Below are 71,514 nucleotides of genomic sequence, written 5' to 3'. Positions count from 1 at the left end.
GGAAGCCCTGAGTGCCCTGAGAGGGGGACAGCCACAGAGCCACTAGCACTTGGGGCTCGGGAGACCCACAGTGGGTCTGCTAGGGAGACTTTTGGGGTCAAGGACCCTGATTACATAGCATACGAAGCTCTGATGTTCTTGCCTAGAGGGTGCATGTTCATCTGAGCAGTAATTACAAAGGTGAAGATCTTGGGAAACTTACCTGCCATTTAGGCCCTAGGTGTTCCTGGTGTCTCAGACGGTAAAGAATCTGCCTGCAATACAAGAAACCCGGGTTCAATCCCTGGGTTGGGAAGATCCCCTGGAGAAGGGAATCACAAAGAGTCGGACGTGACTGAGCAACTATCACTTCTAATGTAAATAGGGCTTCCCCGCAGGCTCAGTGGTAAAGAACCCATCTGCAATTCAGGAGACGTAAGATACATGGGTTCAACCCCTGGGTCTGGAAGATCCCTTGGAGAAGGGCATGGCACTCCAGTGTTCTTGCCTGGAGAATCTCAGGGACAGAGGAGCCTGTCAGGCTACAGACTACGGGGTCGCTCAGATGTGACTGAACCCACACACAGTGATGTAAACGAGGCACCTGAAGGGCACTGATGGCTCTGTCCACAAGGGGGCGCCTACATTCTTTGGATTCATTTTCCACCTGGAAACCACCATTTACATTCTCACCCTGTCGCAGAATAAACCGAAGAGAGTCTTAGCTTTGGCCGTTTGCACAGCTGATATTGTGTCGTTTTCCGTAGTTGTGTTACTATATAAACAGTTGTGACTTTTTTCCACTGGGACTCTGGGATGTTAGTTTAGGACATCAGGAAGCGTGGGCTCTGCCTCTCCTGACCATCGGTGTCCCTCTAAAGGATGGACTCCATGCTGTTTGGATGATCTTTGAAGACACCCCCTTCATCAGTTCCTGTGAACCAGATCTGCCTGTAAAATAACAGTTTCCAAAATGTGCTGCTGAGTCTTTGAAAGAGTATTGACATGACAGAGAAAACAAGTGGATTCATTTAAGATAGTGAAACAATGGGATGATCCATTTTCTCATGACAGTGACAGCCCTGGAGACATTCCCTTAACAGGGTCAGATGTGAGTCATGTGACATTTCTCAGTGGCACCAGATATAAGGCAGGAGCTGCAGGTGAGGGCACAGGTGATCAAACACAAACTGCTTGACGTGGCCAGAAAGCTGGAAATTAAAGATCGTGGCTTTCATCCAGGTGTCTATTGACAGATGAATGGATAAAGAAGTTATGGTACATATGTACAATGGAATATTACTTAGGCATAAAAAAGAACACATTTGAGTCAGTTCTAACGAGGTGGATGAACTTAGAGCCTATTATACAGATTGAAGTAAGTCAAGAAGAGAAAAACAAATATTGTATATTAATGCATATATGTGGACTCTAGAAAGATGGTACTGATGAATCTCTCTGCAGGACAGCAGTGGAGACACAGACATAGAGAACAGATGTGTGGACACAGCAGGGGAAGGAGAACCTGGGATGAATTGAAAGAGTAGTGTGGAAACATATACACTACCATATGTAAAACAGACAGCCAGTGGGAATTTGCTGTATGATGCAAGACACTCAAACCTGGTGCTCTGTGACAACCTAGAGGGGTGGGACGAGGTAGGAGGTGGGAGGGAGGTTCAAGAGGGAGGCGACATATGTACACTTATGGCTGATTCATCTTGATGTGTGTGCAGAAACCAACACAATATTGTAAAGCAGTTGTGCTCCAATTAAAAATAAATAAATTAAAAAACAAACAACAACTTTGGTCACCTGATGTGAAAAGCCAACTCACTGGAAAAGACCCTGATGCTGGGAAAGATTGAGGGCAGGAGAAGCAGAGAATGACAGAGGATGAGATGGTTGGATGGCATCACCAACTCTTGAGCAAGCTCCAAGAGATAGTGGAGGACAGGGGAGCCTGGTGTGCTGAAGTTCATGGGGTTGCAAAGAGTTGGACATGACTGAGCAATTGAACAACAACAACACAACAAACAAAAAAGTCGTGGCTTTCGAACTCGATGTGAATTTGCAGCACAGATAGTGAAGTACACAGGTCAGAGAGTGAGGAGCAAGTTAAGCTTGGTGATAGCAGACAAAAGTATGTGCACAGCAGCGCCCGAGCCCAGGGCCTCAGTCCAGAGGCAATCCCTGGTGAAGAGGCAGCTTCTGAACAGATTCAGGCTGTTTTCTGCTTTCATGGAAAGTGTTTCCCTCTCTCGTTCCTGGCTTCCCTGCCGCTCCTTTTGGTAGTGTCAGTTTAGTCACTAAGTCATGTCCCACTCTTGCGACCCTGGGGGGCTGTAGCCTGGCCTCTGTCCATGGGATTTCCCCGGCAAGAACACTGGAAGGGGTCACCATTTCCTTTTCCAGTCATTCCTTTTACTCCTAAACTAATATGCCGTGGGGAGGGGCTCAGGCTGGCTTTTTCTTCTGTAGTGTTTTCTGCAATGAGAAGAAACATGGCAACCTCTGCCACTCACAGCCGGCTCCTCTGGAAGAGGACGACCGGGGCGCCTCTACCAGCCGGCTCTGGGGGGGCACCCCACCCGCCTTCCGACCAGCACTGGACAGAGACCAGCTGGGGGCCGAGTTCCCAGGCTGGTGGGGGGAGGCCAGGCCTGGGTGAGGATGCGCCAGCCGAGAGGACGGGCAGGCAGAGAGTGGCCGGGCCGTCATTATCTGGGGGTAATTGGCGTTGAGAGGGGAGGACCTCTAATGAGCTGCTTCGCTCCCTAATGGCTGGGGGCCTGGGAATGAGCGCGGCTGCCCTTCCACATGAGCGGGCCTGGCCCCACTGCCAGGGCAGTTCTCGCCACCGCCCGCCGCGGCCCCGCTAACCGCAACAATGCCCATGGGCCGGAGAGCCGGTGAGCCCTGGGGGCTGCTCCCCTGAGAGCTGGGGTCCAGACAGACGCACCCAGCCTGTCTGGCCCCGTGAACATGACTCCCAAGTTCTGCCTTCAGAGTGCAAAGACATCTCTGCACCTCCAACCAGCACAGAGCCCCCCACCTTCACCCACATTTCCCTGGAACAGTGGACAGGGAGGGAGGGCTCCTACTCAAAGGACTCGCCCAGTTCAGCGTCACAGGTTAAACAGCAGGAGAGGGTGCATGGGGGCTTCCAGTTCTGGCTGTGAGGGCCACAGTCTGTGAGAAGGACCATCCCTGCCTGGTCTCCTCATCCTTGAGGACTCCAGAGTGACCCAGACTCAGGGGAGGGAGAAAGCTAGCCTCCTGCTTGGGGTCCCTCCAGGGCAGGGCCAGCTCCCCAGGGCTCCCCTAAACTCTGCATCCTGGGTGTCTCATGTGCCCGCCCCAATTCCTCCCCATATGAGCCCCTTGGGGTCTAGTCACGGGCACTTTCTCTAAGTGAGTTCATTCATTTATCTTTATTGCACTTAAGACCTTGGTAAGCTTGTGGTAACATGGACACATATACAACTTCCTCTGTGCAGAAAGACAGGAGTTGCGGGAATTGCAGACTATTTTTAAACACAAAAACTCAGAAAAAAATAAGACAATATTTTTTTCTGAGTGGATTTGGAGATAAGTTGGGTCATTTTTATCACAGGAATTTTTCTTAAGCATAACTGATAGACTTAAACCCAGACCTTTTTTTTTGGGAAAACAAAACATGAGAGACTTTGAATTTATTTTAGCTGTTTTTGATTCTGCATGTGTGGCAAGTGTTAATTTATCATCTTAGAAAAGTAAGGAGGGGAGAACATGACAAACACGTTTTGTGTTTTACTAAGTTTTAAGGAGAGCAGTTGTTGTTGTTTTTGCAGTGGTTCATTTCAGCCCTTGCATGCAGACACAAAAATTGCTTGTAAAATATAATTTCACTAGAAGATGATTCTGATGCAGTCAAAATAAGGAGCCAGTGCTGAGTTCAGCTCACAAGTGACCCATTTTACTTCTATCATTGAGCTTGAGAATAGTTGCAGGTGCGAAAATTGGGGGGGCATTTTGAGTACTGGCCTTCCTGTGCTGGGTCCCAAAATGTGCCTTCTCTGCCTTGGTTGGGTCGTTTTGCTGACTTCTAGCTTTTAAGGAGTAGAAGGAAGAAAAACAGATTTCACCTGATTTAAGAGTTTTCTATTGACTGGGTTTATTCTTTTCTTTGCAGAGTTTAGAGAAAGTGAGCACAGAGCACCAATTTCTGGTTTGAAACACAACTTGTGGTTTCCCACTTGTTAAACACGTGCTGTTTAAGACACTTTGCCTGAGTTGATAAAGTGCTTGTAACGTCATGGTTGTTGGGGAAAATTCCCCGAGGAACCAATTTCTTGCCGCTGTTCTCCAAACAGAAGGGGCTGCGAGGATCCTGGTTTCCTGCAGCGATTTCTATATCTGAAGTGGATTCAGGGTACGAGATGGCGTTTGTACGTATGTGTGTGTGTGTAGTTTTGGGGTGAAGAAGCAAATCCCTCACTTTGAAAGCTCAAACGAATGCTTTCCTCTGGAGACATAGAACAAAAAATCCACTGGGCTCAGTAAGCCTCCTTGACGCAATCTGTAGACAGAAGCTTGTCCCACAGTTAAGCATCCTTGACGCAATCTGTAGACGGAAGCTCGCCCCACAGTTAAGCATCCTTGACGCAATCTGTAGACGGAAGCTCGCCCCACAGTTAAGTGGTCCTGACGTGGGATGGCCGTCAGCCCTCGATCCACAGATAACCCCCAGCACATGAGCAGAATGGTGGCCGTGGGCAGCCCTCAGGCCAGGATAGCAAGATGCAGTTACCGGGGAAGACATACGGCTAGCAGTTTCTACACACCCATCAGGAGGTATGAAAAGCAGAGTGCATGCATTTTTAAATGTAGCGCATTTCTTCTGCTCAATAAATGTATCATAGAAATCATCACCACATGTTTATTAGACACCGTGCATTTATGAGCGAGCTTGGTGGTCTCCTTGGGCCTCTGCCAGGGTCTAATGGAGCCGTCAGGGCTGCTCAGGTTCCTCCTGGAGGGTTTCCTCTCCTTCCTGCATAGGCTGAGGAACAACAGCAAATGTCCCTACATGGAGGGAGAGGAGGGACGAGCTCCTAGTTCCCCTAAAATCTGCCCCCAGTTTTCCAAGCTGGAGACCTTCTCCCGGAAGTCACTGTGCTCAGGAGCGAACGCGAGGAGATAACCACTCACACAGGAAGAGGAAGATGTTAGCATCAGCCTTTGTTCAAAACTGGCTTCTGACCCAGTGTCAACAGTCTCTGGTACATCACGCCAGAGGGCATGCTGACCCAGAAGCGAGGGTAAAGCTGGGGCCTGGCATGAAACATCACCGCCGTTCTTTCTGGAAACCAGGAACGAAACATGTTAGAGGCAAAGAGCACTATAACCTTAAAGCTGATGTGCATAAGACAGCTTGAGTGCAAAAGGAACACTTTGGAAAGAAGTCACAGGTACTAGCTCATAGAACTCAAGAACGTCTCCTCTTGTGTTGTTGGTGTTTAGTTGCTTCAGTTTAGTGGCTTTAGTTACTTAGTTGTGCTGACTCTTTGTGACCCCACGCACTGCAGCCTGCCAGACTCCTCTGTCCATGGGATTCTCCAGGCAAGAATACTGGAATGGTTTGCCATTTCCTTCTCCAGGGTCTCCTCTTGTGCAGTGTCATCAAATACCCTGGCCACCAGAGCTGTTGTGTCAGGAGAGGGTAACTGAATTTTCTGGTGCAGAGTTCACTTGTCACGTGGAATCAGACCTGGAAGGTGGCAGATCCTCTTTGCTGAGCCCCTGCGATAGGGCAGCCCCTTCTGAGGACCTGAATGTGCAGGTGACCGCAGGGCTCACCCCTGGGTGGTGTTGGGAACATGTCCTCTTCTACGGGAGGTGAGGAGAAAACCCAAGACACAGGGTAAGGTCAGAAATGAGGACAATGAAAGTGGGATGACAGAATCGGTGGAGAGGAGACTTAGGGTGGTATTCATATTAGGAAGAATTGTCATTTGGAGACGACAATGACTCTGAGGACAAAGCAGAGGGAAAAGTCAACTAGGAGAGAAATCTGAATTCAAGGAGGTGCAGGGAGAGGATATGGAGCCAGTGGAGCAAAAACAAGGAGATCAATGGCACCTGATTCAGCCCTAATGTACTGAACGTGGCTCACTAACGGATCGTCTTAGAGAGAGAAACACGGAACGTGAACCAGGCACAGCTCTGCAGGTTAGAGCACGCTTCGTGTCTGACTCCCAGGTGAGGATGCACTTCCCGGAAGGGACTTGTTCTTCCAGAGAGGTAAGGAGTCCGTGCCATCCGCGTGCGGGGGGCTGGGTCACATTTCCAGGTGTGCTGTCTGTGCGCCCACCTCCACTCTCAGTGCAGGTTTCTGTGGTGTCTATTTATGAGTTTGTTTATTTCCTTTCTCATTGAGGATGTACAGCCAGCATCTGCCAGAGGAGAACTGAGTGGGACGCACTTGGGTGATTTCACCCCTCGAGAGGTTGAGCCCAGGGGGGCGTGGTTAGAGGAGGTTTGCTGGGGGCGGCTAGTCCAGGGGGCGTGGTTAGCAGAGGTTTGCAGGGTCACAGGGTCCTCGGAGCCTGTCGCCCCCTGCCTCTGCTCTCCCTCTTCTCCCTTTTAAACATAAAAAAAAATTTTTTTTTAGTTTATTTTTTGGCTCTGCTGGATCTTCGTTGCTGCGAGGGTTCTTTTCCAGCTGTGGTGAGTAGGGGCTACTCTCTAGTTGAGATGTGCAGGCTTCTCACTGCAGTGGCTTCTCTTGTTGCGGTTCCCGGGCTCTGGAGCACAGGCTCAGCAGTTGTGGGGCACGGGTTTAATTGTTCTGCGACTTGTGGGATCTTCCCGGATCAGGGATCGAACCTGTGTCTCCTACATTGGCAGGTGGTTTCTTTACCACTAGTGCCACCTGGGAAGCCCCTACATATATATACATGCACACATATGTCATATTGATTATATTTCTTTAGACAACCCTGGTTCTCTATGCAATGAAATTAAAAGACGCTTGTTCCTTGGAAGAAAAGCTATGACCAATCTAGACATCATATTAAAAAGCAGAGACATTACTTAGGGGACAAAGGTCCATCCAGTCAAAGCTATGGTTTCTCCAGTAGTTATGTATGGATGTGAGAACTGGACTATAAAGAAAGCTGAGCACCGAAGAATTGATGCTTTTGAGCTGTGGTGTTGGAGAAGACTCTTGAGAGTCCCTTGGACTTCAAGGAGATCAAACCAGTCAATCCTAAAGGAGGTCAGTCCTGAGTATTCATTGGAAGTACTGATGCTGAAACTCCAACACTTTGGCCACCTGATGGGAAGAACTGACTCATTGGAAAAGATCCTGATGCTGGGAAAGATTGAAGGCGGGAGGCAAAGGGGACGACAGAGGATGAGATGGTTGGATGGCATCACTGACATGAGTTTGAGCAAGCTCTGGGAGTTGGTGATGGACAAGGATGCCTGGCATGCTGCAGTCCACGGGATCACAAACTCCCAGACATGACTGAACGACTGAACTAGACTGAGAGAACCCTGATTAATACAATGAGTAATGAAAAGTTCACAGTATTTCATGTATTTTTAGCCTTTATATTTTTCCTCAATGATAAACGTATCAGATTGTTAGCAGAAAAGTAAATGTTGTGTTACTTGTAAATCAGAACCACTGGGCATGAGGATGCTACACTTGTGATCTGGAAAACTTCCTCCCCTTCCACATTTGAGGTGAAATGCATTTTGAAAGGAGCAAATGACTTAATGTAGGTTCAGTTAAAGAATAAATGAAAATTGAATAAATCACTTGAAACATGTTACATCAATAACGTAAATTGTCTCATGAAAAACTAACAACAGTGTGGCAGACATCTCATGCACATGATCACATTTAAAACTCTTACCACAATCAGTTACTTTCACTCAGAACACTAGTATTTTCAGTTAGTTTAAAAGCAGACATATTTTCTTCATCTTATGCTTTCAAAATCACTAAAAACTCTAACATAATATTGAAGGGCAATTTCAGCAATGTCTGGAAACTAAAAGTTAAGAAATTTTAACAAGTTGTTTTTCTGTGTAGCTTTAGTTTTTGAGGCACTTGATTGGAATTTGTGGCAGAACTCACACTAGACCAGGGTTTCTTAACCTCAGCATCGGTGCATCTGGTTGGATAATGCTTCATTGGGGGGCCTGCCCATCTGTGTAGATGCCCCTCTACCCTGTAGGTGCCAGCAGCACTCCTGCTCCCCCATTGGTGGCAATGAAACAGATCTCCAGCTGTTGCTTGGAGTCCCTGGGGAGAGAATGACTGCAGTGTAGACACAGATGCAGTGAGCAAGGCCAAGCATGTGACTAAGTGAGGGACCGAAGCCTCAAGTAAGTTCAAACAAGAGCCTGCTTGATAGAAAGGTAAAAGTTAATGAATCCCTTGGCCTCTCTGGTGGCTCAGTGGTAAAGAATCCAGCTGCCAATGCAGGAGTCACAGGAGATGCAAGTTCGATCCCTGGGTGGGAAAGATCCCCTGGAGAAGGAAATGGTAACCCGCTCCAGTATTCTTGCCTGGAGAATCCCATGGACAGAGGAGCCTGGTGGGCTACATTCCGTGGGTTGCAATGAGTCGGACACGACTGAGCAACTGAGCACGAACAAGGAATCTCAGACCATTTGGAGCCTGCAGTGTTGGCTCCTCACACTTGACATGTGGCTAACAGGAAGGGGTTTTGCTGTGCGTGACTTCCCTGGTCCCTCTCCACCCTAGTTTTGCCAGGATCAAGGCTGCAGCCTACCCAGAATAAGAACACCGTCTAGTGAGAGACCTCTTACACCCTGTAGTAATGACACTGTGTTTGAGTAGCAATGGTTCAGTTCCATGGACAGTTCCACAACCACCAAGTGTGTGTCCTGCCGGTCCTGGGAGGGAAGACCGAGGATCAGCAAGAATGTTGTTTGCTGAGAGCCCTGCTTCTGAAATGAGCTGAGATATGAACGGCTTTTGGAGAAGGCAATGGCACCCCCACTCCAGTACTCTTGCCTGGAAAATCCCATGGATGGAGGAGCCTGGAAGGCTGCAGTCCATGGGGTTGCTAAGAGTCGGACACGACTGAGCGACTTCACTTTCACTTTTCACTTTCATGCATTGGAGAAGGAAATGGCAACCCACTCCAGTGTTCTTGCCTGGAGAATCCCAGGGACGGCGGGGCCTGGTGGGCTGCCGTCTATGGGGTCGCACAAAGTTGGACACGACTGAAGTGACTTAGCAGCTTAGCAGCATGAATGGCTTTAAGCAAAGGAGGAAGTAGGAGAAGATGAGGGAGAGAAAAGTTGGGTGCCCGGGTGGTCGGTGTGAGGTGTCCACCTGGAGAGGCTGCAGCTCCCCGTCACCCAGTCAAACCATCCACCAGGCTTGCTCTCCAGTATGTATGATTTTGTTAATGTCCGGACCACATGGCTTGAAGCAGGAGAGATGATCCTAGATAACCTGGCCGGTCTGATCTTATCAGTTTAACCTTAGAAGCAGAAATGAGGGGACTTCTCTGGAGGTTCAGTGGTTAAGACTCCGTGCTTCCATTGCAGAGGGTGCAAGTTCGATTCCTGGTTGGGGAACTAAGATGCCACATGCTACTCAGCATGGTCAAAAAATAGAAAAAATAAGTTAATAAGTTAAAAAAAAAAAAGAAAAAAGAATGCTCATTTAAAAGAAGAAGCAGAAGTGAGGTTTCCTTGAAGTGCAGGAAATTTCTGCTGTGCTCCAGCGTTCCAGCCTGCAAGCCTGCCCAACTTGGAATTTGCCAAGCCAGCCCCCACAGTGCCTTTCAATCAACCTCCCACCCCTCCCCCTTCTGTGTTTCCCTGGAAGCCTAATGAACAAACTGATTTACAATAGGAGAACCACCACCATTGTTATTGTCAAGGGACATAATGAGGACAGGACCCTATCTCATTTATTTTGTTTCCTCCTGGACCCTGGCACATGGGCGCTCAATAAATGATGAACTGAATGAAATTATTATGAGCAATTATGCAAACAGCTCTGGAGTATAGAAAACAATATTTTGAATGTCTCTGCTAGGAAGGAGGTGATTTTTATGGAAAAGGGCATCGTTTAGCTTTCAAAATTCAAAAACAGTGTTTTTCATTATGTAAGTAACATTCAGCCCACCATTGAAAGTCTGTGAACTAGAGCACAAACACGCGGAGAGTTCACGGTTGTGACCAGCAGGACCGGGCATCCCGCAGGTCCGCCAGGGTTCCCTCCTGCCCTCCCGCCCCAGGCAAACGTGCGTCTGTGTGGTGGGGGTCATACTGTCTTAAGAGGTTTCTTGTTTTGTTGCTTTTCCCTTTGTTATGAATAGTCTTCATAAATATCATTTCCTCTTTATTGTTCCTTTGTTGAAAATAGCTTTACTGTGTATGTAACATTAATTTATGCTCATTAATAACTTTTACTGAGTCTCTTTTAGGTCCCAGGCGTCTTCCATGGTCTCTCTGTTTTTATTCTCAAAGCAAGTACATGGCAAATACCATCCGATGAGGAAATTGGTCTCAGGACCATTCATGAGCTTGTCCAGCCTGTCCAATCTGCCAGGTGGCAGGGTTCTGAAGACAGTCCTCTTTCTACCTTGCTGTGTTGTCTTGTTTTGCTTATTTCACCCGATCGTCTGTGGATCCAGGGGTTATGAACTGTGGGGAACATCCCTTTGCATCTTCTTCTGTTGAAAAGAATATGTCAGAGACTCAGGATCTGGCCCTGTATTTTATGTTTTAGTGTAAATAGTTTTCTACAACTCAGCAAAGGGGAGCACACCTTTTTTCTTTAAGTGCATGAATATTGGTGTTTTGCTTTAATTTGTTTTCAAATTTAGTTCACATTCCAATCATTTTTTTGCAGAGGAAAAAGCCATAGTTTTTAGGTTTGGGTTCATCACTGGTTAACTATCCCATTTGAAATCCACATAGACAGATACATACTTGAAACCCCTTCCATGGACACCCAGCCCTTTTGGAAGGATAGAAAGCCCACTAAGAAAAATCCAGCTGTCCTTAAAGAAACATTCAAAGACTACTAATGGGTCCCGTCAAATGGATCTCATTGTACCTTTTCACTGAGAACTGATTCAAAATGTAGCATTCTCTCCATGTTGGGGTATGCTTAGAAACACTAAGAATTCTTCATTGTCCTTTCACTGTGTATATAACCTACTGAGGTAAACGATGCCATCCTAAACAGCCCCAAACATGGGCGATGGATTAAAACACAGCCCTGTGGAGGAGGAAGTGTCAGCACTGTTGGTGTTTAGAACATGCGTCCACCTCCTTTGCCCTCAAGTCACTCCTGTGTACTGCAAAGAAGAATGCCTCACCAACATTAACCACTCGCCACGATACAGTGTGCTGGGTGTGGCTGCATATTCCTCCTTTTCTCTGAGCTCATGCAATTTAATTATTCCTGAGTAAATGCTCACTCTCTTTAGTCGCTTATTCGTGTCTGACTCTTGGGACCCCGTGAACTGTAGCCCGCCAGGCTCCTCTGTCCATGGGATTCTCCAGGCAAGAATACTGGAGTGGGTTGCCATTTCCTTCTTCAGGGGATCTTCCCGACCCAGGAATCGAACCCAGGTCTCCTGTATTGCAGGCGGATTCTTCATCGACTGAGCTATGAGGGAAGCCCTGTAAGTGCTCCCACCCCACTGATATTAATGGTGTCCTCAGAGTCTGACCAGTTTGTGAATAAGACCACAGCCCTTCCCCTTCTGATTTGCTCTTCTTGTTTGTTTGTTGTTATAATTTTCTATTGTAGGATAATCGCTTTACAATATCGTGCTAGTTTCTACCATACATCAACATGAACATTGTTCGGTTTTAATTGCGTTAGTCCAAGGGGAGAAGTTCTGGGCAGGGAAACTTTCTGGATCACGTCCAGAGGTCAGTGCAGAAGCCCTGCTGACCACCATGCTGAGGACCAGCTGGGCCAGGGAGTGGCCGCTGTGCCCTAGGGCAAGGGCTTCGCTGACCTGGCCAAGCTGTCAAGAAGGTGCTTAAAGATGCTGTGTCTTCTGCTTTCTCCTAAGGCCAGCTTGGTAAGGCTCTCTAGAGAGACAGGAAGGATAAACATGTCTTCCTCTGATATCAGAGACAGAAAGGATAAACATATCTTATATCAGAGGAAGACATGTTTATCCTTCCTGTCTGTCTAGGAGCCTTACCAAGCTGGCCTTAGGAGAAAGCAGAAGACACAGCTTGGCCAGGCCAGCAAAGCCCTTGGACAAGCCCCTCCTGGCCCTTCTCATGAATTATAAAGTTTTTGCTAGGAGAGATAATAGGAATTAGATGCCCTTATTTTCTTTGTTCAGAGAAGGCAATGGCACCCCACTCCAGTACTCTTGCCTGGAAAATCCCATGGATGGAGGAGCCTGGAAGGCTGCAGTCCATGGGGTCACTGAGGGTCGGACACGACTGAGCGACTTCACTTTCACTTTTCACTTTCATGCATTGGAGAAGGAAATGGCAACCCACTCCAGTGTTCTTGCCTGGAGAATCCCAGGGATGGGGAAGCCTGGTGGGCTGCCATCTATGGGGTCACATAGAGTCGGACATGACTGAAGTGACTTAGCAATAGCAATAGCAATTTTCTTTGTTAATATTCTCTTTGGAATTCCCTGGTCGTCTGTGGTTAGGACTCCACACTTCCACTGCAGGGGACACAGGCTTGATCCCTGGCCAAGGAACTAAGATCCCAAATGCCACATGGCCAAAAATAAATAAGTAATAAAAAGTACTTTAAAAAATAATGAATTTCTCTTTACCCTTCTTTCCTTTTTTACTCATCCTTTACCACATTTGATGTATGGCTTCTAGAAATTTAAGCCACACCTCTAATACTATTTTTTTCCCCTTAATATAATTTATGCTTTTATAGTTTTTCTCTTCTTTCTATGTCTTATGTTCTTAGGTACTTGTTATAAAAACAATAACTCGGTAATTACCCGTTGAATTGCTGAAAAGGCATAGGACTGTGAGAAAGGAGGTAGCTGGATGTTTCATTAATGATAAGGTTCTGAGGCAGGAAATATGAGTGGGGGACATGGACAGATGATGTAGTGGGCGCCTGGCTACAAATTAAGCTTCAGTTGGGGAGAAGTGGGTGTGGGGAAACCTGGGGAAATATAGTCTTGGGAAAGAATATGGAGTCACAGGAAGTACTGGGAAAGATAAGGACTGATTCTAATGAGTTAATGAAATTCCAGAGGACACCCATGGTGTTTTTAAACCCTGCTCTGTGTCTGTTATGTCTGAAAAGAGAAATAAGTGCAGTGTGAAGCCCACTGGGTGGACCCTTGCAAGGGAATTGTCGTCACAGTGGTTGTGCACCACACCTGGAATGAGTTCTCATTTCTTATCAAGGTCTCCCTGGTTTTGTGGCTTCCCAGGGGGCTCAGCAGTAAAGAACCTACCTGCCCACACGTGAGGTGCAAGACACGTGGGTTCGATCCCTGACTTGGGAAGATCCTCTGGAGAAGGAAATGGCAACCCGTTTGAGGATTCTTGCCTGGGAAGTCCCATGAACAGAAGGAGCCTGGTGGGCTACAGTCCACAGGGGACGCAAGAAGTCCAATGTGTCTGAGCACATTCTTTGGAGATTGGTTCAGAGCTGTATAAGAAAACTTTCCCTATTTTTTTTTTTTTTTCCTTTAACAAACTGCTCAAGGTTTTACTTTATGGATTTATTATGAGTCACATGACAAGTTAGTTATTCGTGATGGATATTCTTGATGGGCTGCTTCCAGTCTTCTGCTAACATGAAGAGTGCAACAGTGAGGAGTCTCCTAAGCATATGATTTTGCACATGTATGTACAGGTATTTAAGATAAATTTCCAGAAGAGAGATTGTTGCATCAAAGACATTGTTGTACATTTGTAATTTTAATAAATATTACCAAACTGTGTCAATTTCACCTCCATGGTAATGTATGAAAGTACCTGAATTTTCCAAACTCTAATACCATTTCATATTATTTTTAGTACTGGTCAAATTTATAGTAAGAAATGGTATATCAGCAGCTTTATTTTTATTTCTTCTTGTTATGAATGGAATTGAGCTTATTTACTAATGTTTAAGAACCATTTATATTTTCTTTTCTGTAAACTATTTTATCCTATTGTTAGTATTTTTCTTTTTTCTTTCAGCACTTGAAATATTTTATTCCACTCTTTTCTTGCTTGCATAGTTTCTGAAGAGAAGTCTGATGTAATTCTTACTCTTGTTCCTCTGTAGGCAAGATTTTTTTCCCCTCTCTGGCCACTTGCAAGATTTTCTCTTTGTCCTTGGTTGTCTACACTGTAGACATGGAATACGATACGTGGAATGTGGGATACAGCATAGATTTTTTGGTATTTATCCTACTTAGTATCTCTGAGCTTCCTAGATCTGTGGCTTAGAATCTGTCATCAACTTTGGAAACTTCTCAACTATTATCATTTCAAATATTTCTACTTCTTTTTCTCCTTCTGATCTTCCCATTACATATATGTTATACCTTTCATAATTGTCCCACAGTTATTGGATATTCTGTTCCATTTGTTTCTTTTATCTTTGCATTTCTGCTTGATAAACCTCTATTAACATATTATCAAACTCACTTGTTCTTTCCTTGGCTGTGTCCAGTCTAGGAATGAGTCCATCAAAGGCATTTTTCATTCTGTTACAGTGGTTTTACTTGTAGCATTTCCTTCAGATTCTTTCCTTTAGCCTTGATCTCTCTGCTTACATTGTCTGTCTGTCCTCACATGTTGCCCATTTCCTCCAACTAGATCCCTTAGCATATTTATCATGGTTGTATCAAATTCCTGGTGTGATACTTCTAAAATCCCTATCATGTCTGAGTCTGTTTGGGTCTGATTCCAATGAGTCCTTTGTCTCTTCATATTACAGGCTTAAAAAATTATTTTTTAGCACACCTTGTAATTTTTTGTTGAAAGCTAGTTGTATTGGATAAAAACTGCTGAGGTCAATAGTCCCTTAGTGTGAGGTTTTATATTTATCTGTCTGGGAGCTAGGCTGCTTTTACTGTTTGCAGTAGCTATGGTGTCAGGGGCTAAAATTTCTTCTGGTGTCCTTGTTTTTGCCTCCCCTGTTGTCTTTGGGTTTCCCTGGAGATTCCTTAAATAGGGTCTGAGCCTGTAGTTCTTTTAGCTCTAACTCCTGTTACCACACAGAAGCCCTGTGGATGCAGCCAGTGAGGTGTGCGGGCAGGGAAGTATTCTGTGGTCCCATGACTGGGTCTCAGTCTCTCAGCCAGCTGGAGTCTGGGATTTCCCCTCCCCCATGTTGAAGGCTGGAAGGGCTGGACTTGGATATTCCCTTCCCTACAGGTGTGTTAGGAGCTGGTAAAATAGTTCCCCTTGAAGGCAAGCTATGTTAAGGAGAACAGAGAGCTCTGGGCATGTTTCAAAATGGTTACTGTTTTTCCTCTTCCTGAAGGAAGCAGGAATTTTTTTCAGATCTCCTCAGTGAGAACCTGGTAGGATTTCTGGAGGTAAATCTCAGGAAAGTGTGGAGTCCCTTCTAAGACTGGGGCTCTTCTGAGTTTTTAATTGTCAAACTTGTCCACACTGAGCCCCCAGAAATTCATCAATTATAGTTTAAAATGTTCCTACTGATCCTGGTTCCAGTTGTGGGCTCCAGTTAAGAACTCTCTGCATCCATCTCTCCAGTTTCCAGACAAGCAGTTTGTCCTGTGACCTCAATTCTCTGATGGATCTAAGAAGAGCTGTTGACTTTACTTTGTTCAACCTTTTTCTTTCTGTGAAGAGAGACTTCCAAGCTCTGCAGGTCCAGACTGAGACCAGAAGTCATATTTGTCTTATTGATTTGTAGGAGCTCTTTGCATATTAGGAAAATCAGTCCTTTGTCTTGATATAAGATGACCATTTTTTCCCGTTTTGTCCTTTATATTTTAAATTTGTGTTTTCTCCCCATGCAGTTAAACAAATATTTTGTGTGTTGAATTTATTATTATTCTCTCTTAGACATTTTCATTCTGTGACACAATTAGTAAGGCCTTCATAACTCAGATTATAAAGGAACTCTTCCATTATTCCTTCTAGTACTTGTTATGGTTTTATATTTTATGTTTAAATATTTGCTCCATTTAGGTTTCATCTTCATGTAGAATGTGAAGTATAGATACTACTATATACTATTTAGATATCTACTCTCTATTCAGTTGTTTCAAAATCATTTACTCAATAGTTCACATTTTCCTCCCATTGACTATTATGTATTAAATTCCAATATGCATTTGTGTCTATTTCTATGATTCCTATTCTGTGTTATTGCTTTATCTCTTTATTCACATGCTGAAATGAATGTTATAGGATAATGCTACTCTGTTTTAATTAGTACAACTTTAAAATATTTATGGCTGCTACTTACTTTCTTATTTTTAATGTCAATTTCAAACATTTTTTGTCAATTTAAAATTTCTATATTAATTTTAGCATCAATTCTTCTAATAAAACAGCTGTTTTTATTATGATGCTGTTGTTTTTAGATTAATTTAGGAATGATTGCATATTTATGAAATTAGTTTTTCCACTTAAGAACATTGTGTGGCATTCCATTTGTTCATGTTTTCTTTTGTGTCCCTAGAGAGCTTTAAACACATTTATTCATATAAATCTTGTGCATTTCTGTTAAGTTTTTTCCTGTGAATCTTATCTTTTTTTTCCTATTTTAAGTGTGGCCTTTATTTCTTCCTTACATATTTAATTGGTTGTTTTTATGTGTATATGTTTATTTTACGGAAACATGCTATTTCTAAATTTTACAAGCATATATCCAGTAAAACAGAGGGCAGTTGGGATCTGCACCATAGGGGTCTGAGGTCTGTGGACTTGGCTCCACGACTTAGGAGCACCGTGGCACTGGGTACTGTTACTTAACTTTTATAAGCCAATTTCCTCTGGTGTACAATGGGATAGTAACAGTACCTTCCTCGTAAGGTAGTTTGCGGGTTAAAAAGATAAAGCAGGAAAGCCCTTAGTAGAGTCTCTGGAGCACAGGAAGCCACGGATCAATGTTGGCTACTGTGGTTCTGTCTTCACCATTAAAGCTCAAATCTAGTCCATGGGGGTCAGAGTGGGAACTGACTCCAATCTGCGGGAACCACTGCCCGCCTCCCAGTTCTCACACGAAGCCCACCAGTAGAGGAAGGGCTATTGTGTGGGGGGATTGGGGGATGGAACTGGAAGGACAGAGACCCCTTACCTGGTTGTTGTAGGAAAAGAATGAAAGGGTTCTGGATGGTCTGCGTTTGGGGATCCAAGGAAATCAAAGGAGAAACACGCGGATGGAGTAAGCAGCAGGTTACCACCCCAACAGGGGTGGGCAGAGCACTATTTCCAATGTCTCCTTAGGTTTGTAGCGAGTCAATAGCTTCAGGCCACTTTTACACACAGGTATCCTAGCTCCATCTTTGCATCCGCTCAGCAGGACCGCGAGGGAGGAACCGGAAGTCGCAGGGAGCGGGTGGGGTGGCAAAGCCGGGTGCAGACTTGCCACCCCGTCCTAGTGCGCACTCCCCTCAGAATCTCTTCATTTCCCTTGTCAAGTCTCCTATTTGGGTCCGAGGACTAAATTATCAGCAGGAAAGACAAGGGACAAACTGGAAGGCGGGGAAACCAGAAGGATGAACGTACTGGGAAGAGGTAGCCTAACGTGGCTTTGGGTTCAAATCAGTAAGTGTTTGCTGAATACCCCGCGCGCAGATGAAGCCACGGAGCTGTGTTAAGAAGAGTGTGGTCACAGCCACCACGTCTTAAGCGTCTATTGTGTGCTGCCTGTTCCATGGCATTTTCTCTTTTATTCCTAACAACAGTCTTCCGAGGCAGTGACACTGCGTGCCTCTAAGAAAGCAAGGCCTGGGTCCTCTCGGAGCTGAGCCTCTGTGCACTAACTGAAGAATACCCGTGCAGCATACGCACAGGCCAGGGCAGGGGAGTCGTGCACCACGGCGGAGCCGGGAAGGTCTGCAGGGCGTCCGCCCCGGGCGGTGGGTGAGGTCCGCAGAAACGGGGTGTGATGGGCGAGAGGAAGGACACGGCGTCCGTCCCTGCACGAGGGGCAGGGGGAGCTAGCCGGTGGGCGAGGGAGCCGCGCACTCTGCCTGCAGCCGGGGGCGGAGACGCAGAGGAGCGCGGGCGGAGAGACTGCGGCGGAGAGGGGCGCCCGGCAGCGGGGAAGGCGCTCCACCGGCTCGCCCGCCGCCGCAGCGCTTTTACTGGGGCCGTCACGCGGCTGCGGGGTTCGGAAGCGGAAATGCTCTCGGCTCATTGGCTGCCGGTCCAAATCCAGACCGAAAGAATGCGCTCGGGGCCGGCGGGTGGGAAGCGTCCCCAGCCCGGCCTCAGGGCCCGTGCCCACGTGCCGCTCGGCCTGCCTAGTCGGGCGGCTCCCTCTCTCCGCATCGCTCCTTCCGTCTGCCCGCCCGCCTGTCTTTCTTCATTAGGTTTTACCAAAAAAAAAAAAAAAAAGTAAGCAACCCGGCGCATTGTACCCAAGTGGTCCAGTAACGCCCCCGCCTAGCCCAGCGCCGCTGGCCGCCTCCGTGGTGGATGCGAGCAGCTCGGGTGGTTTCTGAGAAGGGACACTTCCTCCCCCGCCTCTGATGTCTGCCGCCGGGCAGTTCAGGTTCAAGCCCACCGTCGACGTGACTGCTGTAAAGGCCGCGGGGCAGGGCTCCGGAGCTCCGCGCACACGTAAGCGAGACGCACGAGGCAGCCCCGGACACGCAGTGACCCGGGACTGCGGCGGCGGGTGTGGGCACGGAGGGGCAGGACGCCGCGCCCCCCTCCCTCCCCCCCGGCAGGCCGAGCACGCCTTCCAGCCTGGGGGGCAGGGGCAGGTCGCCCCGGGTCGCCGGCACCTCCGGCGCCCGAGAAATCTGCACATTCATTGCTCCCTTTCGTCTTCCGGCGACAGCCCTCCGTGCCGAGTAGGGCCAGCCCGGTCCTTTGCCGCCGGCCGCAGAGGCGGACCCGACTTCTCCCCATAAAAACGCTGCGGTTACTTCTCCCAGCGCCGGGGCCCCGGTCTGCGTCCCACCTTGCTTCTCCCTGGCACGTCCCGCGGCCTGGAGCGGTGCTCAAGTCTCGGCAACTTTCACCGTCTGGCCGTTTCTAAGACAATGTGAACAAAGAGGAGCAGGGGCGAGCGGGGCGCGCTAGCGGGCTGGGGGCGGGCGTGGGGGCGCCGCGCTCCAACCGGCCCCGCGGGGATCGGGCGCAGGGCGCGCCGCGCGGCTCCCTGGCCGCTCGGGCGCCGGATTTCTTTGTCCCGAGCCCGGGGTTGGGCGCGAGGGCCGCCGGCCGCGAGCAGAACCGAGCCCAGGGCTCGGGACTCCGGCTTCCACGTGCGTCCCGCGGGTTTAGAGCAGGAAGCAGCATCCGCGACCCTCGGGCGCTCCCCGCACCGGGCTCCCTCAGCTCGGCGGCGGCTTCGGGGCCGCGAGGGACCCGGGGCCCTCGGCTTTCTCATCTCCCGAGGGCGGGCCCAGCTGGCCCCTCGGAGCGCGGTCCAGGGTTCCAGGGTAGGGGGAGCCCCCGGCGCGCGCTCCTGCACCCGGACTCTCCGCAGACGCAGGCGAGCTCGCGGAGCTAGGCGGTGCTCGGGCGCCCCCCCACCCAAGCCGGCCGCGCCGCGGGGCGGGACCTAAACGCAGCGCCGGCTCGAGAGACGCCGGGAGAGCCCCGAACCCGACCAGGAGCGGCCACTGCGGCCGATGTGCGCGCGTGGGAGGGGGCTGGGCGCACAGTCCCCCGCCCCCGCCTCGCCGGTCCCACCTGCCGCGCCGCTTGCAGGAGAGATGAGAGCGGAACTGTGGGGTCCGTTCAAGCTCATTAAATCAGCCCCCTTCACTCCAACTCTTAGCTAAGTTTTATTTCTTAACTCAAAGCAGCCCCCGAGCCCCAAGTGGGAAAACTAGTTCTCCCGATTCAGTCTGCACCTCCGCCGCCGCATCGAACGAGGGGTTAGCTTCGCGGCTGCGACTCCGTGTGAGCGACGCGGCCGCAGTGGCACGGGGGCCCGCAGCCTCGCGCTTCCTTTGTGAGACTGGGGGCTCAGGGCGCCCCCGGGTCCCCGCGCTCGGGCGCGCGGCGCGGGGCCTGCCGCAGCGCGGAGGGCGCGGCGGGCGCTAGGACCGCGGGGAGCGCGGGCGGCGCGGCGCTACCTTAAACCCGGCCCAATGCCGCCGCCTGCGCCACTCTGCGCGCCGCGGGGCTGCGCAGGAGGAGCGCTCCGGCCACCTCGCCCCGCGCCCCGGCGACACCTGTTCGCGGCCGCCGGCGGCACGCGGGTCCTGCCGCGGCGCCCCTCGCTCCCGCCGCCGCCGCCGCCCGCCGCCCGCGCCCGGCCGATGGACGCCAGCCGAGCCTCCGGAGGACTCTGGACACCAGCCTTGGACGCTTAAAGTTTTCCCTTCTTTTTGTTTTATTATCATCCTTCTCGTTTTTGGAGGAGGGGACGAGGCTGCAGATTCGTCGCCGCCACCAACGTGAGATTTTTTTTTTTTTCCTCCCTTGAAGGATTCCTGCTGATGTCTGCAGAGTCGGTTAGAGTAAAAACAGCGCATGCCTTCCTGGAGTCAGGATCCGTAAATTCTGACGTAGCCCGTGCATCTTAAAAACCCCTATAATAACGCCTAGGCATTTAAGTTGCTATGGTCATTCTGGTCGCAAGCCTAATGGAGAAACTCCGGATTTTTTTCCCTCCCTACGGTCGGATGAGATGAAGACCTGCGTGCCTGCCGAGAGCTGGGGATCTGTGTGTAGAGATACATAGATACGTTTATCAATATGTCAGTGTGCGAGTATAAAGTGGTGCTTGCTTAGACTATCCGCGGTTTGACCTTGAACCTGAGCCAGCGAAACGGCAGGTTACTTTTATTGATGCATTTCATGGATTGAAGAAAAGGACCTTTTTTTTTTTTTTTTTTTCTTTTCTTCTCTCTGCAACTGCAGTGAGGGACGGAGTTGGATTTACCTCGCCGAGTACCTCCTGGGTTGGCACCATCATCATTGTTTATCGCTGTGTTCGGAACGCCTGCCGACTCTGCCGATGGCTCCCCTGGGTGAAGTTGGGAACTATTTCGGCGTGCAGGATGCGGTGCCGTTCGGGAACGGGCCGGTGTTGCCGGTGGACAGCCCGGTCTTGCTAAGTGACCACCTGGGTCAGTCCGAAGCAGGGGGGCTTCCCAGGGGACCCGCGGTCACGGACTTGGATCACTTAAAGGGGATTCTCAGGCGGAGGCAGCTGTACTGCAGGACTGGATTTCACTTAGAAATCTTCCCCAACGGTACTATCCAGGGAACCAGGAAGGACCACAGCCGGTTCGGTAGGTGCACCGTTAACCCTTGAGGGCCCGAGCTGGCAGGCTCGGACCGCAGCTGCCTTGAAGGCGGCCGGGCGCGGGTGGCGGATGCGGGAAGGGGTCTGCCTCCCTTGGTTTCGGACTGACTCGGTCTCGTTAGCTCCAGGGGAGAAAAAGGCCTCCGGAATTGCAGACCTGCTGCTGGCACTGATGCGGGTCTACACTGGAAGGCTTTTTTTTTTTTAAGGAGGGCTTGATTTATAAATATAACACATACCCTTAGTTCTTTTGCATCATAAAGGCGGGCAAGATCGGGTTTAGGAAGTTTCTTTTGAATGGACTGATTCCACGAGTTTCAAGCTTTAATCATTAACTACGGAGAACTTAAAATGCATTTTGCTCAAGGCAATGGTTACCATCTCGTGCCAAATGAAGTTTTTGCCCCTTCCCTCTATTCCTCCAAGAAGTGTCCTGCTTAAATTGTATATGAAGCGTATTGCTGATTCCCACCGAGAGGGACTGGGGCGCTTTAGGCGAAGGTTGCAGATTGTTCCGTGGGAGGAGAGACTGAAGTCGTATTTCAGACTCCGGGGCTGCAGGGGCAGGGCGCAGGGGGGGATGGGGGACGGACTCGGGCAGGGGCAGGGCCCTGTCCGGGGTCGTTTGTCCTTCCAGCCATCGAGTCATGCCCTGTGCTCTGTCCAGTTCCTACCGCGCGCAGCCCTGTGTAGGATTCCTGGGTGCCTCTGGTGTGCGTGTGTGCGCGCGTGCAAAAGCGGCGAGCTAATTTTAAAGGGCATTCCTAGGGCTTCATCTCCCGAGGAGGGTGTCTGTGACTCAGCACGAGGGCTGCAGACCCCAGAGGATGGAGACCGTCCGCTCTAACGACTGCACACACGTGCCTGCTGAGCCGTCGAGCCCGACGGCAGCGCCCCGGGGGTGGTGGGTGGAGGGGCTTCTCCTGGTTTCCCCCCCACCCCATACTTAAAAATAAAGCGGGTGTGTGTGTGTGGGGGGGGGGAGGTGGCGGCGTTTGGGCAACCGGACTGTTGGAAGGAGTTAACTTATTGAGCGAACCCACCTGACAACTTAAACTAGGTCGTAAAAGCAAAGTCCTATGGTGCTTTCTCTTCGTTAAGCTTCACGCCAGATGCTGAGCACGGTCTGAACTGTCCGTGTAGCTCGTGGGCTGCAGACGATGGCCGAGGTGAGGCCGGCCCGGGCCTGAGATGGGCCGGCCCCGGGGTTTCCTGCCTCTGTCCTCCCTCCCCGAGCCTCGGCCCGGAGGGACCCACCAGGGAGACGGCTCAGGGTCCCCCCTCCCCGCCCCCGCGCCCCCGTCTGCTTTGCAGTCTCCAGTTACCCAGAGGAAGCTCGAGCAGTGGAGGCGGCTCCGGCCGCTGCGGAAAGAGGACGAAACTTCGCGCAAGCGCTCACCCCGGCCGCCCCCAGGCCGCCAGCGCTCGCGCCGCGCTCCGGACCAGGGAGGGCGGCCCGGTGCGGGGACGTAGCGCCCAGCCCGGGCCCCCACGCGCCGGCCGGCAGGTGCCACTCGGCCGCCCCGGCCCCGCGCGCACTCGGCTGCCGCCGGCTTGCTCCGCGCGGTCCTAGACGCGCTCGGATTCGGCGGCTCGCCCCCGCCCCGCGCGCCCTGGGCTGCTGGGACCGCCGAGTCCGGGGCGCCGGGCCCGGGCGTGCTCCGGCTGCGTTTAGGGATCGGGCTTCTTGAGCCCGGGGCCGCGTCCCTTCGCGTTCTCGGTGTGAGAACGCAGGTCCAGCGGATCGGGCCGCCGCCAGGAGCAGCGGGGCCGCGCGTGGCGCGGGAGCCGCCGGAGGCGCGCGCGGCGGGGCCGAGGCCCCGGAGTCCCGTCCCGTCTCGGACCCCTCTCCGTCCTTCGGAGCGCACAGCCGGGTCCCGGAGCGGTGGGCTCGCGGCGCCGGAGGTGGGTCGGGCCGGCCAGCAGGGCCGGGGCCGCGGGGGAGAGAGAGGGGACAAAGGGCGGCGTAGGCAGGGGGCCGCGTGCCATTGTTGCGGATCCGCCGCCCCTCTCCGCTTGGGGAGCCCGCCATGGGCTCCCGCGTGCGGCCGGCGACCTCCGGTGCGGAGCAGCAGACCCCGCCCGGGAAGACCGGGAGGCTCCGCTTGGGGCTTCTCCTCCCCACCGTGCGCTTTTTTTTTTTGTTTTTTAAACGCAGTCACCTTTCGGGTAGGACGTTCGCTACACGCAACCTGGTCATTAGGAATCCGGTGCCTCTGCCTCGGGGACAGCGAGGGACCAGGGTGGACGGAGGGGGCTGGGGGCCGGATGGGGGCGGGGGGCGGCCGAGAGGCGCGCTCCGGGGTCAGCCGACAAGGACGCGGGCCCGGCGGCTGCACGGAGACCGTAAAACAAAACGCGGCCTCGGCACCCCCGCCCCCAATCCCGGAGGTGACGCGTCCTCTCCCCGTCCGCCCGCGCGGCTGGCGGGCAGCTGGGGGCGGCGCTGGCTGGGGGGCCGGGCAGCGGAAGCCCGGGCCCGGGGCTGGGGTCGGCCGCAGCGGGCGGCGGGGGAGGGGCGCGCCCGCGCCGGGTTCGGATGCGGCGGCGCGGGCGGTGGGGGCGGGGAGGGAGGGCGCGGCGGCCGGCTTCTTGCGGCTTCCATCCGGGGGCGGCGCGGAGAAGCCCCCACGGGAGCCGTCAGCGCCGCAGGTTCGGGTGTCAGCAATGTCCGTGGCGCGGCGCCGGCAGCCCACCCTGGCTCCGGGCCCCGCCCGGGGGCGCGCGCGGGGGAGTGTGGGCGCTAGGACCCTGCGCGGGGCGGGGGGGCCGCGGCCAGCACACCTGGAGCCCACCTCGCCCCGCCCGCAGCACCTAGGACCCCCTCATCTCCCCCGCGCGCGCCCCCCCAGCCGCGCCCTGGGGACCTCAAGTGCATCCCGGGTTTCTCTTCCGAGCCTCTGGAGGAGAGGAGCTGTGGGTAGGGGGCAAAGGGGGCTTGCACCTCGGTTAAAACATAAGGTGCGTTTTCCACCTGACAGGGGAAATGGCAGAGGAAGCGGGAGAGACGCCCCCCCCCCCCCCCCGCGCCCCCACGCAGGTGACTGCGGCTGCGGCGGTGACACAGCAGCGGCAGTGCGGGCGGGGGGCGGGGAGCCTCGCGGCTGTGCCTGCAGGAGCTGTGCGGCCGCGATGCGGGCACGGAGAGCGCGGGGGGCCCTTTGTTTTCCCCGGGTGGGGGGTGCTGGCTTGGCGCGGAGGCCAGGCCCGGAGAAGGGGACCCGGGATCCCATCTGGGGTGATAGGCCCAGGGGAACCAGACGGTTCGTTCCCTAATACTGCTGGACGGAAAAAGTGAGCAGAAAAATGAGTGGAAGAAATGGTAATGTGGATAATAAAAACAGGGAGCCTGGGGCCTGATCCGCTATTTGACTTGGCCTGGTGCGGAGCCGGCTGGTCCTCGCCGGAGCCTTGGGGCGGCCGGTCCTGGGGTCAGGTGTAGTAGTAGTGCCAGAGGGGAGAAATATGATCAATAGCCGTGCTTTAAAAAGACAGGTTAAACAGTCCTATTTCCAGGGGTCTCGCTTGAAACAACTTAGTTCTGTGTATCTGTTCTTCAGTATCTCAGTAAGGGAAAGGATGCTGTTCTCAGAATAGGCCCAGATTCTGGAAAAATCGGTAAGGTGATGGCTCCTGTTCAGCTAGTTATTTCCCAAATGAACCCTGGGCTTTGCTCAAGGCCTCAGGCTCTGAGATGACTGATCTGGCAGAACCCTGGTGTGCGGTTCTCCCCAAGCAGGGGGCTGGAGGGGGGAGGTTAATCTATTTTAGAAAGCCTGCCCTGGTGCCTCTCTCCACAGCCTGCACACATTCTTGTCCTCTGAAGAATGCAGGTCTGTTAAGTGTTGGGGGCTTTTAGGCTGGAGGGTTGTTTCACATGGTCCACGCACTTCCCAGGGCCAGCGGAGGTGCGGCCCAGGGCTGAGGGGCTCCTGGGAGCAGGGCCAGCTTTGGGGTAATGGTCCATGTGAACAGAGCATGGGGCCAAACACTACTTACCTAGTGAGTCTGGGGTCAGGGGGATGCTGTGCAGAGGTCATTTTCCTGAAGGGGTTCAGGAACTGACCTGGCCTCTTGTGGACCACAGATGACCGTGGGCCCCGTCAGACCCCACCAGGCCTCCTGGGCCCGGGGACTGCATTCTCATGGGCGTGCTTGCCTGCTGTGAAAGGGCACAGCTAGATGCCACCATCACGGAGAGCGGCTGCCCAGGTCACTCCATCAGTGCCTATGGCTGTGGCCCTTCTGCACTGCCTAGAAGAGACGGGCCACTCTCTCCCTCCCTCCCTTCTACTCTTCCTAGTTCTTTCCTTCTTGCCCTTCTGTGTCTACACAGAAGCCTTCTCCCCAGGTTCTTCCTGAACCAACAGCCACCCCCAACCCTGTGTCTCATGCTGGTGGAAACAGCCATGGAGGGGGGCAACCCCACTCAGATCAGTGCACTCTGAAGCAGATGCTTGGCACTGGCTTGGGCCCAGAGAGAGGGTAACCCACCTGCTGGAGGTTCTGGAGTTCCTGGTGGACAGGATAATACCAGGAATATCAAGGATTCCAGTCTGGGTGGGGCGGGGGCTTGTTGCCATGTTGCCAGGTCTTCCTGGCCTTGCAGCTCTGATGAGCTCTGCATGTGGGGGAGCAGCTGTGACTCAGATGTTCTAGATTCTGTTTGCCCCCAGATCACGAGGTGACCTCATGAAAAGCTGGGCTGTTCTTTTGAGGTCTCTGCGTCTTAAGGGGCTGCAGAGCTAAGGATGCTAGTTTGAGGTGATGACATCCTTTTCATCTGGGGTCCCTAGATGTAGCTCCTTCTCATCTGGAGTCTCTCTCCTTGAAGACTTGTCTCTGGTCTTAACCCTTGGAAGCACCCCAGACTCCCCTTTCCCAGCCTGAGTGAGTTGCCTGCCTACCATGAATACCTACCTCTCATTGCACCCCCCCCCCCCCCCGCCATTGTCATTACACTTACCTGGTTGTCTGTCCTGCCCACTAGATGGGAAGCTCTTTGAGGTCATAGTCTAGTCCTTGCTCATCATCATATTCTCAACAAAGGGTGTGGTGCTTGGCTTACAATTTGTTGTTGTTCAGTTGCTCACTGGTGTCTGACTCCTTTGTGACCCCATGGACTGTAGCCCTGCAGGCTCCTCTGTCCATGGAATTTCCCAGACAAGAGTACTGGAATGGGTTGTTATTTTCTTCTCCAGGGGATCTTCCAGACCTGGGGTTCTAACCCACGTCTCTTGCCTTGGCAGGCAGATTCTTTACTGCTGAACCACCAGGGATGCCCATTGGCTTACTCCTTAGTTTGTTGATTTAATGAATGAGTGCATGTCTTATTGATGCCAGGAGATAACAAGATTGATCTCTTACCACTTTCATTTCCAAAATGTGTAATAATCATTTCAGAACTTATGTTGTGTGTGCACAAAATCAGTATGTTAGCACCTGGAGCTGCCCACCTTCCCATGTCCTGTGTGAGGAAAGTGCAGACACAGGAGCCCACCTGCTCTTCATTTCCTCTGCTGCTGCTTGTCCTGAGTGCTGGCTCAGCCAAGTCTCATCTCACCAACATCTTCCATTTCACTAGTGAGAGAATGACTATATATATCAGCAGATGAATGGAATAGAAAGCTGTGGTACATATACACAATGGAATATTACTCAGCTAATAAAAAGAATGCATTTGAATCAGTTCTAATGACGTCGATGAAACTGGAACCTATTATACAGGGTGAAGGAAGTCAGAAAGAAAAACACCAATACAGTATATTAACGCATATACATGACATTTAGAAAGATGGTAACGATGACCCTGTATGTGAGACAGCAAAAGAGACACAGATGTAAAGAATGACTTTTGGACTCTGTGGGAGAAGGCGAGGGTGGGATGATTTGAGAGAACAGCATTGAAACATGTATATTATCATATGGGAAATAGATCACCAGTCCACGTTTGATGCATGAGACAGGGTGCTCAAGGCTGGTGTACTGGGATGACCCTGCAGGATAGGATGGGGAGGGAGGTGGGAGGGGGTTCAGGATGGGGAACACATGTGTACTCATGGCTGATTCATGTCAATGTATGGCAAAAACCACTACAATATTGTAATTAGCCTCCAATTAAAATGAATTAATAAAAAAAAAAAGTGGTACAGAAATCCCAGACTTTTGAGGAAAGGTAAAGCTGATGGGAAGATGTGCGTGGTCAGTAAGGACCTAGGCCTTGGAGTCTGATTGCTCCCAGGGAGGTTGTCCTTAAGCCTAGTACCCCCATATGTCATCTGAGGGCTCGCATGTGATGACGCCTTGGGCTGTTATGTGGCCCGAGTGGCAGGCCTCTCACTGGGCACATACTAGATGCTGGAGGACCCCAGCTGTTGGGGTTGTCACTGACGAGACTGGTGCTCCGGATGTCCTGTAGACCAACCAGGCACATGGCTTTGTGAGAGCTCGTGTACTTAGGTTTTGTTGGGGCTGATGGGCAACGTTGGTTGATAGCTGTTCTTAGTTCTCTCAGAGCTGCCTCATGTTAGGGAAAGCAAAGATCATCAAATACCCTCTTAGAAGGTGCAAGTATCTTTTAGTTTTATGACTTTCAGTTGACATAGTGTATTAAATTGTTCAGCTGCAATGGGGCAAAATGTTTCCATTTTACAATGAAAATTGGATGTTAATGAATTCCTTATCCTATTTCAGGATTACTATGATTTACAGTGTATGTTTTCAGGTAGCTAAGAAGAGACTCACACTGTAGTATGTGACTCCTTTAGTAATAAAATGCCACAGTGTAAGTTATTTTTAATCCTTAGAGTTGGATGTGGCATAATGAAATAAAATGATTCATCAATAAGGGCGTGCATCTCACATGAACTGACTCTCATGGAAATATTGCCTTATTTGTCTTTCCATTTGCTTTGTGAGGTAGGGAATGGCTGATTAATGAACTTATTTCAGATGTGTTTTTCATTCGAGACTCACCAGTTATCAGATTCAGAAGGCAATTTCTCATCATATTTTCCCACACACTATTTCACATTCTGTTAAAAATACATAGTTGTTTTTTTTTTGCAGGTTCAGATGGACAGTCTGTAAACTAAGCTCAAAGAATTTGTTACATTTTGTGCTTGTAACAGGACTAGGAACACCCTTTTATAAGCAGTCTCTCTTTGTCCATCACCTTGGAACCTTTGCTTTATTAGATTTATGTACTTCATGTCTTGCTATGATTGCTGCACAGTCTGTTTTGTGAGAGTTGCAAAATTAATTGTTTAAAAATCCATGTAAGTGCTTTTTTACAAGTCACAGGAGACTGTAGTGCAGTGTTATCCCTATTTTTTTCTAAACTTTTAAAATGTAAGTAAATTATTTTAATATTTGCAGATATTTCTGCAAGGTAATGCAGTATTTGGTATACACAAGGTATATGCAAGGTTTACATAGAGTGTAGCACTTTAATACAAAATGTGGAGAAAATGGCTGAGCGTGAGTGTCTTACTGTTGTCTCCAAAATGCCATTGGATAGTCATGTTAAAACAACACTATTGTTACGGAACCTAGAGCTGCTGTTGTGTGACTATAAAATTCTGGATTTATGCCCAGCTTAGGCAATGTTATTCTTAGTGAGGTAAGCAAGAGGAAAGAAGGAAATAAGATTGTTATGTTGATTTGATTTTGGGTTATAGTAATCCATGTCTATTTTAAATCAAGAGCATTTTTTTGGAATGAGCATTTTTTTTTCCTCCAAATATTGTGTTATCTTAATTGCCTAACTATCTCTTTGCGGCTTAGATAAGCACAGAGAAAAATCAATACTTTGTTTAAGCAGGAATATTTGGGATGTAGGCCTTTTAGTTTTCCAGATGGAGCATAATACAGTTATACTGGATAGAGAGAGCTGGATAATTTTCGATGTAAACCAGAGAAGTCTTTGGTTGGCATCTCCATTCTTACTTGAAGAGACATTGACTTCTCTCTGAATAGAACTTTTTTCCAATCCATGTCCATACACGGATACTTCATTTCACAGTTTTAAAGTAGAAGTAAATTTTCTCTTACATTATGCTCGTATAAGTTAGTTAGAACATGTACACTGGCTTATCTGACCTGTCATTTCTTACCACATCTGTGTAAATACCAGGTTTTTTCTTAGAGAATGAACTTATGGTTATGAGGGTGGGGGAAGGTTGGGGGGAAGATTAGGGGGAAGGGATGGCTGGGGGGAGTTGGGGATGGACATGTCCACACGGCTGTAGTTAAAATGGATAACTAACAGGGACCTCCTGTACAGCACAGGGAACTCTGCTCAGTGTTATGTGGCAACCTGGATGGGAGGGGAGGGTAGGGGAGAATGGATACATGTATATGTATGGCTGAATCCCTTTGCTGTCCACCTGAAGCTATCAAAACATTGCTAATCAGCTATACTCCAATATAAAATAAAAAGTTTAAAAGAGAAATGCTAGCTTTTTATTTAAAAACTTTTTTTTTGTTATGTGTCATGTTGATAAGTGTTTTTGTCTCATGACTAGAAGCTAAGATCTAGTGGAAAAATCAATTCTTTGGGGCAGTGGTTTTAAGAGAAGACGGTTCCTGAGTAAATGCTCCTCTTCGGTGCTCCCAGGCTTGTGGACACGCAGAGGGCAGTGCTCCACGCCCTGACCTGTGTCCCTCTGTCTCGGTCTTGCAGGGATCCTGGAGTTCATCAGTATAGCCGTGGGTCTGGTCAGCATCCGTGGCGTGGACAGTGGACTCTACCTCGGCATGAATGAGAAGGGGGAGCTGTATGGATCGGTAAGTGCAGCGGGCTACCTCACCAGCATCCCTGACTCACGTTTGCTGGGAACCACTCTTTCTCGAGGTTATAAATAGAAATGAAACTGGTGGTGGTGGGAAGGGGAGTGTAGGCTTTCACTTTTTGAAGAAAACTACTTCATTGTTATGAATAGATGTCAGCCCTCAATCTTCTCTAGACCAAAGTTTCTAAAGCAAATGCTTTATTTATATGCTGAGCCATTTTCATTACCCAGTAAATAAAATATTCAAAACTGTGAAAAATCCCATCTTCTGGTATTGAATGGGAGTAATTTTTGAAATGAATTGAAATGATCTCTCCCCAGCTTTGGCAAGCATTGTAATTAAAACTAGAAATAGACCATGCAGTGAGTATCGGCCCTTTTTCTGAGCTACATAAGATTTTCATTATGTAGAGACAAGGGAGATGGAAATTACTGTCAGATATTCTTGTAGGCGAAAAGGAATAGAAAAATATAATAATTATTTGTAACTATTATGAGTTTCTTTTTTCTTGTGTCTTCCTTCCTGTCTCCAGTGGGTTGGAAGCTCCCTGTGGAGGCAGAGAGCACTCACTGCAGCTGGCCGGGCACCTGGAATGGTGGTCTCCAGAGTTTTCTGAGCGTAGATCTCAGTGCCTCATGTCAAATTGTTTAAAAGTTGGGTACATAAAGTGTAGCCCATATATGTTATGTTGTTTTCTGCAGCCCGCATTAAGGTGAAGTGCTCTGAAGGCAGGGATGGACGAGTGGGCAGTCAGAGGCCATGTTCTGTCCATAGCAGATGGACCTGTGTCCTCAAGGCTGTGGCCCGTTGTGGGGGCTTCTCCAGGGGCCCATCTGCCCCATTCCTTGCCCCCGCCCTTTCCGCGTGTCCCCGGCTCAGCCCCTCTGGGGCAGAGACCTGGTGACCATGGGGTAGCGGGGAGGCCTGACTGCGGGCTTGTGAGGCCCCCTGCCTGGTTCAGAGCCTGAGGTGCCCAGCAGAGGTGGGACAGCCCCCTCGCCCTCTGTGTCCTTGCTCGCCTGGAGGTGTCCTCAGGCTGGGGCCCTGCTCGGTGGACGGTGGCCAGGCCTGCATTTTCCCTCATTTCCTTCCTCAGCCTCCAGCCTCCCCCGTGCCCACTCTGGTCCCGCTGACAGAGGGTCCCTCAGCCCCCGACACCGCTGCTTCCTGCTCAGACCGCTTGAGCTCCTGCCCTGAAGGCGCTGGCCACCTGCTTCCAGGCACTCGCCTCGCCGGACCTTGCTGCCCGGGTCTGCTCTGCTAGGCCGTCTCCTGCCCCTGTCCCATGTGCCTCGAGTCTGCCCCCTGCTCTTCTCTGGTCACTTGTCATCTGATGGGCTGTGGGGTCGGGTCCCCCACCCCGCCCTGCCGTCCTCTCCTCCCTGTGCCTCAGGAGACAGCTTTTTTTCTTTAGGATTCAGTGATAATACTGCCTCTTCTACAAAACCTTCCTACCCACTGGAGCCCAAGTTCTGGGTCAGCATCTCGTATGTGTGTGTGTCCTCTGGGCTCTGGCGGTGCCTTCTTTATATTTCCATCCTCACCTGAGGAATTTAGACTTCTGGTGTGATTATGTGTCTGTGTTGGTTGTGTGTTCATGTTGGTTATGTGTCCACTAGAGGAACATAGACTTCTGGTGTGGTTGTTTGTCTGTGTTGGTTGTGTGTCCAGGTTGGTTGTGTCCATGTTGGTTATATCCATGTTTGTTATGTGTCCACTCCAGGAATGTAGACTTCTGATGTGGTTGTGTCTCTGTGTTGGTTGTGGGTCTGCGTTCCCTAGGTGTTGAGGTGGGGGCTGCAGGTTTCCTTTCAGTGTTGCTCTGCACACAGCCTGGGCCTGCAGCGGCGAGGGTCTTAGTTGGGTTGCAGTGGATTGAACGTTGTGGTTTATTCATGGCTTCCCGACCCTCAATGTGTGGCCCTGGCTGTCTCTGCCTGTGTGGTCAGTGTGTCCCTTGGGCCCTGCTGGAGGGAATGTCCATCTCTGCTCTTCCCCTGCTGAGCCAGGCTGTGACGTGTTGTCCTAGCATCCATCCCTGTGGGGAGAGGCAGAGGCTGGAGAGGATGGTGTCTGAGGAGGGTGGTGGCCATTGGGACACCAGGCTCCCCCACCTGCTCTTCCTGTCCAGATAGGGGCTGGACTCTGGTGGCCTCATGGCTCCTCTGCTCTGGGTCTCGGCCTTTCATGCCTTGGGCGCCCCGGGCTTCACTCCCGTCTTCCCTGCCTGTCCTTTGATGTTCTCTGTGTGCCCATGATGTTACACAGCAGGATCGCCTCTTCCAAGCTGCCTGCCTGGTTTGCCTGTGTGCATACCTCACACAGGTGTGAGGGAGTCCATCTCCTTGGTGGCCAGAGCCACACTGCACTGTGGTTGTCATCACCCTTGTGTGGCAGTGAGAACGGGGTGACCCACACATCTCCTCTCCATCCCAGAGAGACCGAGAGAAGGAAAGAGATGCAGACAGCGATTCTGTTATTAGCATGCCAGAAACGGTAGCTGAGAAGTTTACCTATGTGAAGTTGTGTGAAGCTCAGCGGAGTGGAGAAGATGTGTTTCTAAACATTGAGGAAACCTTGGAAAGACTGATCTCATTGGGAAAGAAGGTGAACAGGAGATTTGGGGAATTAGCCATCACTTTTATAAAGTCTATGCATATGTAAGTGCAGCAAAAGTTAATGTAAAATGTATTTAGGATTGTTTTTTCTATTTTCATTTATGTGGTTCTTTTGCTTCCAAGACTATATTAGTATTAGATCTAAAAGGTCAGAGGTGAATGGGGTAATACGTATTCAGAAAAATATATAGGATTCTGAACCCTGTTAGAGGGCTTCCCAGATGGCAGTTGGTAAAGAACCCAACTGCCAGTGCAGGAGACATAAGAGATGTGGGTTCTATCCCTGGGTTGGGAAGATCCCCTGGAGAAGGGAATGGCTACCCACTCCAATATTCTTGCCTGGAGAATCCCCATGGACAGAGGAGCCTGGTGGGCTATGGTCCGTAGGGTTGCAAAGAGTCAAACACAACTGAAGTGACTTAGCATGTACACACGTTGTCATACTGTGGAAATAGAAAAAACTCTATTGCTGATGTATACTATGATGTGATTTAAGAAAAATCTGAGCCATTCTATTTCTGGGATGGAGTCTGATTATTGTAATCCTGTTTTGAATTCATCCCTATGTCCATTCATCTGCTCATTTTTTCACAAACATTTATACTTAATATGTGCCCAGATAACACAGCAAGTATCTCAGACTCTGGTGGGAGAAATATACCTATAAATAATTCAGTGCAGTATGAACTGTACCATGTTAGAGGAATCACAGATATCCTGGGAATCCAGAAGAGTGTCTAAGTAATTGCCTGGGGAAATTGGGTGGCAGCACTTCACTGGGTTTTGAGGGATGTATAGGAGTCTCCAAAAAGGGAGGCATAAAAGGAAAGGTATGTAATTTTTCAAATGTAAAGATTAGAATACCCTGCCTGGGTGAGATTTAGGAAGGGTATTAGATCTCTCTCTCTCTCTCACACACACACATATGAGTGTGTACTTGGGCAGAGAATTAAAATGTTAGAGTACTAGTTTACATTTTTCACTTTTGTTCTCATGACAGAGAAAGAGTAGATGTAAAGCTTCATTACCTCTAGAGTCTTAATCTAAATCATCTGAGCATCATCAGGTTACTTCACAGTGTCAAGAATAATTCACTGTAATAAATACCTCTTTAAAAAAGAATGCCTTGAAAACAATTAATCTGTTTCAAGAAGCCTGCGTTTAATGAGAGTTGTTGACATTTTCATTAAAAAGAGGCAGCGCAGTCTCTAAAACTGTAACGGTACAGGAAAGGGGAACATGGGACCTGAAAACGTGGTGAGGACGATGACAGACCCCTGTTTGTATCCCTTTCAGCACCCGCCGTTTTCTGTCTGGAGTTTTCATTCCCGTTGGTCTTTCCCACTGAATTTGGCTCTTAGGAGCCGGTCTCTGTCTCCCGAAGGCCGTGCTGTGTATGTCGCATGCTGTTGGCATGTAGGGTCATCACCCCAGCCATTTGGCTGGTCACGCCTGCATCCGTGTAGTATGTCACACGTAGATAGCGTGACCCGAGCTGTCACTGTCCACCTCCACTGTCCTGGTTTCCACCTGGGCCACCCTGGTTTTCTGCTGTTGGGACCTTGCTTAGATATTAAGGCTGAAAGAGAGGAGGTGGGGTAACTTGCTCCTGGGCCAGAGCTTGTGGGGCAGAGCGAGGACTTAGACCAGCGCTGGAGCACGGGAGCCTGGCCACCACCTGCCAGAGACGCTGGTCACACAGGCACCTGCAGACCGTCGGTTAGTTGTTACGTTTCCAGAGACACAGGTGTGCCTGGCTGGGTCCACGTGAGTCCGTGTAATCAGTAACCAGGGTGTGCTGGATTCAAACTGTGTTTCCACTGCGTAGAAACTTTAAAGCCCAAGACGTCACGTGGGGTGCCTGTCCACACTGGCTGGGCCTGTGTGAACCGAAGCTGTCCCTCGTGCAGTGTTTCCATGGAGGGAGGCAGTGGTTGGAGGGCTTCAAGGACCACCCATCCCAGGATGAAGGTGTATGTCCACCCCTGTAAGAGGAAACAGTGAAATATCTCAGATCCCAAAACCCCATTTGCCTTAAATTATTTTTGTTTTAAGTGAATATGTACAAACATAGACACTTTGTGCTCCTTTGGTGACTGCAACGCAAACCATACGTATATTAAAATTCACCCTGGACCGTGGAATGGCTGGACTCTGGAGCGGCAGGCGGGGTCTGATGTGATGGGTGAAGCTACCTGAGTGGGGCTGAGATACAGCTTCGGGTGCAGCACACCTGTTCCCAGGGCTCCTGGGGCGGGGGCGGCCTCCCATGACCTCCTGGGTGAATTTCTGGGAAGCCAGGTGTTACCTGGCCCTCACAGATGGTCCAAGGATGTCGTTTCTCTTCCTGTGAGTCCCAGTGGTGAGGGTTTTGCTGCTCAGTGCTGAAGGTGACGTCAGAGACAGACACATCTTTAGGCGACCATGTGTGGTTATAGGCAGCCCTCAGGAGGGTCTTGAGTGGCCTTAGAAGGATTCCTTTACTTTTTGGGAGATGAAAAGTCCGAGATGATGCTCCTGCAGGAAGCTTGTTGCCCCTGGATTAGCCTTTTTCTTCCCGGTACGTGCAGCTGTGGAAACGTGCCGGGATGGGGGCGGTCCCTGTGGTCTCTGTGAGGCGTCTGCAGCGCCTGTGTGAGCAGCGTGGGCACATGCAGAATGAGCGTGTGCTTGTGGAACAGGACACCATGCCTGGTGGCCAGTCCCGCTGGACTCAGCGGTTTGTCTGTGTGCTGTGTCAGTTGAGACAACTCCGGCAGCGGCCATGCCAGTGGGTCCTGGATGCTGAGTCAGGGTGTCATTCCTGCAGGGGAAATGGCAAGAGTCTTCTGTGTGGTGGCCTCCCTGGGGCGGGCGTGCTCTGCAAGTGGGTGGCTTTAAGCAGACACTGAGTGATGGAGCCCGGCCTCCCATCCTATGCGCGGGTTGCCGGCTGTCAGAGGACTGCGTGGCGGTTCTTTGTGAAGGAGGGCAGCGCCTTGGGAGACCGTTCCTACTGTATTAGCCAGTTTAGCTAGTAGAGCATCTTTGTGCTGGAGGTGAGGAGATGGGGGTTGGTGGCTTAGTGACCTTAGTGAAGGTCACACAGAGGGTAAGGAAGGAGTTTGGTTTGAATGCAGGTGAATTAATCTTGTCCAATACACACAAGAGTGGCCATCTGTTTTTGTGAATTAAAAAAAATATATATATATATATATTTTTTTTTCCCCAGAAATAACCCTTTTATTAGAGCAGGGTCTAGTCTGCCCTTCACAGACATGATTTTGAAACAATTGTTTCCTTCTAGCAGCCTAGTTTTTACTTAGTGGTTCATTTGTTTCCTTAGCATCTATACTCCTGGCTGTTAATTAGTGGAAAATCATCTTTTATAAAAAAATTTATCTTCTTCTTTATGTAACTGTAGTCAAGTTTCTGTTGTTAAGCAGCAAGCTGACTCCCCTGATGCTCTGAGGCCTGTGTGGCTAACCTGGCAGATAAGTGGCGGCAGGGCTCACAGGTGGGGAGGCATCACAGGCTATGAAAAGTGAAGTCACTAAGTCGTATCCGACTCTTTGTGACCCCATGGACTGTGGCCCACCAGGCTCCTCTGTCCACAGGATTCTCCAGGCAAGAATACTGGAGTGGGTTGCCATTTCCTCCTCCAGGGCATCTTCCTGACCCAGGGATCAAACCCAGGTCTCCTGCATTGCAGGCAGACGATCTATTGTCGGAGCCACCAGGGACCTGGTTTTCGTCGTCAGGCCCACGGGCTGGGCTCAGTGCACCCATGTGCACAGAGAGGGGAAGAGAGGGATGGCCCGGGACTGGGGTTCGTGCTCAGGGGCGGGCTTCCTTTAGGCTCCGGGATCTCGGTACAGAAGCTTCCTGAGTCGGTGCTCCGATTCCCCCCCACCCCCTGCCCCACACATCGCATCTCTTTGTAGAACAGGTGGGGCCTGGCCTGGGGCTTAGGTGATCGGGACAGGACCTTCTGATTCTCTTCAGTCTCTGCATCCCCGCGTTCCTTGCAATGATGCTGTGGGGCAGCCGTGCACACTCCCTGCCACACGCACCCACACACAAGTGCGCACTCACTCGTTTTCATAACCCTGCAGGGTTTGGCGGTGTCATTGTGCACACAGGCCAACACTTCTGTAGGTGCTGGAGAATAGTCGACCCTCTTGACTGCAGGTCACGTGCTTGCACGTTTGTCCACCAGCTGGGGTTTGTGTACCCAATTGTATGACCCTGGAATGGTGTGACTCACAAACCTGCCAAGAGCAGCAGCAGAAGCTACTGCTGGCCAGGGCCCCACGAGGCCATGCAGCCTTGTGCCTTCAACTCCTGCTGAGTGAGCATCCTCTCCTGCATCTGTGTAGTGCCTGGGGTCTCATGTTTTTGTGCTTTTCCAGGGTGGTTTCTCTGATCAGAATGCCCCCGGGGCCTAGTGCTGAGATGCTGTGCGTGTCCCAAGTGCAGGAGTCTGGGTGTGTGTCACGGAGGAAACACGGGCCTCACAGGAGTCTCAGCCGGCCTGGGTCACTGCCCTGCGTCCACAGCTGAAAAATCCACGATATTAACTTAAATGGAGACAAAACAAAGCAGGGCTGTGTATTGGTTGATTGACAAGCATGTGATGAGCAGAGAAACAGGCTCTGAACCCGTGTTTCCCCAGGAGCTGCAGTTCAGGGCCTGATCCACATGGAGTGGCCTCGCGCGTAAGGCTGCTTCCTCCTTGGGTGACCTTGGCGCTGGTTCAAGGGGAACTTGCCACTCTGGGGGGAGTTGGATGTGCAAACGTGGTTGAGGTAATGGAATTGTGTCCAGAGAGGGCTGGGGGCGGGGCTTCATCTTGGGCTGGGAGGGAGGTCTGGATGGTTCACAGAGAAGACAGTTTGTGAGGGGCCGGTGTGAAGGCAACCTTGGGGCTGCAGGGTTTGGAGACGCGGCTGCTCACGGGTCCCTATTCTGCTCCCCCCCACCCCCACACACACAGCGGTCCTGTCTCTGCTTCTGGTTTTCCTGGCAGCTGCCAGAGGCCACGACGTTGACATTTGAGGGGTCCTCCACTGTCACTGTCCTTAGCTGCTCAGGGGACACTGCTGCCATGCTGCTCTGTGTCCTGGCTGGCGCTCTGGAGCCTCTCTGAGAAAGCCCCCATCCTGGGGCTACCCCCGCCACCACCCCGCCCTAGTCAGGAGGGCTTGTCCGTTGACCTGGGTGTCCGTCGGTGATCTCACAGGCAGCTGAAAGATGTGTCTGCTTTCCCAGCACCCCGGCTGAGGGCCCCCCAAGGATGGGGAGGCCGTGGTGTCAAGTGGAGCCCAAGAAGGGCTTGTGAGCACTTAGGATCCTGTCCAAGCTTGTCTCCTCCTCCCTCAGCCCTTTGTCATCCTTGTCCCTGTCTTGACATCACCGCCGCAGTTTGCTTCTCCTTTGTGGGAAGTGTCGGTGTGGTGTGAGCTTGGACCCGCCAGGGTAATGCCAAAGCCGCCACCGGGCAGCTCTGCGTGGCCTGCAGGGACCTTGCCCGGGACGTGGACATGGGCTTGCTGTCTGCTCCCCACCCAGGGTTGATCTCTGTACCCCCTCCTTCCCGCACCCCCCCAACCCTGTTTTCCTTCGGCCTCGCTGTCTACAGGGCCTTGTCTCCGGGTCCTCTGGAGCGGCTTGCATCCCTTTTCCTTCCCTCCCTGTCTTTTGAAGTTGGTTTTCAGCTTGCTGTGTCTCTATGGAAGGTTCCTGCCTGTTCTTGCGTCCTGAAGACTTTGAACTTGGAGATGAAGCATGGAGTGGGGGAAGCACAGGGCTGGGACCCGAGCTCCAGGCCTCAGGGTTGTGGGCTGGAGTAGGAACCATTGTGAGGATGGCTGGCGTGGGCGCCGTCTGGGCTCCTGGGGGCTAAGCAGTGGCTCCTCAACCTCCTTCAGGACTGAGTGCAGCCATGATGGATGTGCTGTCCCGTCCAACCTCAGAGTTCCCTGTGCAAGACCCATGGAAGTCGTGTTTCTTGCACCTTTGAATTCAGAAGTTAAGAGTTAGGACATCATGTTTGAAAGGAAATAAGCATTTTCCTTCAGATCAAACTATGACATCCCTTGCTTTATCCTTCAGACTGTAAACCATAAAGCTGTGTTTGCCGAGGTTCATTTTGTATACCTTCTTCTTAAGTGCAGCACATTAGTATGTTATGTTCTTAGTTGAATTAAATAGTTGGATTTCTTTATTAAGGACAGAGTTTCCATCACTGATGGTGGTGAGGATGGTTTCTCCTGTCCACATGCTGGCAAAGTCTACCAGCCATGGCAGTACCAGAGTGTCCACCCCCAGAGTTGGGGTCTCAGGGTGACAGCACTGTTTTGAAAATGGCCCATGATGGCCTGTGGATTTGGTGCCTGGGGGGAGCAGGGTGACTGACAGTGTCAGCTCGAATTTGTCCTGGAAGTGGGCTGTTAGCAGAGGGGCCCTGAGAGAGTGACCCACATGTTGCCCAGAGGAAGGGACAATGGCACCGGTAACTTTCCACGAGCATGGGGCCATTTCTGTACCACCAGGTGGGGGCTGGGAGGATGAGTTTGGTTCTAGAGGAGTCTGGGTTGATGTGAATCCAGTTGGAGCTGAGTGGTGGGGGCACCCGGGGAGTCAGGAGGTAGCAGAGACACGTGTGTGTGTGTGTGACCCCATGAGGGGTTTCTCTGTGCATCTTGGGGGGATGACTGTGTGTGTCTGAGAAGTTCCCAGTCCTCGGTCACTTCTCTTTGGGGCCGCCTTTCCTCTGCCTTGTGTGACACGCCCAGCTTTGCCCCCAGCTCTAGGCCCTCCCCAGGCTTCCCAGGTGCTCAGTGGGTAAAGAATCCCCCTGGCGATGCAGGATACACACGAGATATGGGTTCGATCTCTGGGTCAGGAAGATCCCCTAGAGAAGGAAATGGTAAACCTCTCCTGGGAAATCCTATCGACAGAGGCACCTGGTGGGCTACAGTCCATGGGGTCATAGAGAGTTGGACACAACTAACTGACTAAGCACGCATGTGCTCTGGATACTCTGTGACTTTGAGAACTGTTTTGCTACAGGTTTTGGTTTTTCTTCCCAGTCAGTTCTCTTGGGGCAGCTCATGACACAGGTTTTGTTGGTCAGGTAGACGTTCATTCACGAGCTGTGATTATTGAGGTCAACATAGGGAAGAGGTCAGCGGTGGGCCCCCAACATAAGACACCCTCTGAGGGGGGTGTCGTGCCAGTCTCCCAGGGAGGGAAGGAGGGGCCCCTGGTGCCATAGCCCTGTCTTTGTCCCTGTCCTTTCTTCCCTGAAACAGCAGCTTCCCTGCTTGGCTGCTGCCAGAAGCATCACTTGGCCGCGTCTCTGCGTTGGCAACGGATGCTGCACATTTTAGTTGGTTTCTTCCCTACTTTCCAGCGACACTGCAGCTCCTTTTCCATTTCCCGTTCAGCGTGTCCTTCTCCAGTCTTGTGGGCATCTCGGCTTCCACACTGGGTGCTCCAAGCCTGGACCATTTGATCTTAGGCTGAGAGAGACCCTAGATGTCTCTGGGTCCTGTACCCTCTCTTCACAGAGAAGGAACCTGAGGCCCAGGATGGCTGATCAACCCCATTTTGGGTGTGTGTGTGTGTGTGTGTGTGTTTGTGTGTGTGAGGTCACCATCACTTCACTGCAGAGATTCTGTGAATCTTGTAGTTCTTCAGAAATTGCCTTTGGGCTTATACAGCCATTGTCTTTGTTAATCTTTCAGTTTCTCTAATTTCATTTCTGCAACCCAAGGCCTGAATTTTGCCTGTTTCGTCTACCACAGAAAATCTTTGGTACATTTTTCTGTTTTGATTCCACTCCCTGCAATGTGTGTTGATTGTCCTGCAGACTCGGTGCCTGGGTCCCATTGTTTCTAGGTGTGTCCTTAACAACAGGAATTGTTTCCTTCATTCCACCTCCCTGCCTTGAAGCTCTCCACTTTTCCTCCATTGTCTGTGCTTCTACTTTCAGTTTTTAGAGAGAGTAATATTTAGCTTGAAGTTTTTTCAGCTTTTGCAAGTCTGTGATGTGCATTTTAAGTGGTCATTGAATGACTTCTCTCATCAAGATAGTTACTATGGTAAGAAATGTTACATAAGCTTTCTTTTTAACTAGGTGTTCTAAGATCCTGAAAGAAATTTCATGATCTTTTCCTGTAGAGTTCTTGGCAGATGAATCAAATGTGCATTGTCTAGACACTGAGACAGAAGTAAGAATATTGCCTACAGTGAATATTAAACTTCTCAAACTGGAATTCTCTTCAACCTTGGGCGGGACTTTCTTTCCCCTGTGGGTCTCCATCTCTGAAAATATATTGCAAGTATGTGAACTAACATGATGTACGAAACAAATGTCTGTCCCTGGGGGTAGCTGTGAAGATTACCTCTAAGTAGCCTTGTCTGCCCTGCAGTACTCTTGGCAGGTCTTGTCCTTGGCTGAACTGTGGGTACCACGTGGCTGGTGAGCATACAGCCTAGGAGATGTCGGTGTGTTCCTCCAGATTCAGGCTGGGCCCTGCCTTCGAGTCCACAGATGCTTAAGCCACTTCTGGAGGGTTTGGTTTGGTTTGGTGGAAGGAGTGGAGAGAATGTAGGAATTCTTAATTTTCTGTATATTTGATGACACAGTATTGCCTGTCCACCTTGTTCTATGTGCATTCACCAGACACATCTGCTTCTTCACATGTTCCCCCAATTCCAGTGGCACATTTGATGGCCAGGATTGCAGGTGTAAAAGCAGGCCCATGGGGGATGGTGGGGATTTTAAAGAGGTTTTGAAACATGAGTCTGGAGGTGAGACATGTTAAGGGACTGGACCTAAATGGAGCTTCTAATCAAATAAGACACAGTGTCTTCCCACCTGTTCTCTGTGTTTGTTGCTTTCTGTTTGGAGACTTCTCCCAGGAGAGAAGCACTAAAAGACCTGGCTTCTTAATAGTGGTCCTTTCATCATTATATTGAATCACCCCGATCCTTGCAACAGTTCCCACTAAGACTTTACAGCTGGATTACTAATGAGGAAGGTGTGTCTATACAAGTAATTGGAGTTAAGGGAAGTCTAAATACCGTGACTGGGATAAACGATAGGCAGAAGGCTGAGTGCTGAAGAATTGATGCTTTTGAACTGTGGTGTTGGAGAAGATTCTTGAGGGTCCCTTGGACTTCAAGGAGATCAAACCAGTCAATCCTAAAGGAAATCAACCCTGAGGATTCATTGGAAGGACTGAAGCTGAAGGTCCAATGCTTTGGCCACCTGATGCGAAGAGCTGACTCATTGGAAAAGACCCTGATGCTGGGAAAGACTGAAGGCAGGCGAAGGGGATGACAGAGGATGAGATGGTTGGATGGCATCACCAACTCAATGAACATGAGTTTGAACAAACTTTAGGAGACAGTGAAGTACAGGGAAGCCTGGTGTGCTGCAGTCAGTGGGGTCGCAAAGAGTCAGATACAACTTGGCGATTGAACAACAAGGAGGTAAGGAGAGCGGGGTTGCTGAATCTATAAGCCTGCACGTGGAAACCTCGGTGATGGATGAGAAAGGTCTTAGCAACTGGACAACAACAACAGAGAATGAGTGATCACATCAAATCATTAACTTATAAAAGGTCGGAAACTCTCCTATCAGTGTGACTTCTGACCTTGGGATTTACATATTGTGAGTTTATGCTGGGGGTTTAAACAACTCTTTGAGTTGAACACAAGCAACCATTTGGATGGTGTGGTTAGAACTACACCATATGTTTATATGTATAAAAATGGAACCATGTTTTAAAATAGCAGCATAAGTCTATGTATTTTCAATGAGAACTCTTGACTCTCAAAGTTTGAAAACTTCTGATTTCAGTTTTTAAATGGGGACTTGGGCATGGTAACGCCCATGTGAATTACACATTTTCCAATTGTCAAATAGTTGAAATTAGTGTCCATATGAGTTTATGTCGTATAACATTCCTAAGTATTCTCTGGGGCATACTATAATTTTCACATTATTATCTCATACTTTGGTTTTAATAGGATTGGTAAAAGTTTTGAAGTTTTAATTTCAGTTTTTCCCACTGCTTAGAATTTGATGATATAAAATGAAAAGAGGTTTCCATAGTTGCTAACATTCACCAGATTTTGTTCCAAAGCATGGGCTTTAGAAGACTTTTGAATTAAAGCCACATTCTCCACCCAAGCCTAGTGACATAATCCAGCAGTTCAAAGATAGGTATGCCATAAACAGCTACAGTTAAATAATCTAAAAAAAAAAATTAAAACATGGAAATACAATAAAACAAGAATTGATCACTTTATAGTGGAATACTCTATAAACCGTCTGCATTGGAAACATGTGGTGAGTTTTAAAACATCTGAGTTCTATAATTCTAAAGTGTATAGTTTATTTGAAGGCAGAAACTGTTTCTTCTCCTTTGCATATATATATAAAAATACAGGTTAATGTATATATTTTTGCTGTCCTGATTTGCATCTATTTACTTATTTTTAATTTAGGTAAATAACTTTGGACTGCACATTCCTAACATAAATATATTCACCTCAACTAAATATTTTATCCCTAAGTACTGAAGTCTGCTCATGAAAAGATTAATTCTGTAACTCTTGCTACTTTGTGTTTGTCTAAAACAAAAATCACTAATTAACATAAACCCAAATAGTAAGAAAAAATTATTTGAAAGCGTATACATGGTATAGAAAGGTATTAGGGTCTTCAATTTTTATGATCCTTTAAATTAGAAAAAGTTTTTAAGGTCTGCAGGTTTATCTGAGCGGCATTGTAATCCTTGCATAATAATTAGAGGAGCTCAACTGGACCAGGCGTTTGGCAATGTATTGTCTGCATGCCTCATTTAAATAGTTAACTGAAGTTATCCAGCCCTCCCAAGAATGAGATGATTGACCTTTCAGCCATCACAAAAACTGCTGTCTGGAGATCATAGTGGAACAGTTTACTTCATTTTCTGAGTTGTCTAAAAAGTTATATTGTATGTGTAACAACGTTACAACAGCCTCATAAGGGAAACAGAGCCATGTTTGTGGAGCAGTGAAAAGGTTAGTTCAGTTTCTTAACCACATTCAACTTTTTTAAAAAGGTTTTTTTGTAAACTGACAATACCCCCCAAACATGTAAAGCCCCTTTGGAGGGGCCTTGGAAGTCCCTGGACGGATAGGGTATCTGGAGGGAGCCTCTGTTAGTGAGAAGTGGGAGGTGGGGAGTCTGGGCAGGGCTCCTGGAGATGCCCCTTCACCATGACGACAGGATCCTGAGCAGGGACCCCCGTCTAGGGCATTTTCGGGGGAAAGACACACTTGCTGTTGGCTGAGGTTTGCTCCAGTTCTGAGAGGTTCTGATGTGACCACAGCCACCTTGATGACCAGTGGTGTCCTGAGCTCTGGGCGCCGGTCCCCAGCTGTGTGCCTGACCTGGCCCTGCCCCAGGTGTGGCGCTGACCTGCTCCAGGAGGGGCTGTGGAGGCTGAAGCTGGGAGTATGCCTGTGGCTCCAAAGGCAGGCCCCTCATGGGTGCAGACCCTGAGGTGGCGTGTCTTGTCCTGATCCATGGAGGGCCAGTGCCCAGCAGGTGTGACCCGTATTCAGAGCAGATGGAGGCCGGGGCACAGCTCAGGGTCCAGGAGGAGGGGAACCCTGTTTCATAAACAAAGTATCTTCCAGGGCTTCCCAGGCGGTGCAGTGGTAAAGAACCCACCTGCCGATGCAGGAGTCATCAGAGACATGGGTTCCATCCCTGGGTTGGGAAGATCCCCTGAAGGGGAGCATGGCAACCCCCCGCTCCAGTGTTCTGGCCTGGAGAATCTCATGGACAGAGGAGGCTGGCAGCCTGCAGTACAGGGGGCTGCACAAAGTCTGACACGACTGAAGTGACTTAGCACACACATGCATCTGTCAGGTAATGTGGTTTCTTGCTAAGAAAAAGAAAATTCCTTTTTTGACTTCCTTGGTAGAACTGAAGGCTCTACAATTCCATTCTTTGGTCCACTTTATTAAGCAGAAAATAAATGAACATCACCTGCTTAGAAAACTTACTTAATCACTGCAAACTCAAACCAGACCTTTTAAGCCAAGAGTAATCTTGTCTGTGGGGAGAATATTTATTATACAGATGGAAGTAAAGTCTGAAGTAGCTGTTAATGTCTTTAACACTAGTTTTATTTTGTCCGCTTTAATGGAGATGGAAGAGAAATCACATTCAGCCTGGTCTCCCCAGTGTGGGGGTTTCCTCTGGGTTTGCTCATGGAGGGAGGTGGGGGCCTTTCTGTTAGTTCCCAGGGGAGGGGCTGCCGCTCCCCCTGCAATCCCCTTGTCCCTGTAGACCTGGCATCAGTGGTCCAGTGTTTCCCCATTGGTCTTTCTTGCTCGATCCTTTCCCCTGGTTCAGCTCACTTAACAGAGACTTGTCCAAGGACATATTTTGCTACCAACTCACTCAGTGCATTTTGATTATCCAGAAGTGCCCCTCCTAGGAGGTGTGGGTCCTGTGTGCCTTGGGTGGTTTAAGCGTTTGGTGAACGATGTCAGGAAGCTGGCTCACGAGGCCTCTGGTTTTCAGCATCCTCAGCAGGACTCGCCCCCCTTGTCCTCACCCTCACTGTCCATCAGGCTGGCCGTGAATCAGCGCGCTGAGTTGTGTCCTCAAGTGTGTAACTGCGTGAATATATATTTGTAGGTTTTCTTACTTACATAAGGGGCCAGGTGTGCAAGAGCAAGGGGAATATTTTCAAAAGTCATTTTAGTGTTTATTTTTTACATTACCACCTGGGAAGGTGTGGACCTTGAAGTTTTAGCAGCCCCCCAACCCGCCCCGCATTGCCTCATTTGTGTCTGTGCCTGGAGTGAGCTCGCGGTCGGGGTGAGATGTGAGCAGGGCCTCCGGTCCTTACTCCTTTTGGCGCTCAGGATACATGACTGCAGGGGCCCTGGTTGTGTGGTTCCTGGGAATCCAGGCTTTCATAAAGCTCCAGTGAAAGGCAAAGTGCAATACATTTATGAAAATGTGGAGCCTTTCTGCTTTTAAACCGGGAGGGGAATGGTTCTTCTGTCTAAATTGAAGGAAGCCCAAGGGCTGGGATTTTTGTCTTCACTTCTTTGTACTAAGGAAGACCCAGTCCTGATAGAAAGCTTTGTATCTCAACTTGTGGACCCAGTGGTGGCTGCCTCCAAAGTCCCCAATGGCCTGTTCAAAATTCGTATTTCCAGACTTTCTGGCTCAGAATTGTAAAGGGCTGGGGATTGGAACTCTACATTGAAAGAAAAAAAGTATCCCAAAGTGATTCTTCTGCACGCTGAAGTTTGAAAACCACTCTTGTAGAGTAATAAATAACTTCCACTGCTTCAAAGGGCAGAAAACTTGTAACATCATGGGTGATGTTGGTCCACACAGCAAGGACTCTGAAAGGATGCTGACGATGAAGCGGCTCTCAAGCTCTGTCCACGAGAAGGTTCCCCGCCCCCAGGATGGTCTCCATCCTAACGTTGTGGTGAAAACAGGAACAGCTCATGGTGTTAGTTGCCTTTGCCTGCTGACTCATTCAGATAATTGGCACTCGGAAAAGTTTAACTAGAAGAAATTTAGATTCTTTTTGTGCTTTAATCGTTACAAAAAAAATTAGAACATAGTTGAATTTATAGAGGTAAGTAGCTTTTGCAGAGTGCCTTTAAAGTGGGTTAAAATCGGTATTTTCTCACCAGTTATGTAACAACTTTTAAATACAGAAAGGAGCTAATTTTGCAAAATATTTGCTTTTGTTTTTTAACAGGAAAAACTCACGCAAGAGTGTGTCTTCAGAGAACAGTTTGAAGAGAACTGGTACAACACGTACTCCTCCAACCTGTATAAGCATGTGGACACTGGACGGAGGTTCTACGTCGCGTTAAATAAGGACGGGACCCCCCGGGAAGGAACCAGGACTAAGCGGCACCAGAAATTCACCCATTTTTTACCCAGACCCGTGGACCCTGACAAAGTACCCGAACTCTATAAGGATATCCTAAGCCAAAGTTGACAAAGACCTTTTCTTCACTTGAGCCCTTAAAAAAGTAACCACTATAAAGGTTTCACGCAGTGGGTCCCTATTGATTTGCTGTGTCATCACATCCATTGTTGCCAAACTCTGTCGCATGCATAGCCTGACGGAGGCGTGGAGGGGACGTGTGACTGTGCTGTACTCCGGGCTTGTCCTCCCGCGGGACCCCTGCCTGCTGTGCTGCTGGGTGGGTCTTGGGGCAGAGGGCGGCTGGGGATGCGGGGTGGGGGGCACATGGGGGCAGGGCCTGCAGAGAGAGGGGAGCAGAGAGGACAGGCCATGCATGTACCTGCCCGGTCTGTCCTTTCTCATCCTGGTCAGCACAGCCGCTCCACCTGGACGCGTCGGGACTGGCCGGCGGCCACGGGCCCGCTGCGTCTCCGCAGGTGCGGTGGGCGCGGTCTTACCGACAAGACTTTCTCGGTTCCTTGTCACGGGTGTCATCCCAGTGAATTTAAAGCAAAGACCTCTTAGTAAAAAAAAAAAAAGAAAAAGAAAAAAAGTTAAATTTATTTATAGAGATTCCAAAGGCGACATTTTATTTATTTTATATATTTATTTATTATATAGAGTTTATTTTTAATGAAATATGTACAGGCCAGATAGGCATTTGGAAGCTTTAGGCTCTGTAAGCATTAAATGGCAAGTCCGCTAGAACCTGTGGTGAGTCCACGTGCGAACGTGGCATGCATGGATTTCAGACACTCGAATGGCCCTGTGTCCCGAAGGCGACAGCCGCTGTCGTGCCCATGTTACTGTAAACTGACGCGTACCGCTCATGACACCGAGTATCCACTCTTCAGACTGCTTGTCCCATAGCTTACCCCAGAGGATTAAAGATTAACTGGGTCTCAAACGTTTATTCTGTGTCTGTACTATTTCCTCTCTCCTAAGTGGCTTCCTCTATCACGGTTGGAGAACATAATGGTTGGTATATATCCTACTTGTCGAAATCTATTGCAGAATATACCAAAGCTAAACAATGACTGTGTTTTTGTTTTAGTCAAGCTCCAGAACAACAGGAGTCATTTCAAACATGTACTGGTTTAGAATTCTCAAAAAGGAAAAAAAAGCTTACTTGGTACAGATTTTTTTTTTTTTAGGGGACAACACTCTGAATCAAAACAGCAGGATAATTCTTATAAACTTGGCTTTCAGATATTAAATTACACAAGCACCATAGGGGTCATTGTAACATCTTTTATAGAAAATTGCTTTCCGTGTGACCTGTCATAATACCTGGTAAAAACACCCTTCAAATAAGACTTGCAAAATGAAACTAATAAATCTCCATCAATCATGACAATGAGAGGGAAAATAAATACTTATTGACTGTGTTTTGTTTTTTAAAAAGGTCTTCACAAGCACTTGATTTTTTTAGAGGGGAAGTTACTTTATAATATCTCTTTTACTAGCCTTTTATAACATTTTATGCTGAAAAGCATAAGAATACATATTTCTTTAGTAGCAATAATTTTGAAACCTTCCCTTGGGCAAGGGAGACTATTTCTTACTCTATACTAAGGAGAAGAGAGCCAAATTCTTAAAGCAATATTTAAGAAGAAGAAATTTATAATAAATTCAAATACCACATATAACACTTTCTAGCCAGTTACATGGGAAATTGAAAGTGACAGTTAAAAAATGTGTTGGGATTTATGTAACTAATTTTAAAGTTTAATATTCCAGCTTTGTTTTGCTCTGATGCACATTCTGTATGAAAAATAAAACTATGTCACTGGTGAGTCAAAGCTGTTTTGAGGTAGAAGCTCATGGCTTCTTGTCAATAGCACAGGGGCCCCTTCCCTGGCCCGAAGTGGAGAATGGGCAGGTTCACTGATGTGCATTAAGGAAGAACCAAGTCCAAGATTTGGAACTAAGAAATGATGTGGGGGAGGGGGCAGAAGCAATGTAAAATATCTGATTGATGATAAAGGTCAGAATGTCCTCTTCATTTATTTTCTTTTTTTTCCTCTAAACAGAAGCTGCATTTAATCCCAAGATGTAGTATTCTTATTTATTATTTAACCCTTTGCTGCTGCTAATATGTGCACATATTCAGGCTGTAGATTTTCCAAAAGGCATTTAATATTTTTGGCTGAGAAACACCAAGCCTCTGACCACAGGGAAGGATCACGTTTCTAGGATGTTGTGGGTACAATGTTTAGCACTGAAGAAACTGATTTTAGGAGACAGCCAAAAGTGATCTTAAGGTAGCACTAGATGCTGGATTGACCTGTCGGAGAGAAAGAAAACCATCTGCGAAAAAGACAAAGCTCTCCATGGGTTCCTAGAAAGTGCTACTTTAATGTTGACTTTTGGAGGTTTTTTTTTTTTTTCAGTGATTTTTTTTTTTTTTAAAGAAAAACAAAATGTTATATGCTTTGGCAACTGATATAATAAACTGTAATGGTGTGTAAATAAATAAATACTGACTTATGCAATTTCTGTACATAAGTGTGCCAGGGGAGTGGATGGCTCAGGTCTGGGGCTGGCACTGTCCTGTGGGGCCGTGGAGTGAGCCCCCCAGCTCCTGGCTTTGCACCCGGTTCTTGTCGTAAGGCACTCAAGGCCGTGGACAGCTGCCCCTCCACTTCTGGAGTGGTGGGTCCAGTTTTCACAAACATGAGCCTGGCCAGCCAAACCACTGTCTTAACTGGTGCCAACGCTGCACCTCAGTCACAGACTTAACGGACATGGATTGATCACCCCCCCATCTGTCATGCAAATGTCTCCAGGCCATGCCAACAGACATGCCAGGTCATCTTGGGGCACCTGTCCCCAGGCTGTGCCGCAGGACATGCCAGGTCACCCCGGGGCACTTGTCCCCACCATGTCCTGCTCTGTGGGTCAGTGAACAGCTTCAGTTTATGGTTTTCATGTGATTTCATCTCATTGACACTATGCTGTGTTATTTACTTGATAATCTGTAATTGTATGTAAATACATACAGGATTATGTAATTTGTGTAAATACAAAATTACAGACTTTGGAAAACTGGTATTTTTTACTCGATGTCCATGTTGGAGCTGCTTCCGACTCTGTGCCTACACCACTGATGGAATTTTAAAAACACGATCTCCTTGCTCTTACAGCTGTTGCGTGTGTGTTGAGGGGACGAGGGGGTGGGGTGCTGGGAGGGGGGAGCAGACCCACCCAGGTGTCTGTCTTTTCTGTGAGCCTGAGATGAAGGAGTGGGGAGTGCCAGGGTTAGAGAGGCGTGGGCATGCCTCGGGCAGCACTCGGAGCTGTGTGCAGGCCTCCATGGACGGTGAGGGGACAAAGGCTCTGTCTGAGGTCGCGTTCTGTGTGTGCTGTGTCATTTGACCTCGAAACGTGCCAGATTTAGATCCACTGTTTGTGGCCACTTGTGCGAAAGTGCAATGAAATGGTGGGGGTTGGGGAATGCACCAGATGGACTCAAAACATGCATGAGCCACCAAGCCCGTGTGTCTGTGTGCATGCATCTGTGATACAGGCAGTGTCATACTGTGTCCACAGGCATTTCATGTTTTAAAACTGATATTTTATTGTTGCCAGTGGGACAGGGAGGAATTATGAGACTGTAAGGTGCCTGCCTCCATCATTAAGAGTACCGCATCCTGGGGAGTGTGTAGGGCTGGCCAGGTGGGAGGAGAGCTCCGTGTGGCTTCTCTCCCTGCTCTGTGCCTGGGCGGCCGGTTCCCTTAGGTCTTTATAAGAATTTTTGTTTGACATTTTCTTCACTGGGTTGGTAGGGGGAGCAGGCAGAAATGAGACACGGCCTTTTCTATCATCTTTGGGAAGAAATTGGCAATAAGTGTTGCCCACGTGGGCCCTACCTACCCCTTGGCACTGCTCCAGCTCACACTCAGTAGGGCGGTGGGTCTGGTTCTAAGGTTGGACGGTGTTTTGACTGCAACCAGGGAGGTCGAGAAGACACCAAAGAGAGGCCTCTTTGCTGTTTGGTTGATAGTCAAAGAGAAAATCCATCTTTAGGTTTCTCATTATTCTCTGAATGTATTCCAGCTTATGTCTTGGAAAACATTTTTAAAACAACTTGAATTTAAAAAGTTGTAGGCATCCCCAGGTATCTCAAAATTCCCAGGTGGTGCTAGTGGTAAAGAACCCACCTGCCAATGCAGCAGACATAAGTGACCAAGGTTCAACTCCTGGGTTGGGAAGATCCCCTGGAGAAGGGCACGGCAACCCACTCCAGTCTTCTTGCCCGGAGAATCCCATGGACAGAGGAGCCTGGTGGGCTGCAGTCCAGGGGTTCCAAAAGAGTTGGACACAACTGAGCACAGCACCAGGTATCTCAACAACCGTTGGCCAACTGTGCTTGTAACTGGCTGTTGTTGTTTTTCCCAGCCCTTCTGAAGATCCTTCTGATTACGCTGTGGTTTTGGTTGTGATTCCCATTGGTTTTTCATGGACTGAACTGGGCACATTTGATGCTGGGAATGAAGGATTTACAAGATTGTGTATCGGCCCATGTTGGGCTGAGCTGCTGAGTTTGCCTGCCTTGCTCAGGGCCTCCGGGGGTGGGTAAGTGGTCCTGACCATGTCCGTGGCCCGGCTTGGGGAACCTTGCTGTGAACACACTCTGGCAGGCTTCTTTCTGAACACTTTGTGGGGTGCGGCAGAGCACTCTGGAGGCTCCACCTGGCTGTTGTCTTTGGCTTCCAGTGTCTGCGGGTGTGCAGGGCAAGTGGATGGCAGCTCTGTGGGATTTCTGCTTCTGATGAATAAAAAGAGGGCTTCTCCTGGCCCGTGAGGATGCTGAGGACTATAACTGCTCTTTCAGAAGCAGGCAGTCCTCTGAATGTCTCTTCACTCCACGGCCGAGCAAATCCTGCCCTCTCTCCCTCCCTTTCTGTTTTCCTTTTCCGCATGCCTTCCTTCCCCCTTTCTTTGGTTGTGTGGAGCTGGCATCAGCGGTAAAGAGACAGGCAGGGTCCCCCAGGGGTCCCGGAGCTTAAACCACAGGCACCGTGGTGTATTGCAATGAACCTGGGGATGGGAGGGGCCGGGGGCCGGGATATGTACATGCGCCTCATGTGGACTTTTGAGGATCTGAGGTCGTCATGTCTGGGATGAAACATAAAAGAGCAGGAGAGACAGGAGAGAGAGCTTATAGCTGCCGGCCCTCTGGATGTGTCGATGGTGCTTTGTTCGTGGAGAATCTGGGCTTGTTGGGTCTTTTACTGGAGTTTCCTGGACGCCTGTGATGGACCCTGAGAAAGTAGAGAGGGCTGGCTGATTGGCCAGCACCAGTCGGGGCCTTGGTTCCTGGAGATGGAGGTGGCCGGCCTGCAGTCAGGCCAGCTTGGCTGCACGGTGTCTTTGGGGGCTGCACGCACAGACTTTCGTTGTGTTTAGAGGAAGGTGACCCTATTAGTTTTTGTTACTATTACTTTAACATCCCCCTCTCATTTACCTCATGTCACAGGCACAGTCCACAACAGGATAGCACTGAAAATACAGAATAATAAAAGAGGTGAAAATACAAGCTTTAAAATATCCACTACATTCTTTCAATAAATATGTATTGAGCAGCTGCTATACGACATGAAACAGTGCTAAAGATGTAGTGGAGGGAAAGAAGTCAAATTCAGAGCTTGTTACTTAAATTCAGGCTAAGTTCCATGGCGACTGTTACATAAGCGTGCAGTTTGGATCCTGTTGGACTGGGGTGCCCATATGAGAAGGCAATTAGGAGAATGTTCCATGAACGTCACCCGTCTTCAACTATGTATCCAATTTACAGGAATATATAAGAACACAGTTAGATGTATTCCCATTCAAGTCCTATTGTTTTAAGACAATGTTTTTTCCCCCCCCTTTTTTTCATATTCTTTTGCATTACGGTTTATCACAGGATTGAATGTAGCTCCATGTGCTATACAGTAGGACCTTTTGCTAGCCATTCTATATATAAGTTTGCATCTGCTAGACCCACCCTCTCACTCCACCCCTCTCCCACCCCTGCTTCCCCAGGACAGTGTTTTAATAGAGTGTTCTTGAATTTGATGGTACAGACTCTTTCTGTAGATGATCTGCTCCTGGGCAGTAAATGGGTTTCTTCTGAAACAGAGGCTGCACCATTTTTCCTTCTGTGGGCAAATCCACAGGAAAACCCACCAGAATTTCAAAACGTTATCAGTTCCATATTTGTGATATCTTTTAAGGATACCAGGAGTCTGAAGGTACAAGAACCAGTGAAGCTTTGGAAACAACCTCATCTCCCATACAACTGACCTCATTGAAATATAAAGAAAGGAGCAATAGGGAGAGTAGCATGGAAACATATACAATACCATGTATAAAATAGATAGCCAGTGGGAATTTGCTATATGATTCAGGGAACTCAACCCAGTGCTCTGTAACAACCTAGAGCACTGGGATGGGGTGGAAGGTGGGAGGGAGGTTCAAGAAGGAGGAGACATAAGTATACCTACGGCTGATTCATGCTGATGAATGGCAGAAACCAACACAATGTTGTAAAACAATTTATCCTCCAATTAAAGGTAAATAAAAGAGAAATATAAAGGGGCCTCTAACAGCAACTTTTATACTGCAGAGATGAAATTACACATTGTGGTTAGGGGGATAAAACTTCTCATTTTGTCTTCACCAGAATTAAAAATCTGTAGTTAATCCTTTTCTACCTTAGGGGGCCCTGGCTTCCTGCTTTCCTGGGTCTTCTCTCTTTGTCCCATATTTGAAGAGTAGAGATGCTTCAGTGCCTGCTGCAGAATAAATGGAACGAGTGGGATGTGGTAGGTGGTCTTTAGAATTTCTCTGGAGGAGTTTATGATGTTGTGTTTAGGGGATGAGGGCTAATTGAATTAGAGCAGTGTTCAAAGCAGGGCTTCCCTAGTGGCTCGGATGGTAAAGAATCCACCGCAATGCAGGAGATCCAGGTTGGATTCCTGCGTTGGGAAGATCCCCTGGAGAAGGAAATGGAAATCCACTCCAGTATTCTTGCCTGGAGAATCCCATCAGCTATGGTCTGTGGGGTTGCAAAGAGTCAGACATGACTGAACAACTAACCAGCACCAACTACCACCAGGGGCATTCAAAGCAGAGTGTAGTGGCAAGAAGAGAGAGTGCCATCCTCAGGAGACACACATGACCAGCCCTGGATGGAGAGAACCCGAGGGCAGAACATTTCCCTGACATGACCATCCACCAGTGTGGTGCCGTCCAGAGATTGATCTGAGTCCTGAAATGCTACTTTGGTGCTTGCCTGTGCTTGCTTAGTTGTGTCTGACTCTTTTCGACCCCTCTGACCTTAGCCCACCAGGCTCCTCTGACCATGGGGTTCTCCAGGCAAGAGTACTGGAGTGGGTTGCCATTTCCTCCTCTAGGGGATCTTCCCAACCCCGGGATTGGACTTGGATCTCCTGCATTGGCAGGCAGATTCTTTACTGTGGAGCCACCAGGGAGGGTGCAAAATTTGGATTTTTTCAGATAATCTGCTTCCAAGAAGCAGTTTTAAATTCTGAGGTGACTCTCATGTGCCTATGTCCATGCTTCCTGTTGCCTCCTCCTGGCATATTTCCTATTCAAGAAGGCTGGATTCTGCTGTTCTCATCTCAGAGCTTTCATTTGGTTCCAGATGCAAAATGCTTGCTTCTCTTAAAATGTGGATTATTAAGGGGAAGAGTCGTATCAGCAGTGCTTCCTGTCAAAGTACGTGAATTAACGTGCCTGAAAATAAGTCTAGTCACATCAAGTCCTCATCTGAGAGCCACTGCCCTGCTCTGCATTCTACATGGTACTACACGTGTTGCCAAACACATCAACTCCTTGAAACAGTCAAACTGCACTCCATCGAGCTGCTCTGTATCCTAATTAGCTGGTTGCTATGGACCCTTGGGTCATGTTTTTTTTTTTTTTTTTTTCAAATAACAGGAGCTCAAATTATAGGAAAACTAAAACTAAAATAGAAAGAATAAATATTATTATTGTAGCTTGGATAAATAGAAGTGTTTTTTTTTTTTTTTTTGTAGTCATAAGGTCACATTTGGTGCTTTAAATTTTTAAGCCATTTAAAATTGGTCAACTATTGAGTTTTATTCTTAGAGAAACTCATGATCTTTCAACATAATACACACTTGATTATTTAGAATCTGACCAAAATTTAAGTGAAGGGAACTTTTCAATGGAAACTCCTTAATTTATTCAGCAAGCAAATATTAATATATTTGGGGGATTATAAAGCAGAACAGAATTGTTAAAATTTGTTTTCATATACAATATGAATCTATATGGACTCACTTAGCTGTGCCTGGAGAAGGAAATGGCAACCCACCCCAGTATTCTTGCCTGGAGAATCCCATGGATAGAGGAGCCTGGCAGGTTACAGTCCATGTCGCAAAGAGTCGGACACAACTGAGCACCTAACACAACTTGCGCCTACCTCTTGTGAAAATGTCATAAGTTCATTGTCGTAACTTTTCTTCTTGCCCCCTTTGTATAAAATATCACTTTTTTCTGGAGAAGAGGACTGGGATGTGGTTTAAAGCAGAGTGCCATCTGGTGCTTTATAATATAATGGATTTGGGTAGCTTGGAGATCTTCTTTGGATTCCCATTCAACTGGATGTTTAGAATTGTTCTCAAAGGTATTCCTTCTTGGTTTACTTGGAATTGAAAAGTAGCTCCAAAAAATGAAACATACATAAAGTCAGTATGATGTAACTTGGCATACATTTTGGGCACGTTTTATAATGATTAGTCTATATTTGTAATTCAGAACAGTCGTTAAGTTTCCAAATTCCTGTGTGACTGTTTTTATCTCAGAAACATGTGATGGCTTATCATGAGGCTCTCTTACTGGGGAGCCACACCCAATGGTTCTGAGCACACTGAAGGGACTATATTAAGGAGTGTGTGACAGATGTATGAACAATTTATAAATACATTTGATTAGTAATTGCCCTCTAGAAAGGGTAGAGGAATAGACTGAAAAATCTCAGGATTCACAGAGCTTTGGGTGGAGTACACAGAAAGGTCTGATTCAGTCAGTGGTGGAGAGTAATTAGCCTTAGACTAAACACTGTTCCAGTTCTACCTAATATATTTAAAAAGAAACACCAAAAAATATGAAACTATTTTAAGTAAGCTTAATTTTATCCCAAAACAATGCTCAATAATATCTATGGAAATAAAAAATATCAAGCAACCAGTAAGATAAAATACTTTCTGACCACAATAGAATCCAATTTAGCAAAAAGGTCTCTGGATAATCCATAAACACTGAAAACTAAGAAAATGTAACTTCTAAATATTCTGATTTTGAACCCATGACTCAAAGAAGTCAGAAGTGAAACTATAAAGTAGCTTGAACTAAATGAAAATTAAAATACAACAGCTCAAAAACTGTGGAACACTGCTAAGTTAATACTTAGGAGAAATTGATATTTACTAAATTCCTTTATTAGAAAAAGGAAAGGAAGAAACAAAAGAAAAAAATCCTCAAACCAATGAATTCAACTTCCATCTTAAGAAACTAGAAAAAGAAGAGAAAATTTGGCGTAAAGTGAGCAGGACAAAAGACATATAAAGATCAGAGTAGAAATTAATGAAATAGAAAACATAAAAACAACAGAAAAAAAATTAATGAAACAAAAAACTGGTTATTTGACAAGATCAATAAAATTGATAAACCTTTAGCCAAACTGATCAGAGAAAAAAGTAAGAAGACACAATTTAGAGATATAAAAATGGAGAGGTTACTTTACTATAGATTCTATAGATGTTAAAATGAAATGAGGGAATGCTAGGAACAATTGATGACAAAGTTTAATGTTGAATAAATTAAAACATTTAGATTAGATGGACAAATTACCTGAAAAACATAAACTACAAGATACCAAGCTTACTCAAGAAGAAATAGATAACATGAATAGCCCTATTTTTACTAATAGGATTAATATCATTGCTATTAATATTTAAATGTGAAATATTAACTTTACCAACAGATATAGATACTCATACTAGTTACAAAATTAGTAAATGAATTTGCAATTAAGACCCTCCCCACAAATAAACCTCTAGACTCAGAAGCATCACTAGTAAATTCTACCAAATGTTTAAGAAAAAGAAATATCACTTTAAGATAAATGCAGAAAATTGAAGAGAAGGAAATATTTAAAACTCACTTTATGAATTAAGTCAGAGAAGGACTTTACAGGAAGAAAAAATGACAGATCAGTATCCATCATGAGCATATGGATTTAAAACTTCTAAATATAATTTTAGCAAGTTGAATCCAACCTTTTTTTTTTTTTAAAGAAGAATAATGTATCATGTCTAAAGTAGGACTTTATTCCAAGAATTCAGGGTTGACTTGGCAATTGAAAATTAGTATAATTCAACTTATTACCATGCAAAAAAGAAAAGCAAGTTATCAGTCATCTCAGTAAATTTAGAAACAGTATTTGACAAAATTAAAAATAATTCCTGACAAAACCCTTAGCAAGGTTGTTCACTCTTACCACTTCTGTTCAACTTTGTCCTGGAGATCCTAAGCAGAAAGAAATGAAGGGCATCCACATTGGAAAGTAAGAAGAACCATCTTTTTTTTTTTGCAGATGACATTACCGTTTATGCAGAAGATTTGATGATATCTACAGAAAAGCCAGTAGAATTAAAAAACGAGTTTAGGTTGAAGGATGCAAGTTATCGATTAGTCGCCAAGTTGTGTTTGACTCTTTTGCAACCCCATGGATTGTAGTGTACCTGTCTGTCCATGGGATTTCTCAGGCAGGTATACTGGAGTGGGTTGTCATTCCCTTTTCCAGGGGATCTTCCCAACCCAGGGATCAAACCTATGTCTCCTGTATCACAGGCAGATTCTTTACCACTGAGCCACCAGGCACTACAAAAACCAATTGCATTTCTACATATTCTTAATGAACAATCAGATATTTAAATAAAAGTAACATTTAATAGAATACAAATATTTAAGGACAAATGTCACAGAAGATACTCAAGATACCAATTCACCACAGACCTCAAAATGTGGCTGAGATAAAAGAAGTCAAATAAATGGAGAAATACACCACGTTTATGTGTTGTTAAGCTGTATATCTCCTACATACTGGCCTATTGATCAGAGGTCACCTCAATCAAAATTTCACAGGCTTTTCATTTTTTTAGAAATTAGAGATTGATTCTATAGTTCATATGGAAATAGAAAGGAGTGAGAACATCCAGAACAAGGAACACAGTTGGAGTCTTGACACCATGTAAATTCAAGGCTTATAAGGCTACAGTAACTGAGACTGTGCCGACCCATCACTGGAACAGAATACAAAGTCCATAAAAAGACCCACAAATCGGGAGACACCTCAATTTCAAAATTGTATTGTTACCCTCTATTTTATGCTAAGAAGCAAATACTCATACATAAATTGTATTATAGCAGCAACAGGACTGAAAAAGAGATCTGATGTGCTAAATTCACTATTTTTATCTCTATACTTCTAAAAAATTAAGACTGTATGTTTTTAGAGCAATTTTATGTTCATAGATTTCCCATACACTACCCCCGTCCCCAATCCATACAACATCTTAACCACCGAAAGTCCATAATTTCTGTTATAGTTCATTCTTGGTGTACGTTTTTGGGGTTTGGAAAATGTATAATGATACATATCCATCATTATATTAATAGTATCATACAGAGTATTTTCACTGTCCTAAAAGTCTTCTGTCCTCCACCCCTCAAGCCTTTAGAAACCACTGATCTTTTTGCTGTCTCCATAGTTTTACTTTTTCCAGAGTGTCATACAGTTGAAATCATACAGAACATAGCCCTTTCAGATTGACTTCTTTCACTCAGTAATACACACTTGAGATTTCCCCCAGTCTTTTCATGGCTGGCTAGCTCATTTCATTTCAGCACTAAATAGTATTCCATTGCCTGGATGGACCTCAGCTTATTTATCCATCATCCAGTGAAGGACATCTGGTTTTTTCCCCCAGTTTTGTTAATTATGAATAAAGCTGCTATAAACATCCCTGTGCAGAGTTTTTGGTGAACCACAGTTTTCATTTCTTTGGGTAAATATCAAGGAGTAAGATCGCTGGGTCATATGGTAACAGTATGCTTAGTTTTGTAAGAAACTGTCTAACTGTCTTCCGAACTGCCTGTACCATTTTAGAGTCCTACTAGAAATGGATGAGGGTTCCTGTTGCTTCACATCCTTACCAGTCAAGATGACTAAGTTTTGACAAAAACACAAAGGGAATTCAATGAAGAAAGGACAGCCTTTCAACAAATGGTATGAACAGTTGAATATATCATACACAAAAAATTCAATCCATACCTTGTACCATATATAGAAATTAACTAAAAATGGACTATAAACCTAAACATCAAACCAAAAACTATGAAACTTCTAGAATCAAATAGGAAAAAAAATATCTGTGAACTTAGATAAAGATTTCTCAGATACAACACAGGAAGAGCACAATCTCTTTCAAAGACACTGTTAAGAGAATGAAAAGAAAATCCACAGACTGACAGAATATAACATCTTCAAGTTATGTCCAGACTTACCTGCCTAAGGATCTGAAGCTAGAATGTGTGAAGAATTCTTGAAACTCAGTAAAGTGGGCAAAATATTTAAACTGTCACTTCTCCAAGGATTATGCAAATGGCAAATAATTACCTAAAAAGATACTCAACATCATTGCTCTTTAGGGAGATGGGAGGTGAAACTGCATTGAGATACCATTACACACCTATTAAAAGGGCTAAAATTTAAAAAATTTGACCCTTCTGAGTGTTGGTAAGGATTCAGAGGAACTGGAATGCTTGTTCTATATGATCCAGACATTCCACTTCTATGTATGTACCAACAGAAAAAGACATATGCAGCTGTTAAGGTAATAGCCAAGTACTGGGAAAAACCCCAAATGTATTAGATGTACTCCAGGGGAATGAATTAACTCTGATGTGTCTGTACAATGGAGGACCGCTCCACAATAAAGACGAGTGGATTATTGAAACATGCCACAGCATGGATGAATCTCAAAATAATTGAGCTGAATGAAAGAAGCTAGACAAAAAAGTACACGGTACATGTACTTGTTTCTATTTGAATAAAATTCTAGAAAATTAAATCTAAATGAGAAGTTATAGGCAGTAGATGGTGGTTTCCTGGGGAAGAGCAGGGCCAGCAGAAGTGGGAAGACGGGGCAGTGAGGAGACCTTGGGGTGATGGGTTTGGTAATGATCTTGATTTACTGGCTGGAGAGACATGTCAAACCTCACATTCTACATTTCTGTACAGTTTGTTGTATGGCCATTTTACAGCATGGAAAAAATAAAAAATATTACATAAAATATTTTACGTATTTATGTAGACAGCCATCATGTAGTTGACATGTGATGATGGTGGTAGTGTGATCTTGGAGCATCAGTCAGCCCCCTTCCTGACAACCACAGCCTCATATCCTCCCTCAAGGAGATCCTCACGTCTGCTGAACAGCAGGACAAGGAACACCCAGAGGAAGGGAAACTATGACGATATTTGTCCCTCATCACCATTTTCTAAAACCCAGCTCCTTGGACTTGAGTGATCTGCCAGAGACAGGAAGGTGAGTCTGGGGCGGGAGAGAGCAGCTCATTACCGGTGGTGGTCCAGGGAGCCCTCCACCCCAGCCCCAAACCACATTGCACACTGTTTGCAGGAGAGAGAGGCTTGACTTACAACCTCCTGTGAAGGAGACCTGTGAGCGAAACGAAAGAACAACAGCAAGAAAAATCAAGACATACATGTGGTGTCATATAGAATACCTTTCTGGGCTTGCTTTGTAATGATTAGTTCTGTATTTTTAGTTCAGAACTAAAGGAGTTAAGTTTCAGAATTCCTGTTTAGCTGTTTTTATCTCGTGACAACTTGTCATGGGGCTAAATCGGGAGCCACGCCCGATGGTTCTGAGCACAGTCAGGGGACTATATTAAGGAGCATGTGACAAATGTACGAACAATTTATAAAACCATTCGATCAGTTACTTACTGCTCTCTAGACAGGGGCTAAGCGTTTGAAGCAAACTTGGGAATGCAGACGATGCTGTGAAGTTCACTAGAGATTAGAGGGAAGAATTAATACAACATGTAACACAGTGACTGACTCACCTGTTCTTAGGACCGTAGGACTTTATACTGAAGACATGACATGAACGTCAAGACTGTATACAGGATTGCAGATTAATGGTCTGAAAACAAGTTTTTGTAAGGCAGAAGAGAATCAAAGGCTCATTTCTGTTTTCTACACAACTAGGATGAGAACTTTACATTTGGAGGACAGCAAATAAGCCAGCTATGGTTGTCTCGATGGAAATCAGGCCATGTTGTGCCTACACTCTATTGGACTTCAACACAACACATTCCCACTGTGCTAATTGTTTACAGAAGGATGGAACCTGTGGAAGTAGTAATCGTTTATACTGCTATTAATTCACACACGGGTGATACCAGCTTACAAAGAGTATTTACTTGCATCTTCTCCTGGGATGGAAGGTCAATGAGGCTGATTGATGTTTTTAAATCGTGGAAGTTGCATGAGTGTCGTTATTCATTTATTAAATACCCATTCTCTACCAAGTTAGTTATTGTTTACAAGTGTAAGCTTTGTGGTCTGGTGGCCTGGGTTTGAATCCCGTATCCATGGTTTCTTCTAACTTTGTGGCCAGGGACATACCATGTTCCTCAGTGTGTTTTTGCGTGGCCCTTCATCCCTGCCTCTGAGGGGGCTGTTGTCAGGATGGGGTAAGTGAGGTTTGTAAAGCGTGTTGAATAGAACCTGACCTGCATAGGCTCACAGCAGGGTGTGTCTCTCCTTCCACACCTCAAATTTGCATCCTTGAAATCACACAATCATGTCTGTCTCAGAAAAAACACACTAGCTGATTCACGACAGTCCTGGGATTGCACTTGGGCTCTCTGACCTTGGCCTCAGCTTCTCTCCCCCATCTTGACTTAACACCAGACAGATGGGTCCACTTGAGTTCTAGGTTTTGGAAACTCCCACCTAGCATTTTCCTTCAATCATGGTGGACTCCATGTGTACCTCCTCACTTTGCCTGGGCAGCCGAAGCACCACGTTTAGCCAGCACGTCTCGGACTGCAAAGCAGAGGGCAAGTGTGGCTTCACCTACCTTCGCCACGTTCCAGGGAGGTGGGGCCATAGCCCAGAAGTAGCTTTTTTTTTTTTTTTTTTTTTCTTCTTTGAATTGGAAACACATGGGACTTAGGGATGTGAAGTGAGTTGATTTGGTTCAGTTTCCACTGGGAATGAGGAGTAGTCTTCCTTAGTAGATCAGTGATCCAGGTTTCATTGTACGTGTCCCAATAACATATCCCCTCTTCAGTTTTCTCAATTGGTTATCGTGTCTCCATGCAGAGGATACCTGGCAGGTAGTGGTCCAGTAGCTCTGGGGGGTATCTGCTGGGACTGCCATGTCACTGGGCCTGATGGGGGAGGACCACAGGCTGAGATTCATGGTCAACATGTTCAACAACATGCTTCCCTCCTTTCAGCCACCCAGCTGGAGACTCAATTCCCAACCTCCCTTGCAGAGGGCTTGACTACCTGATTAATTTATAGCAATAGACGAGAGTAGAAGAGATTTTATGGGATTTCTAGAGCTGGCCTCAAACACCACACATCACTCCTCCTTCCCATATGACCCTGAGAGTCAACTTTGACCTTGTAGACAAGCCCAATGTCCAAGAGGCTGGAGGGATAGTTCATTGAACTCCTCTGGGCTTCCCAGGTGGCTCAGTGATAAAGAATCCTCCTGCTAATGCAGGAGATGCAGGAGATGTGGGTTTGATCCCTGGGTCAGGAAGATCCTCTGAAGAAGGAAATGGCAACTCTTGGTATTCTAGCCAAGTAAATCCCTTGGGCAGGGGAGCCTGGCAGTCTATAGTCCATGGGGTCATAAAGAGTTGGACACATGGATGTATGTATACTCTGGACTGTTCAGAACTAGCAGGGACACCGGTGACCACATCTCGTTCGACCCTCTTCCACTTCTGCCTCCCCATCAGGTCAGGATTCTTAGTTTTCCATCTCTAGCATCTTTCTGCTGGATCACTTAAGTGGGTAACAAATTCTAAAGACAAAACCAGAAAATAGCCCATCAGCTATGCTGTGTTCATGGAGTGAGAATGCGTTTCACAGAAAATGACTTTGCCATCTTTGGTGATTCTGCTGTTTATTTTCTGCCCCAGAACTACTTGTTTGAACAAAATCACTTTGTTATTTACTCGTGGCTACGTGTATCATTAGGTTTCCTCCCTGATTTGGAATTTGGTGGCTTATTGCTGGGAGTTATACCTGCATTTTAGAAATGACTTTTGAAACCATTTCAGAGATTATCCAGAGAAGACCAAAAATCTGTGTAAGGAATCTAGTAGTAGGAAAAGTGTGATGGTGGAGGTGCATGGAACTGTCTTATTATTATACCTGCTGAACATAATAACAACCGAGCTCAGAAGACTCTGTAGCTCTTTATCACCCCAATTTCAAGAGGTGCACAAACCACATTCTCCCACCTGTGAGCATCGTCTCAAAGGTGCCGCCTCTGCCCACCCCTGCGTCCAGGACAAAACTTGTGAAATCCTTGTCCCCACCCCTCCCCGCCCCCACCCTACCTCTCAATATCACGAAATCCTACTGATTTGCCCCCAGGCCAGCTCCTTCTCTCCAGCCCGTGAGCGGGTCCCCTCCATCTGTAGGGCTGATCTCGTTCTCACCTCCCTCACGATCCTTCCCTCCATCCTTCGTGGAGCTGTGAGAGTTGTACAGCCCTGCCACTCCCTGGCCCTGAACTGCTGTGTTCTAGAACATTCTAGAGTTTGGGAAGGGGACTTGGTACATGCACCCCATATTAGGGAACACTCCAGCGGGGTCTGATGTACCACCTCAAGTTCCAAAGTGTTAATGTTTCTGTTCAGAACAATCGATCAAAGTGGACAAAGTCTATATGTAGCTTCAGATCCATGGAGGTCGGACTGTGTGGCCTTAAGTTCTGACTTTGTCCCCCAAAGTGTTGACCCCTTGCTCTGAACATCTGTTGTGTTTCTCTGATCTGCTTGCTCCACGTCTGAGCAGATTCTAGCAGGATCTCCCAGCTTCCCAACCCACCCTCCCCTCCAACCCCTCCACAACAAACTCAGCTGTTTCCTGTCCCTCCTCCCTGGGGTGACTCCACCCAGCTCAGATGCCTCCTCCTCCGGTTTCCTGTGCTCAGTGCCTAGTGTTGACATGGTGGGTTGTGTGACCCCCGGATTCCTGAGTTATGTTGGGCTCTGTCCACAGCACCCCCCACCCCACAACCTCCATGCACCTGGGCCCTGGGGGCAGCAACCACTTTGGGGACTCAGTTGAGAAATGACTCTCCCCACTGCTTTCTCCCTGGAATGTATTTACTGTTTTATTGTGGGTGTTAATGGGGAATCGGGATTCCATAGATGGACTTTGGGCTTTGAAGTTGACTTTTCCAGAAACAAATGTATGCATCAAGGGCTGTCTGGACTTTGCCTCCAAATTTCATAACTACGGCTCATCAGCGTCGGCTAAGTTGACAGGGAAAATCCCGTGCTCACCACAGATCTCGGCAAACCGGTGCCTGTAGCTTTGTCACACGAGCTGCTGCAGAGGAGTCTGGGGTGTGGGAGGGGACCCCAGGAGGTGGCCCAGAGGAGCAGGAGGCTCGGCAGGTGGCCCGTGCGGTTTCAGTCTTGAGTTGTTTAACTTAAACCTGCAATGTCTGCCTTTCCACTGGTTCACTCTTTTGTTTTAGTCGATTAGAGAGGCTTCGAGGTTTTCCGTGGGAGACCGTCCTTCTCACGTGGCTGCACTCTGAGAGGCGCTCTCAGGGTGGAGAGAAGGCCCTGGGTGTACATAGTGTTCTGGAGACTGTGCACAAGCACCGGGGCACACAGGAGCTGGTTTGGGAAAATAAATTGAGAATTGTTGAAATGTAAGATTTTTAAAGAAATTTTTATTGATGTGTTTTAGTTGATTTATCATGCTGTGCTAATTCCTTCTGTATAGCAAAGTGACTCAGTTATTCATATGTGTTCTTTTTCATGTTCTTTTCCATTATGGTTTATGACAGGATATTGAAGACAGCTCCCTGTGCTATGAAGTAGGACCTTGTTGTTTATTCATCCTATAGGAAATATAGGATGTTTAATGGCCCTTCTAACCTTAAAATTCTTACAATCCATAGCAATGAGCCTGCTAGGTCTTTGGTCTTTGGTGTTTTACCATGACTGCTACCTCATGTCATTTCTGGTAATAAATGCTTTATTTCTTTGCAAACTGGTCATCTGCTGTGTCTTTCATTTGGCTGATATTTATGGGATGATGACCACGAGGTGGGTGTTGCCTTAGGTGCTGGGGAGTCACTGGTGAGCAAACCCAGTGCGTTTCCACTCTGCTGAGCTTGCGGTCTGTTGGGGAGAGGAGGTGATAGCCACGGGCTCCAGCAGTTGGGGTAGGAGTCACGCAGGGTGGACCGGAAACCAGTAGATTCGGAAAAGCAGGATTTCCTCCTGCTGGGTTGGAACAGTACTCCTCAGTGTCTTTAATTTCGCTCTCTCTTCAAAAGAAGCCCACACAGCTCTCTGAACGCCCTTCATAAATTGTCCTCTCCGGCGGGCTACCCTCCTTCTGCTGAGCCTCCTGGTACCGGGCGAAGCGTCTGCCGCGCTGTTTACATGCCTTCATTATTTATAGGCTGCTACGATTCCCTGCCTCCTCAGCAGTCACCACCCAGACGTGCTGTACATAGTTAGTTATTTTAATCTTTCCCAGTAAATCACGGCTCCCTACCACCCCACTGCTTTTATTACTGGGCTCGGTACTCCCTTCAGCTTTCCTGCATCTTTATGGTATTGAAGTGCCCGGAATTTCATGTAATTTTCCAGGTGGGGTTTGGAGAAGGCTATTAACGAGGGACTCTCACCTCTGTTCTCTGCTGATGAAACCACTGGGAACAAAGCCCAAACCTGCATTAGCCCTTTAGCTGCTGTATCAGCTTTACTAACCCATATCTCATTTTCTCTTCACCATCACCCTGCCTTGGCGGGGCTGGCTGAGCCCACGATGCTCTCACTAACTTGGAGCTTTCCGTCAGGCCTCAGCACTGGCAGGCGGAGGAGGGAAGAGGGGGCAGAGCCCCCAAGAGCAGGTGTCATAGCACGGTGAGTGGCAGTGACCATGCCTGCCCCGGGGAGAGTGACGGTGTGCAGGCTGGGGCTGCTGCAGGCCTTGCGTGTCTTATATTTGAGGCTTGTAGCATGCTGGCATGGAGGCTGAGGAACAGGCCCAGAGATGCTGGGGAAGTAGCAGGAAGCCACCCAGCTCCAGGTGAGCCGGCTGGTTTGAGTCGGAGCTGCGGGACTGCAAAGCCTTTGCTCTCTGGAACCAGTATGTCTCATGAGGGGACTCAGGGCAGGTGGGGTGACGCTGGGCAATGGGGCCGGGGCTGGATTCATGTCCGGTCCCCAAGTTATGCGCTGAGGTGGCCCTGCTCCAGCCTGTTCCTCGTCCTCATGGAGTGTGGAGGAGAGAGGCACACTGAAATCTGTAAGCAGGTGAGTGGAAGTTAAGTTCCTGGCTGCAGTGGACACTTAGAAAGCATTGTCACACCTCCCCTCTCCACTCCATCACCTGGAGAGCAGAATCAGGACACAAAGCCCAGCCAGAACTTTCAGAAGTGTCATCTGAAGACGAGAACCAGCCACCCTCGGAGGCCGTCTCTAAAGGAACTTGACCTGCAGTGTCTTAACGGCCTGTCGCCAACCTCAGCAGTGCCGCCACTTCTCAACACTTTGCTTCTGTTTCCTCCTCCTTTTCAGGTCAAAGTTGAAATGGAGCGACTGGATTTTATTTCTTCTGATGCATATGTAAACCCTGATCAGGAGTCAACAAACTGTGGGTTTTGACGTGTTTCGTGTGCAGAGCCCCTGCTCTGGAGCCATGGCTATCGTGGAAGAGCTCACTGGCTGCCTCTCCCTCCGCCCGTCAGTCCTCAAAGGTTCACTTGCAGGACAGCCTGGTGTACATGGCAAAGGCCTGACCATTGGGCTTATGCAGATCTGAGGCCCAGGCAGTGTCATTTCTTAGTTTTATAAAACAGGGCAAGTCATTTAATTTATCAGAGCCTATTTTTTTTCCCCTCATCTTTAGGATTTCTGCCCGTGTGTTGCAAAAGGTGAATACGGTCATAGTCCTGCTTGGTAGGCTTGGCTTGGTGTCCCGGCAGCTGCCCCACACGTATTGGCCTTCACTTCTGCTCATCTCTACCTCTTATTTCCTGTCAAAGCCCATGAGTATGTGTGGATTGCCAGGTGACCCACATGACGGTGAATACTTCTAAGTTACTGCTGTATGTTCAGAACTATATGATGCATACTATCCACCCCGCCACCAGCACGACCATTACCGCCACCACCACCATTGTCATCACCACTACCACCATCATCATCACTGTTTTCACCATCACCACCACTGTCACCACCATCAGCAGCATCGTCCCATCATCATCACCACCACCATCATCACCACTACCACCATCATCACCACCACCACCATCATCACCACCACCACCACCATCGCTACCAACATCATCACCACCACCACCATCAGTATCATCATCACCACCACCACCATCACCACCACCACCATCAGTATCACCATCACCACCACCACCATCACCACCATCATCATCACCACCACCACCATCAGTATCACCATCAGTATTTTCACCATCACCACCACCACCACCATCAGTGCCACCATCACTATTTTCACCATCATCACCATCAGCATCACTCTTACCATCATCATCACCACCATCAGCATCAACACTGTCATCACCATCATCACCACCACCACCATCATCACCACTACCATCAGTATCGCCATCAGTATTTTCACCATCACCACCACCACCACCATCACCACCACCACCACCATCAGCATCAGCATCACCATCATCATCCCATCAGCATCATCACCACCACCACCACCATCACCACCATCATCATCATCACCATTGTCATCCCATCATCATCACCACCACCACCATCACCATCACCACCACTACCACCATCAATACCACCATCACTATTTTCACCATCATCACCATCAGCATCACTATTACCATCATCATCACCACCACCACCATCATCACCACCACCACTGTCAGTATCACCATAAATATTTTCACCACCATCATCATTACCACCACCAGCATCACCACTACCATCAGTATCACCATCACTAATTTCACCATCAGCACCAGCATCATGACCACCACCATCACCTTCACCACCAGCATCCCCAGCACTGCCATCATTGCTTCCACCAGTGCTTACTGAGCACACACGGTATGCCAGGCACTAAGCCAAGCCCTTTGCAGACATGCTCTCATTTAGTCTTCAAAATTACCCTTTAAAGTAGTTGCTACTGTTATTCCAGTTTTGAAAACAAGAATACCGATGGTTGGAGAGGTTAACTGTCAATACCTTATTCAAGGCCATATAGGACTTGAGAGATAAAAAAGACACATGAGGCATGAGCCCTGCCCTGAGGAAGTATATGAACAGCTGGGAGGAAAAACCAATGCAAAATGAGTGACCTTGAGGGACTGTCTGTAGTAAGTGCCAAATGGCATAGTTCAGGCTGGAAATGCTGCAGATGCTCAGGGAGCAGGGCTAGTGAAGGTCACTGCACGTGTATGGTTCTTTGTTTTATGAATTAACTTTAAGGGAATTCAACTTGCCGTCAGGACTGTATGGATACATGTGGGAAACAAGACTCTTAGCCATTCAGACTCCACAAGAAGCCAGGAAATGCTCTGCTCATAGGGCTCTAAAGGAAGACAGAAACTGACTTAGACCTGGACCTGCAGAAACTGGGCTCGGTAGTCTGCACAGGACCCAAGTCTGCTCTGGTAACAGGGTGGCCTCGTGGCCTGGCAGCTAGAGGACTTCTGGCTCCTTCTCTGAGGCTCTGCTGTTAAGGAAACACGACCGTTTGCTCCTAGAGTACTCTCTCTCTCTCTTCTGTCCAGATTTCCAAGAGCAGGCTCTCATGTCCTGCCTAGTCCTCATCGTCCTTCTTTAAGCAGACTCTCTGTACCTGCCCAGCAAACTCATTGGCCACTGGCCAGCCTAGGACTGTGGACCTCAGTTAGGAGTCCATCCTCACCTGGTCAGCTTCAGCCAGAGTCTCTTTCTTAGTCCTATAGATGCAGAGCCAGTCACCTAGGCAGCAGGACCCCCAGGAGGGCTGTGTCGCAAGGCTGGTTCACACAGGTGTCTGTCACAGGAGCTCTGGTGTGGCCGTCACTGTCACCTTCACTGGCCTGGCCTGGTGATGGCAGCCTCTGAGGATGCATGGAATCCAGAGGGAAGGACCTTTAAAAAAGAGATACAGAGGGAGGACTGGAGTGAGCTTTTGGTGGCTGAGGACACAGGAGAGAACCAGCCACATCTGCCCTCTCGGGGGCCTTGTGAATCAAGCAGCAACATTTGGATAGCAGGTCTGAGGCCCTGGGGAGCCACTTGGGATGCTGGAAAATGGTGTTGAAGAGGCACCAGTGTGGCTGGACACTGAAGCCCGGAGTTGGGGGTTCCCGTCACCAGCTGTTAACCCTCTTCTGGGAGTGCAACCAGAAACAGGAAGACAGAAATTCCTTTTCAGGGAGATCCTAGTTTTTGGCTGAGGCACCTTTTAGGATTTCTGGCCCCTTTGCAGACTCAGGCAATTAGCATGCTCACATGACCCTCTGTTTATAAGGTAACTCACACAGTCTGGTTTGAACAACAGCAAAAGACCAAAATGAACTCAAATCATAGAGTAGGTTGGTAATGAGTCACAAGATGTTTTAAAAATAGCTATTTTGTTTACTGAGTCTACCTGCTTGCTAGATTCCTGAACCAAACTTCCATACCTCTTGCTGTCATATTTTCTCCCCTATATTTTCTGTTTTAAGACTTTTTGAGAACTCCCCTGTCAGTGTCTGCCGAGGCCACGTTGATTCTTATTCTTTAATTTTTCTGTCTTCTTACATGCTGCTGTAGGAACACACCCAGCTCTTGACCTGTTGCTCTATGGTCCCTCAAGCCAGCATGCATAAGAGAGCGTGATTAACGTTTATTCAAGAAAACGCTTCTGAGTCTGAAAGCTTCCTTAGGAAACAAGACTTGGAGACAGGACTAATAGACAACACCCCACAATGCTTGTGCTTCCTCTGAACTAACACGAACTATTTGATTTTCCATTGTGTGTTGAACACATTCAGCATATTACAAAAAAATGTGAGATGCTGCTGATTAGAAAATCCACCATTATTTAATGTACAGCTATGAAATAAATATACTGCTGATTAAGCGGAGACATCATGAACCTTTGTAAAATAGCCCTTGATTAGAGATGTGAAAAATGAATGTGTTAAAAATAGATGTGAAAAATAGTCCATTTGAGACTCTGTGCCTTACAATGGGTCACAAAAATCTCTTGAGTCATGTGTTCAAATGGGAAGAAAACCAGTGGGGGCCTTAATTCTAGGCCAAACCCTAATCTTAACCCTAACCTGAATGCCATCTAACTCCACAGCCAACCTAGTCTTAACTAAACTTCATCTTAACCTGAATGCTACCCAACCCTGCAGCTAACCTAGTCTTAACCCAAGCTTAGCTCCTCTACTTGCCCACTCCTCTGCTTACTCAATTCTTTGAATATTATAGTAGAAACTGTTTGTGTTTGCGATGATTTCTCGGCTGCCTTATCTTAGGCTTCCATGAACACAATACCAGAGAATGGATGGGCTAAACAATAAGCATTTATTTCTCACAGTTCTGAAGGCTGGGAGTCCAAGGTCAAGGTGCCAGCAGATGGGAGTCTGGGAGCTGACTGACCTCTGACCTCTGGTTCTCACCATGTCCTCACATGGCAGAGAGAGCAGAGCGGGACAAGCTCTCTGCTATCTCTTCTTCTAAGGGCACCAACCCCATCACGAGGGCCCCACCCTCATGACCTAATCACCTCCCAGGACCCACCTCCTGACACCACCACAGTGGGGATGGTGATTCCAGCACACGAGTTTGTGTGTGTGTCAGGGGACACAACACAGAGTCCATGATGCCAGCCACTACCCCATGTTCCCGGGGGCTCATCCCCATCTGCCCGGCCTCTTAGCCCATTCTTGCATCTCTGCCTCTGGTCCTGCCCTCTTCCATCCTTCCCTATTGAAAGTGTTTGTCTTTCTAAGGTGAAAACCTCATGCCAGTGTTCTGTTTAGCAGTTTCTCTCCTCTACCTAGAACCTGCTTTTCTTCCTTCTTTGTGTGATAAAGACCCAGCTCGTATGTCAGCTTGGTGACGTCTTTTATGACACCACCAGTAATTTTTTTTTTTTTTGCTGTGTCCTCATATTTATCACTTTGTCCAGATAAGACCCATGGTCTGGCATTGGGAGATGAAAGCTAGGGCATGTGAGGGTGGCGCTGGTAACAGACAAGCATGGGAAGGTCCTGTCCATGGTCTGAAGAGCAGGGCTCTGGGAGGTTGTTGAACATGGAGAACTATGGTTGTTGAGAAATCCACATGGGAGCCAGGCAGTCCTACGGGTCTT

General features: G+C 48.0%; 1 protein-coding gene across 1 annotated transcript; it reads left to right on the top strand.

The window, feature by feature from the left end:
• The first annotated feature begins 20,371 nt into the window (after positions 1 to 20,371).
• On the top strand, positions 20,372 to 49,945 carry FGF9 (fibroblast growth factor 9). Its single transcript, XM_027557585.1, has 3 exons — positions 20,372 to 21,377; positions 30,075 to 30,178; positions 46,587 to 49,945. Exons 1-3 carry the CDS (start codon positions 21,101 to 21,103, stop codon positions 46,830 to 46,832), a joined length of 627 nt encoding a protein of 208 aa, XP_027413386.1. The 5' UTR covers positions 20,372 to 21,100; the 3' UTR covers positions 46,833 to 49,945.
• Positions 49,946 to 71,514: the final 21,569 nt, after the last annotated feature.

This window comes from Bos indicus x Bos taurus, chromosome 12 (assembly GCF_003369695.1).
Source record: "Bos indicus x Bos taurus breed Angus x Brahman F1 hybrid chromosome 12, Bos_hybrid_MaternalHap_v2.0, whole genome shotgun sequence".
NCBI classification, from domain to species: Eukaryota; Metazoa; Chordata; class Mammalia; order Artiodactyla; family Bovidae; genus Bos; species Bos indicus x Bos taurus.
Note: the sequence above shows the minus strand (reverse complement) of the source record. Positions and strands in the feature narration are given on the sequence as shown.

Excerpts from the sequence above, each read along its gene's own strand:
- FGF9 (XM_027557585.1), top strand. The coding sequence starts at position 21,101 with ATGGCTCCCCTGGGTGAAGTTGGGAACTATTTCGGCGTGCAGGATGCG. Across the intron at positions 21,378-30,074 it reads GAAGGACCACAGCCGGTTCG|GGATCCTGGAGTTCATCAGT; the intron begins GTAGGTGCACCG and ends TCGGTCTTGCAG. Across the intron at positions 30,179-46,586 it reads AGGGGGAGCTGTATGGATCG|GAAAAACTCACGCAAGAGTG; the intron begins GTAAGTGCAGCG and ends GTTTTTTAACAG.